We start from the raw sequence: 70,385 nt of genomic DNA, 5'->3' as shown, positions 1-70,385 counted from the left end.
GGTACTAAAGCTTTATTTAAAACTGAATATATGGCCCTTGTATCGACTAAAATTCTTCCCTTTTGGGGAGGTCATCTTTACCCTTCCTCCCTTACCTTGGGAGGAGCCTTTAACAAATCATATGTATTCATTTTGCAAACTGTGATTGCTTTGCATTTCAGCATGATAATCTTTGCTTGATTTCATACATTGCTATCTTATGCTGCATGCTAAACAACATGTTTGATTTACTTTCCCTTTGCCTTGTTTTCCTTTTAAAGGGACAAGACCAGAGGGCGGTCTGATCTCACAGTCTCCTTGCCATTCTGGGTGGTTTCTTAAAACAAAAAGACATTTCAGCATACAAAAACTCTATCCCGTTTATCTTCCTATTATAAAACAATACTAACAGCAATGAAGTCTTATAAATCTTTTTATTTTCTGAGCTGCTCTTACTGGCAACCTCCTCCCAGTGAGCCTCCTAAAAGGGGCTAATGTAGGAACCTCTTTGCTCTGGTCAGTTCTCATTATTTATTTCTCCTTGCCCTATCTCGCTTCCACTCAAACCTTTTTACAGACCTTCACAGTAGTTTCTCAGTTTTCCTCCTATACACACAGCTCCAGGTGGCAGGTATCAGATGTGATTCCCACACACAAGCTCTAAGACCTTAGGTTCTGAATCTGCTTGACCAGAAACCTCTAATTTACACTTGGGGCATGTGCCCTGACACTTATTAGAACAGCAAAACAGCAATACCAGTGTTTCTCATAAACACCGCACTGCAATAATACCTGCAGATCCAGCTTTTGCCCACAGGCCATTCCCGTGTTCCCTGGGGAGACGAGGCAGCCAGAGCTGTCCCTGTGCCCAGGGGACAGCCACTGTCACCTCACACAGCATGCTAGCCTCTTGATGCACCAAAGGCTCCCCGAAATTGCCCACAAAGGCAGGCTATTCTGTTTGTTACAGAGAACTTTAAATCCCTATAGATTGTTTCCAGTCCAAACTTACTGCAGTACCAGCTGAAGTCTCATAAATCTCATAAGTCTCATTAACTAATTCATCTCATTCATCTCTTCTATCTAAACTCTGTTTTACAAAATATCAGTCTTTTCTAGTTCTCTTCTTGCACAATCTAATTGAGCACTGTGTCTACTTACGCTTGTTTTACTGCCTTGCAAAAAGGCTGTGCTAGTCACAGCCGAAATTCTGATATGCCCACAGACACACGCACCCCCCCCCCCCCTTTATCTCAAATTCACTAGAGCCAAGGCTTGAATTGCTGTGAGGGGGAGAATTCTTGGAATTCCTTTAACTCGCTTTATCGTAGTTAAGCATAAATCACCGTACTATAGTTCTCCTGTGTAAAATGCTACTCTTGTTGCAACAAAATCTTAAAATCTCCACAAACACCACTATACAATCTGAGAATCAAATTACCACAATGCAGCAGAAGAAAATCACCACACAAAATCACTGGGAAAGGGCATATCTCTCAAAGTGCTCACTTTTCTCAACACAACACAGCATACCATAATTCAGCATTTACTCACATCAGTTTTTCCTGGACACAATCAAAATAACAGCACACAGTCTAGAGATCAAGTCCAAACATCCAAGGCAAAGGAACCCTCTGAGCTCATACTCACGGTTAAAATGTACCAAATCTACACAAATCACTACATTTAAACACAATAAATATCATCACTGATGTTCCCCCACTCACTTCTCCACGGGGCACTTCTCTCCCTGCCCCCGCAGCCTGCTGCAGCCGGTGCCTCAGGCCTCACTCGACTGCTTCAAACACGGGTAGTACTCACCCCCCCACACACTGTAGGGCACTGTAGATTTACTCTCTTTTACATACCATTCACTTATACATTTGCACGATTAGAAACACAGTGCACTGGCCACCAAATACATTGACCATACAGCGACACAGTGTCCGAACATCACACACACACAAACAAAACACACACGGACTCAGCAGTTCTGCTCTATCAGAACAATGAACCCCCCAATACACACATACACGGGTTCACCCGGCTCACCCCCTAAGCCAGTAGCGGTTCCACTCTATCAGAACAATGAACCCCCAACACACACATACATGGGTTCACCCGGCTCACCCCCAGAGCCACTAGCGGTTCCGCTCTATCAGAACAATGAACCCCGTCTCTAATACAGCTGCTCTATCAGCTGAACCCAGACGTCTCTGGGTGGTTTACTCCCTTGCTCTCCTTTCCCTCCCCCGGGGGCCCCTCAGTACATACTGTACCTTCCTCCGCAGGCCAGCAGGTCATTGTCTGTCTCCGCAGGTGACAAGCGAGACGAGCGGAGCCCCATCAGGAAAAAAAATCCTGGGGCGTGCCTTGGAGGTCCATCTATCTCCCCTGCCCCTGCAGGGACAGAGAACTCCTGGCTGGCTCGCCATAATGTTTTGCGGAGAGAAGAAGAAACCTCACAACTTTATAAAAGTTGTAAAGCCCGGTATGCCTTTATTACGACGCCTGCCGGACGCAAGCCTCCCCAAAAGGCATGCGTACCCCTGAAGACTTCCGGTCTCCTTTTATCCCCCTTCCAAATGCATATGCATACAGTTTCACAATAAGTTCATACATATTCATTCCGCGTGACATTTATCGCCAGTTCTCCTTTATCAAAGGAATTCCTAGGTCGGGGGCAAATTGACCTTGTGGTCATTTCTGTTTTTCTTTCTCTGTCGTCTTGCTGTCTCCGGCATCTGACTTTTCCTTCAGCTTTGGCCTCACAGACTTTTCACCTCTCTTAGACACTTCACCTAATTCAGAATGGATCTCTACTCTGTCTCAGGGTTCAGGAGGCAAGATGGAGGGAACTGGGTGTATCCAGCCTTTCTCCTTCTTCTTCTTGGCCTCCATCTTCTGCTGTGATGTTGGCACTTACAGATTGGTTTAGAGCAGAAGCTCACTGTCTAACATAGGTGATAGGTTTTGGAAAGTTATTGTAAACATTGTACACGTAGTTTTTAGTATAAAGACATAACACCATCCCGGGGGCAGGCAGAATGCCTTGGACAGTCTTGCTAAGCTGACCTCAGCAGGGCAGGAGAAAATTTTTTATAGATAATATAAAATAAACGACCTTAAGATGGAGAAATGAAGAGCCCTTCTTGAAGACTCCTTCTTCAAGCGCTGGGCTGGGAAAAGAAACCTTTGAACTTTTCTCAGGGTCACTCTAACCAGCTAGAGATCCCAACAGGTGTGGGTGCAGGGGCCTTGTCAGGAGGTGCCAGCCACTGCTCGGAGCTTGCCTGAAAGAGGAGATTGAAAGAGGCGCCCAAAATGGATGCCCAAAAGAGGAGGGGAGTTCCCGTTACAATACAATAAATCATCTTCTGTGCCGCATATTCTAATTTTCACTAACCAATGTAGTACAAGATACAAATCTTACAGCATTTACATACAGCCTGTAAGAAACTTTACACTGCCATACTGTGTTACATTTTAAACCCTAAAAATTACTCTTTGGACCCCTTCTTTCAAGCTAGTAGGGTCTGCTCTGACCCTTGGACCTGTCTGCAAGCAGAGGGTCTTGTTTCATCAAAAGAGGATTACCTTCAGCCAGTCATACCATGGTTTTCCAGTTGTTCAGTAACTAAGGCTTGGTATTTCAAAGCTTGCTTTCATTTCAATCTCACGTATAGTTTCCATATTCTCAAAATCTTTTGCCAGGCAATCATATTTATAAGGCTTTCCTGTTTCATCTTCCCCAGCATCTGCTTCTTTTCATTTTCACCCCCCTTGCCCTGAAGTTGGGGAATCAGAAAGGTTTGTCACAGCCACCCTCATTGCGTCTTTTGGCACCCAAACAGGGACCCTGACATTGAATCATGTCAGCTGGGGTTACCTGATGGATAGGTCAGCGCTCCCTGGGATTTTGGATTGTGCCGGGCGGGCAGATTCATCATTGCTTTGAGGGACCTCGGCCAGGATCCACAAGGGACAACGACAGTTTCACCTGCGTAGGATTGCAGATGGGTTTGGGGAAACGCAGGACAATTATTGCCCATTTTGCCACTCTGATTTTACAATACACACCCACATCCCATAACTCATTTGGGGTGTTCCAGTGGCAGTTCCACCTAAGGTGGAGAAAGAGAAAAATGGGCAGCCGGATGTCCAAAGTAGAAAGGTGTGTAGATCGATGCTTTAAGTTAATTCTCACTGATCATGACTAAATATCTTCAAAGAAAAAATTAAATTCAATCGTGAAGTGGATCATTAAAAATTTTCCAGATGCCCCTGAACCCGACTGTCCTCCCTCCATCTTGGCTCCTCCACTTCCTGCTACCACAACCTTCTCTTCCGCCCTAAATGAACCTCCAGACTCCACCCCCATGAATGTGGGTCACGCCCCCACTTTCAATCATTCCACCTTCACTTTGGGCCATGCTTCTAGAAGGCCACATCAGAAGTCCGCCATCCTAGATCAAGGCCCTTCCTTCCCAACACCTGACAAAATGGCAGTGCCCTTTGCATCACCCTCCGGCAACAATATAACCCCATGCTCAAGGTACTAAGCCCAACTGTCACACTATTTCTAATCCAAATGTTTCTCCTCTAAGTTATTCTTCCTCCCCCGAAGGACAGTTTACAGTTTGGATTCCTCAGAGCCACCTTGCCCCTCAACCCTGGAAGATCCCTGGGAAAGTAAGAAGACTGGCATATGGTCTTGAAATTCCCCCATATGTTATGAAAGAAGGAGGCAGAATCCCAGGTATCAGCCACTGGTTTATGGGGAAATCAAGGATCTGTGTAGGGCAGCTAAAGACCATAGGAAGAACTTACCGTCTTTTAATGGCCTAATGAGGACCATGTTTACAGCACATGTCTTAACCCCCTATGATTTAAAATGTTATATGACCATGTTGCTGTCACCTACAGAATACATCCTGTGGGAAGGGGGATGGAAGTGTTTACTAAATCAATTAATAGCAGACTATGCTAATAATGAGGCAAGGGCGGAATTGACAATCAACCATCTAGGTGGAGAAGGACAACACAGCCTACCAGATGATCAAGCAGTAGGTATCGCCAGAGAAGTATTGGATGATATCAAAGAGATGGCTTTGAAAGCTTTAATCCAGTTATCGTAGTACCCCCAATGTGGACTACCTTGGGTGGCTGCAGCTAAAGCTTTAGGACAATTAGACCATCTTGGGTGCCTGTTAAGTAAGCAAACCAATGCTACCTCCCTCACACTGAGTGGCCTGCTCTCAGACATAGAGACCATCAGACATGCCACCTTGCAGAATAGCGATAGAGTTTTTACTCTGGGCACATGGGCATGGCTGTGTAGACTCTGAGAGCTGTGTGGTAAGAACCTTTCCAGCCAAAGCGAGTCAATCCACAAAAGCATTCAAGTACTGAAGGAAGGGTTCAAGAAGCTTCACGTGGAAAACAAAGACAAGGTCAATAAACTCTTCCAATCCAAGGGACTAAAGGGTTTGATGATGTCGAGCTAAAACAGGACTATTCGTTCTCTTAGTGATTGCTGTATGGTTAATTGTCCCATGTTTGGATGCTTTTGGAAATCTTACAAAATTCTTTCAGTTCCATCTTTGTTGTAAAGCAGAACAGAGAAAGATACCCAACACAGGCTCATCATGGACTCCATGGAGGAGGGAACTGGAGGCCAGGATGGCACAAAAACCTCTCAGAGACTCAGTGTGGGAAGGAAAATCCTTAAAAGTACCTTAAAGTATTCTTAAATCCATAAAGTATCTTAAAAACCTTGAGTATCTCAAAACAATAATGAGCCCCACTGAGTGTCAGTACAAAGTTCTCAAGGGACTCATTAAAGCAGATAATTGGGGCCATGATTGCAGAAACCTCTCACAGAGTCTGGATCAAAAGGGAAACACCAAATACCTTAAAATAACTGAAGTACCTTGAAGCATTAATGAGCCCCACTGAGAGCTGTTACTGACAAAGCCTCTCCAGGGATTAATTACAGCAGATAATTGGAGGCCATGATTGCACAAACCTCTCAGAGACTCCAAGGCAAAAGCCAAACCCAAAGTCCTTTGAAAAACCTGCAGTCCTTGGGAGTATTCAGGAGCCCCCAGGGCCATTGCTGAGCAAGGCTCCCCAGGGACTCCTTCCAGCAGATCCTTGAAGCCACTGGAATGTGGGCTAGGGGGGAAGCTGAGGGCAGGACAAGAGGCTGACAGTGCCCAGCCTGGCTGGGGCTGTGCCAGGAGGCCCCAGGGCCTCAGGACAAGGTGTTTCCTTCCAGCCCTTGGTGGCACAGACCCTGCTGCTGTGCCCCAGGGCACCAAGACTTGACTTCTCTTCATCCTCACCTGTCATCAGTGCCTCCAGTTCAATGCTCTGCCTGGGGCCTGGGGACACTTTCTCAGTTGTGTCCCTCAGTGGGACCCATTAAAAGTCCAAGAAACTTTGGAGTTGGATTCTGACTTGGAGTTCTGGAGAGGTTTCTTCAGCTCCCTCTCAGGGACTGATGTTCAGGGCCTGAGCACAAAGCCCCAGAGGCTCATAAAGTCTTTGTCCTGTGTCTGTGCTGCTAAGCTGAGCCTGGCACAGAGGTAGCTCCTGGTAACCAAGAAGAGCTTCAAAAGCACATTTCTCTTGATGAGCAGCTCTGCCAGCCCAGCAGGGCTGGGGCACTGCCTGCAGCCACCCCAGGCACAGCACAGAGGCACAGAGATCTTCAATCAGTCAGGGCTGGGAAGGTGCTGAGAAGTGCCTGGGGCAGAATCACTGCCAGCCCTTGGCACAGGAACCTCTGGTTGCAGGACAATGCAGCTGCAGCTCCTGGAGCCATCTCCTAAAGCTGCAACATCCCAATGCCTGCAGACCCTGTGAGTACATTCTCTGATTGTCTCTTGTGCCGAGCAGCCAGGGGTGCCCAGGGCTGTCCTGCAGAGCAGGGTCCTGCAGCCTAGGGCGCTGTGCTGGGGCAGGGACTCTGCTGCCTGCCAGGGACAGCTCTCAGCCAGCCCTGGCAGCTGCTCCCAGCACTGGGAGACAAGATCTGTGTAAAAGGAGAGAGCTGGTAAGGCTTGGAAGTGTTCTCCTTGTGTGGGGAGGATGCTGCATTGATCAGGACTGCTCCCAGTATGGCATTTAACTGCAGAACATTTTAAAGTAGATTATACAGGGAGCACACTGAGTCAGGGACTGCATGCAAGGGGAAATCCTGCTTTATTAATCTACTGCTCTGGGTTGTCTGAGTGAGAAATTGCACATCAATATTTATCTCTCAGTTCAGGGTGAGAAATTTTTTTTCTGAAATCATTCGAAATCAGGCAGTTAGAGAAATTAGCACAGGACAACTCAGAGGCAGCATCAATGACGCTTTTCCAGCCCCCTCAGAGTTGCTCTGATGGCTCTGCAGAGCCACAGCTGCCCCTGGCCAGTGCCTGAGATGGGAGGGGTCTGCAGGGCAGAGCTGAGCCCCCAGGGCTGGGCTGGGCTCTGGCAGCACTGGCAGGGCCCAACCCTGGGCACAGGGAAGCAGCTGCAGGCAGGGACAGCTCCAGGCAGCAGAGCCCTGGGCAGGGAGTGGGGGGAAAGTAAAGTGCCCCCAGGTTGTGCTGGGATATTTAAAGTCCTCTCCAAACCCAGCTAATCCATTATTACATTTTTTACAGATCCCCATGTCAAGGCACAGCAAATGTCCAACAGCAGCTCCATCAGGCACTTCCTCCTGCTGGCATTGGCAGACATGCGGCAGCTGCAGCTCCTGCACTTCTGCCTCTTGCTGGGCATCTCCCTGGCTGCCCTCCTGGGCAACGGCCTCATCATCACCGCCGTAGCCTGCGGCCACCACTTGCACACGCCCATGTTCTTCTTGCTGCTCAACCTGGCTCTCGCTGACCTGGGCTGCATCTGCACCACTGTCCCCAAAGCCATGCACAATTCCCTCTGGGACACCAGGGACATCTCTTATACAGGATGTGCTGCACAGCTCTTTTTCTTTGTGTTCTTCATTGGAACAGAGTTTTCTCTCCTGACTGTCATGTGCTACGACCGCTATGTGTCCATCTGCAAACCCCTGCACTACAGGACCCTCCTAGGCAGCAGAGCTTGTGCCCACATGGCAGCAGCTGCCTGGGCCAGTGGCTTTCTCACTGCTCTCATGCACACAGCCAGTACATTTTCCCTGCCCCTGTGCCATGGTAATGCCCTAGGCCAGTTCTTCTGTGAAATCCCACAGATCCTCAAGCTCTCCTGCTTCAATTTGTACCTCAGAGAACTTGGATTTCTAGTGTTTTCCATCTCCTTAGGACTGGGATGTTCTGTGCTCATTGTATTTTCCTATGTGCAGATCTTCAAGGCTGTGCTGAGGATCCCCTCTGAGCAGGGATGGCACAAAGCCTTTTCCACCTGCCTCCCTCACCTGGCCGTGGTCTCCCTGTTCCTCAGCACTATCATATTTTCCTATCTGAAGCCCCCATCCATGTCCTCCCCATCCCTCAATCTGGTTCTTTCAGTTTCGTACTCGGTGGTGCCTCCAGCCCTGAACCCCCTCATCTACAGCCTGAGGAACCAGGAGCTCAAGGCTGCAGTTTGGAGATTGATGACTGCATGCTTTCAGGGACAGTAAATTGCTGGACAATTTTTGCAAATAACTTGTAATAAAAGTAATCTTTCATACTTCTTCTTGGTTTGGTTGTGGGGATTTTTTTCCCTTGTTTTAGTTTTACATATTTTAAAAAAATAAATGTCATTGCTTGTGCCATTTCTCATTTTGTTTCTCTCCACATTCCCTGTGGCCACAGACTGTGTCAATGAGGGGCTGCACTCTCAGTGGCTTTAAAGGAACTAAATGATCTCCCAGCAGAGTTTTCTGCAGAGATGCCCTTTTGTTGCCTTCTCTGGAGCTGCAGCAGCAATGTCTGTGTGCAGAGCTGGGGGCAGATCAGTGCTGGCCCAGCAGCTGGGCCCAGCAGCAGCAGCACTTGGTGTTGCCAGTGCTGCTGCCGTGGCCCTGCCCTGCTGCCCAGGTGGCCCTGGTGTTGCTGTAGGGCCTGAGTGCTCTCGGGGCCGGGCACAGCCCTGGGGGTGGCAGTGCCAGGGCCGCAGCAGGGACAGGCCATGGGCACTGCTGGGGCTGCGCTGATGCCTCAGGCCAGGGCCTGGGGACTCCAGGCTCCTTGCCCAGGCTCTCTCAAGAACACAGCCAGGCCAATGCTCAGCACAGAAAACCCTCGTGAGCAGCCCCAGGCTGGCTGTGGGCCGGCTGGGGGCAAACAGCATGACTGGGGCTCTGCAAGGGCCATGGGGCAGACGGGAAGAAGCAGCAGAGCAGGGGCTGATCCATCCCCAGTGCACTGCACAGCCCAGGGCAGCGTCCCAGAGCGTCCTCACGGAGCTGCCAACAACATCCCCCCTCTGCAGCCCTGGCCTCTCCCCAGCTCACACAGGTGCCCCATCCTTGCAGGCACAGACACGGCAGCACTGGCTCAGCAGCCCCTGTTTGCATTGCACACAGCAGGGGGAGCACCCCCATGCTGTTGGTGTGGGGACATGAACCTGAGGGAGCACAAATGCCATCGGCCCTGGGGCCAGCAAGGGCTGGGGGACACCAGGGAAACCACTCAGGTTTTTCCTGGCCTCTGCAGTCAGCCAGCAAGTTTGTTCCCATCAGCTGGGAGTTTCCTGTCCCACTGCAGATGCTGTTGCTCAGAGCCAGGGCTGCGTGGCAGCCACCTCCAAACTGCCCTGAGCAATTCCTTGGCTTCACCTTTGCTTTCTTTACTCTTCCTGCTACAAATGTCTTCCTATTGCCCACTTCTGTCCCTTCCCCTGCAAACAGCCCATCCCTGTTTGCCCTTTCCTCTCTGGCTCCACTCCCCATTGCAGTTCCTGACTTGGCACCATGGGAACGTCCCTTGGGCAGCAGGATCATCCTAAAAGTGCTGCAGGAATTGTCTGCAGGCTCCTGCAGTGCCTGGTGCTGCACCCTTGCCAGAGGCACCCCAGGCCAGGGGGGCACATCTGGGCTGCTGTGTCTGTCTCTGGGGCTCCCTGTTCTGGGCAGTGAGGAGGAGCTGCAGAGGCTCTGCAGGACTGACAGGATGGGCTTTGGGGCTGGCAGGAGAAGCTGAGGGACCTGGGCTGCTGGAGCTTCTGAAGAGGAGGCCCGGGGCTCATCCTACAACTGCTCCAAGGGTGGCTTCAGAGAGTCACAGAATCAGCAGGGTTGGAAAAGACCTTGGAGATCATCAAGTCCAGTCTGTGCCTTGACACTGCCTTGTCTTCCTTGAGCCTCCTCTTCTCCAGGATAAACAACCACAGCTCCCTCCGCCACTCCTCAAAGCCCTTGTGCTCCAGACTCCTCCCCAGCCTTGCTGCCCTTCTCTGGACACACTCCAGCCCCTCCATGTCCTTCCTAAATTAGGGGCCCAGAACTGCAAGCAGCACTCGAGGTGCTGCCCCAGCAGTGCTGAGCACATGGGAACAATCCCTGCCCTGCTCCTGCTGGCCACACCATTCCTGATCCAGGCCAGGAGCCATTGGCCTCCTTGGCCACCTGGCCACACTGCTGGCTCATGTCCAGCCTGCTGTCCATCAGTCCCTGCAGGTCCCTTTCTGCCTGGCTGATGTCCAGCCACTCTGTCCCCAGCCTGTAGAGCTGCTGGGGTTGTTGTGGCCAAAGTGCAGGGCTTGGCACTTGGACATGTTAAACCTGACCTTGTTGAATTTGGGCCCTGGATCCAGCCTCTCCAGGGCCCTCTGCAGAGCCCTCCTACCCTGCAGCAGATCCAAACTCACACCCAGCTTGGTGTCATCTGCAAATATGCAGATGCTGGACTCAGTCCCTTCATGCAGATCATCAGTGCAGATATTGAAATCCACGCTGGCTGGTTCTGATCTCTCGGCCATCCTGTGGGTGCCCTGTGATGGCACTCAGGGTGATCTGTTCCATAACCTTGCCGGGCACCCAGGTCAGGCTGACAGGCCTGGAGTTCCCCAGATCCTCCTTCCAGCCCTTCTTGGGGATGGGCTCACACTGGCACCTCCAGTGCTCTGGGACCTCCCTGCTGAGCCAGGACTGATGGTAAATGATGGAGAGCAGCTTGATGGAGCTCATCCACCAGTTCCCTCATCCCCCTGGGATTGATCCCATCCAATTCCATACACCTATGAGCATTTGAGAGGCTCAGCAGGTCACCAACTGCTTCCTGCTGGATTACAGGGGTCTGTTCTGCTCCTTGTGCCCATCCACCAGCTCAGGAGAACACTTGTCCTGAGGACAACCTGTCCTAATATTGAAAATTGAGAGAAACAAGATGTTAGTCTGTTCAGCCTTTTCTTTATCTTTAGATACTATATTCCCCACTGCATCCAATAAAGAGTAGAGGTTCTCTTTATCCAGACTTTTACATAATTAATTTATTTATAGAAAACTTTTCCATTATTTTTCACTGAAGTGGCCTGGTTAAGCTCTAATTGAACTTTCACATCTCTGCTTTTCTTTCTGCATGACTTAATAACATCCTGAAACACTTCCGAAGTTGCCTGACTTCCTGTCCAAAGTTAATGCACCCTCTGTTTTCCCCTGACTTCCCACAAAAGCTCATGGGCAGCCAGGACAGCCATTTTCCTCACTAGCTCATCTTTTGCCACACTGGGACAGGCAGCTCCTTCCCACTTAAGATGATTTTTTGGAAATGTGTCCATTTTTCCTGGACCCCTTGGTTTTTAAGGACTGTTTCCCTTAAAAGAAATGAGTAACTGATTTAGTACTCCCCAAATCAGTATCATGAACAGGCGAAAGTCTGCCCTTCGTAATTCCAGTGTAGAAATTTTGTTGCTGCCCCTCCTTCTTTCATAGAACATTGAAAACTTGATTATTCCATGGTCACTGTGCCCCAGGCAGCCTCCGAGCCCCACATCTGCCACCAGCCCTTCTCTGTTTGTGAACAGCAGCAGACAGAGCTTTCCTTGGCAGTGGGAGTGTTACCAAAAATTCAGAAAAACAGATAACTCCTTAATCCCAATATAGCATTAAGAAGCAGCATTCTTTATTCAGCTGGATGCACAGAGGATAGCTCCTCCCAAAGCCCTGCATGCTGAGAACAGGAAAGTTTCTGTTTATTTTCTGTATTTTGCACACAAATTCATTGATTGTCCTGGACTAAAAATACAGATGATAATAATTTCCCCAAAATCATTACCACTTTTCCTCTCCCCATTACCCATGTGTTGTTCTGTCCTGGGGTCTCTCTGGTGGTCCCTGGTGCTCATGTACCCCAATGTTCCCATGGGCCCGGCTGAGCTGGCAGGACACTGAGGCTGCTGAACTTCCAATTCCCCTTCTCACACAATGGGCATTGTGTGGTTTCCATAGGCCTGGGGTTTTGGAGAACAAGCTCCAGGTGTCAGCTCAGCTGGTGGAGACAATTTATCATCTGATAACATGAGGTCACAGAGTGGGCTATGACATCACAGAGTGCATTACGTGAGGTCATTGAGCAGCTATGACATCATAGGCCATATCTGTGACATCAGATATCCAGCTGTGACATCACATGGCAGACTGTGACATCACAGACTGGTGTGACATCAGAGACCAGCTGAGTGACATTAGAGACTGGGCTGTGACATCACAGAGCAGGCTGTGACATCCCAGAGGGGCTGTGTGACATCCCAGCAGGGCTCTGTCAGGTCACTGGGTTGGTCACTCTGCCCCAGCTCCCCCTCACAGTTTCTCCCAACAAGTCCAATGCTGTTCATGCCCAGCTGGGTCCCTGTCCCCCGGGATCCCCCCAGCCCACCTGGAGCCACAGCCTCCACCAAAGGATGTTCCACAGGATCCACCCCAGAGCCTGACAGGGGACAAGGGGCCAGGGCTGTGTGACCAGGACATCAAGGATGGGGATTATCCAGGTCACTGTGGCCTGGGTTGGGTTCCCCAGGGCAGGAAAGATGCCTGGCAGCTGGAGCAGGGTCTGGGAAGGGCCTCCAAGGTGTGGCCGGAGCCCTTGGGCTGTGAGCAGAGGCTGAGGGAGCTGGGCTTGTCCAGCCTGGAGCAGGGAAGGCTGAGGGGCTCCTCATCCCAGCCTGGCAGTGCCAGCCAGGAGGGGATGGAGAACACAGAGCCAGGCTCTTCACAGGGGGCTGGTGGGAGACAAAAGCCAATGGGTGGAAGGGGAAAGAGGGGAGATCAGCCAGGGCATGAGGAGATGAAATGAGTCAGGCTGGTTTCAGCACCAGGGGTCTGAGTAAATGTATAAACGTCCAACCCTCAGCAACTGAGAGAGCTGGACATACTGAAACATGAGTGTATTTGAAAATTTAGTCCCAGGTACAATCTGGCTTGTCAAAGGAATTTATGGACCAAGAATCAAAAAGCAATGGAAAAATAGGGTTCTGACAAATTTCTGAGTTCTTGCAACTTTAATTACTACTTAGAATAGCTCACATTGTGTTCTTGGACAGAATTCACTTGAAGTAATATATTCCTCTACTCTATTAGAAATGAGTGACAATGTGCCCCATCCCCAGAGCAGTGGTATGGGAAGGAGGGAACATAACTCTTAAGTTAACCCTTTAAACTTTAATACAGTAGCTGATCATTTTGTAATTTAACTCTAATAATTGAACAGCAAGGAGTTCACTCAGGTGGAATAATGAACAAGGATGAGTAGTTTTATAATATTTTTTTCCTCCTCTCAGAATCTTCCAGTACATTCCCTCCCTTCCTCCTCATCTCTAAATTGCACATATATAGAAGAATTTTATTTTATTTTGAAACTGATGGGAGCTGTGTTTCAAGGTATGACTTTTGACCATAATATCTCTGAATCAAACTCGAGATTCACAAGGATGCTTGATTTTAATTCTGAGGGATGCATCCACAGCAGGGATCTACCCTGGAGCTGTTGGTCCTAGAAGTACACAGTACCTTGGAGTGGCATTTCAGATGCCATTTTGTAATTTAATGGATCAGATTACTTTCTTTTCAAGAAAAACTAAGTTTCTTGTGGGCTCAGTCAACGAGATGGAGCCATTTTAAGAATAAGCCAGACGGGACAGTACTGCACATTTATGTGGAAAACACATTTTCCTAAATTATTAGTTTCCCTGTCCAGTCTTACAGGAAAATTAGACTGCTGGATATCAATTCCTGTAATTGAGCTGAAATCCTGCAAGGTAACATTTACTCTGAAGTATAAATTTAATAAAGTTACATATAAAGCATACAATGAATATTGTCAGGACATCTTTAAAATGCTATTCTACATACTTTCTAATGCTGGGAGAAGTTCCTGTGGTCTGTTTTCAGTCCTACAATTATGAAGTATACTATAAAGCATAGCACAACTGACTATTTCCATCTCATGCAAGAAAAGTTACACAAAGTAGCAGAAACAGTTGCATTTTAGCTGCATTTCAAAAAGAGGTGCATTGGTGCTTAAGGCCAAAGTAGGGGAAATGAGAAGATCTGTGAGTTGATCAAAAAGCTGTAAGGAAACTTTGCTCACAAAGCAGAGGTAAATTTGTAGAAGTTTGAGAAAATCCATTTGGGTAATCCCTGGTTTTGAAAGTGTTGGGTTAAAAAGTCAACCTGCAATACTGTGACTCAGAATGGGCAATCAAATCCAGGGATGTCTTCAAGTCACCACTACTTGTGAAAAATCTCCTTAAAATAAAAAGTAGCTGACATGTCCTGGGATGGTAAGGCAAACCTATTTCCTACTCACATGTGCTCTTCAGATCTTCCACATGGCGGAAATGCAATCTAATCCTATAAATCCAAAGTCTGATGGGCCCATTCTAAAGCTCCTCAAAGACACGGTCCTGTGGAATATCAGATGACATGTCTGTGCTGAGTCACCACAAAAGAAAGCTAAGCCAAGGCTCATGATTCCACGGGTGAACAGAGCTGATTTGCAGAGGAGTTGCATGCACTTTATTCCCCCTCCCACCCAGGATTTTGTTCCAAAAATTTCAAGATGCCTCCTGGGTCTGCCTCAAGATTTTGACAGAGAAGGGAGTGACGGCATCTCATTTGTACTGGGATGCAGCTATCCAAATTTCTGCAGGGAACCTTACAGGGAGCATGGAGCTTGCGCAAACATCTGTCCCACTGCAGCTTTGCACTGTTCCAAAGGGTGCTCCTTTGGGCTCGACACCTGCAGGCCATTGCAGAGCAGCGAGCTGCAGGCTGCTGCCAGAGCTCCGACACAACGAAAGTGTGGCAGCCCAAGAATCAGCACACGTCTCTTTGGGATGTTCTGAGACTTTCAGTTGCCAGAGAAATAGCAAGCAGGACCACAGGAGCTCTGCGTCAAGACCTAAGCCAGCCTGTCCCTGACACAAAGAGAGGGCAGCCTCCAAAGCGAGTCAGAACAAAGGACAGCATGCACGCACGTGCTCAAGAAGAGACTGCAGCCTAAAATACTCCTGGCAATTTATTATCTTTGCTTCTTTTTCCCCCTAAATGACACTGAAGAAGTGAGACTTTTCAGAACCAGCTTCGATGCCACCTAGAAGAAGCAGCCTTGCTTTCAGGCAAAGCTTTTGGGAGCAAAGGGCATGTTTGCTTGGATTCCTTGGATGTCGCTTGGCTTGGCGCATTTTCTGAGTTCCCCTGGGATGCCTTGAGCACTGCCTTATGGACTGGGAGGACATTTTCTGCTGCTTTATGAGTGAGGAGAACTTGCCAGGCTTTTCTGTGGCATCAGCTGTACAGAAGGTTGGCTTGCTGGGCACAAGAAAGCCACAGAGCAGCTGCTATTGTGAGGTCAAGCCAGAGGTGTCATGTCACAGTGCTGGCAGCACAGCGTTGTCCCGGTGCGCGCAAGGCCTGCTTGTTCAGAGCGGCTCTTCCACTCGCTTCCTGCAGGAGGATCCTTGTGCTCAAGGAGTTCTCAGCAGACGGCCTGCACCCCGAGAGGAGTCTGGGCCTTCCCTTGGGTGGCATTCAGTGTGCAAACCCGCACAGTGCTGCCAAAATGGTCGGGCAGGTCTGTGCCTCGGTTTGCACGGTCTTTTCTCTTGTCTATTCTGGCTACTACCTGACCCAGCTGACTCGTAAGTAAAGGTTTCTCATGGGGCTGGCATCACCTGGCTTTTGCTTCACTCTGCTCTTTATACCACACCAGTGGCCCAGTTTATTTGGGAACAAAATGGCCATGAACATGCCGCCACTTTGGTCAATGTCCTGCCAGCAGCATCAGCTAAAAAGGGGACATCTCTATACTGGGTGGCGGGTGCAGAGTATTTGCCGTGCAACCTGCAGCGGTTGCCTTCCCTCCCCGAGAGAGTGCACGGCAGCGGAGTCTGTCATTTCCTCCGCTTGCTGCTTCAAGCAAGACAAGCTACAAATTGCAGACTCTGAGGGGAGATCCTCAGAAGTACTTCTAGCAACTCAGTGGTTGTCTCCAGGAGTGAAGGAAAGCACCTTTCGCTCCAAATTCTGCCCCTTAGAGGCCTTGGCTGCGTGACTTGACCCTTTGATGGTGTGCCAAGACTGCGATTCCCTTGGCCATGCAGCACAAAGTCCAGTGCAGGGAGGGTTTGCTGCTGAGCCCAGCAGCTGTTCCTGAGCTGCTTCAGCAGGGAGCTGCCACAGGGAAGGGGCCCTTTGTGGAAGCTTTGCTGGGCTATCATCTTCAGCCTAGGGATGGGAATTAGGGCATGCCATTTAAAAGAATATCTATCTAAAATGCAGGAAAGAGAAGAGGAAAATGCTGGTTGTGCTGCTGGGCACAACAGAAGCTCAGAGTGTTGAAGAGCAAGGGGCATTTCCACCACCATGTTTCTATTTCTCTCTTGGCAAAAGAGGCCCAAATGTAGACAGAGCCTACTATAGCACCCTTGTTGTTCTCTTGTTTGCTGTGGGAAAGAGCTGTTGCTCCGGGAGGCATGCTGGGAAAGGGAAATGCTTTGTCTTGGGACTGCCTTGTGCTGTGCAAGTGGCCAGCACGGCCACTTTTCTAAGGGCCTCTGGTTCCTTTTGCCTTGCTCGCTGCAGGTCACCTGACACGTGGATGAAGGCAAGCCTGTCCTTTGGTGAGTGGCAAAGGAAGCTGTGACGTTGCTGGCATGTGAGAATTGTGTGGCAATTCTGCCAGCTTGGCCTGTTGCAGTCGAGTGTGGAGTGCCAGCGTGGGAGGCTGAAAGAAAGGCCAACTGCCCGGTGGCATCATCAACAGCAAAGGGAGCACTGGCTGTTTGCTGATTTTCCAGTGAAGAGCCTTTCAAGAGATGAAAGGTAAATGGGACAGCTCCAAGGCATCTTGTTGCTTCTAGGCAGCAGGGAAGCTCGAATGCACAGCAAGATGGAGTAGCACCTCATTCAGCCAACTTCCTCGGGTTTTCATGCCTCAGAGTGCCATTTGTATCAAAGTCTTGATTTGCCCTTCTTCTGGGTCCTTTCCCAGCTCAATAGAGAGCAGCTGCTAAGGGACTGGCTTTTGCCCATCTCTCTCACTTCTGTCTGTCTGCAGGGCTCAACAGCAGGGTCAGCAGCTCCTCTGCCTGGCTCTGTCATTGAGGAAGAGGCTGAAGAGGAGCAAAGGAACATCAAGCCTCCAGCTGCTGTCCCTCCACAGCCTGAATGTGCAGAGCCAGTAAGTGGCAGCTGAACTTGTAACTGCCTTTGGTGCAGGGCCAGGCTTCCAGTTTTGGAGCAGCCCTTGTTGCTGGTGGCTGAAGATGCTGGCGGCTGTGTGCCTGCTGTGACATAGTGCTGCTTCAGGCAAGCCAGGCAGCCCTGGCCAATGGGTTCTGAAGTTGTACATTTAAGCTGGGATGCTGAGAGGGCCCGAGAATGTCTCTTGGGATCAGACAGGAGGCAGCATTCAATGATTCTCAGTGTAGGAGTCAGCCCCTTGTGCCCATTGTCAGTGCAGGCTGCCTGTGGTCAGCAGACAGAGTGGCCCAAAGACGCAGTTGACAGCCTTGCAGGGAACCAGGGAGACACTGACCCCTGGAAGGGACTTGCCCTCTCCATGGACTAATTAGCTTCAGGCTGTGCTTCGCTTCCAGCTGCTCAGAACAGAGTTTGGAGAGGAGAATGCTTGGCAGCCCTGCATTGTAAAGGGCGGGTGGGTCTGGGTAGGGCTGGAAGGCATGTCCCAAGGGCCGCTCCCTAAAGGCTGTCATGGAGAGGGGAAATCGGTGAAACAGATCAGAGAAGGGACACGCTGTGGGCTTCTGAGCAGACCATTGCATGCCAGCTCCGGGCTGATTTCATTGCCCAGGGAAAGACAGGAGGAGGAAATCAACGAGGCTCTAGGGCCCTGCTCTGATCTCTTTGGATCTTGGCAGCCCCATGGCTACCTTGTTGCCAGTGTCTTGCAGAAAAGCTGCAAACATGGAACATGGAGGTGGCCGTGAGGGGCTGGATCCAAGCAGCCTTTGGGCTTTTCCCAAAGTTGCCTTTGAGAAGGAGACATGGAAAATGCCCCAGCTGGAGAGGCCTGGCGGTGGCTGACAGCACCTTGCCAAGGCCTTGCTCTGGCCGTGCACTGCGCGGGGCATGTGTGCAATCCGCCCTTCTGATGGGCAATCCTTCCTTGTCCCAGCTCAACACAGGCTCTGCAATTCAACCTGGTGCCACCGGAGCAGCGTGGCCTGCAGCAGCTAGCTCGCCCCCGCTGCTGGTACTGCCTGCAGCAGCGCAGCCCAGCAGCCCGAGATGAGGGAGGAGCAGGGCCTGAGGACACTGAGTAAGTCGGGTGCATTTCTTGTCTACCAGAGCAGTGTGTTGTGTGCGTGTCTGGGTGTAGGCTGCGCCAGAAGCTGCCCTTCGGTCTCAGAGGCACTTAGGCCTCTCTGCAGAACCTGTTGTTGTGCTTTGAGGCAGCGCAGCAGCACTCAGGGAGTTCCTGCTGCTGGTGAGGGTGGCTGGGCCTGGCTTGGCTCTGCCTGGGCTGCCTTCTGTGCCAAAGACAAAAGCAGAGATTGTTTCTGCTTGAGCAGAAGGCTGGCACCTAGCAAGTGACTAGGCCCCAGGGAGCTCTCTGGCCCCAGCTGTTTTCGGGCTCCCGTTCTTACTCCTCCTCTGGCTCAGACACTTTGTGCCCCTGGCAGTGGACCTGCCAGTGATGGTGGCTGTGATTGCAGAGGCTGCAAAGGCCCTTGGTTACCTCTTAGGGCCCCCTTCTTAAGGGCTTCTCATTTTGGCTTATGGCATGGGATGGTGTGCTTGAATGAAATCAAGGCCTTCTTGGAAAGGCCACATGATGAAAGGTGGAGAAGATGGCCCTCCCACTTGCTGGTCTCAGCAGCTGGAAGCCAAGGGACCACAAAGGGCCCAGAACTGCTGGCAGCGGGGCTGCCTTTGGGAGGCTCTGGGCAGCGGCATCTCTGTATGCCAGTGAGTGCCCTGCACTGCTTTTGTCTTTCAGGTAGCATTGTGAGTGTGGGCCAGCCCATAGGCAAATACACAGCATTTGAAGAACTGGGATGAGGGTAAGCATGGTGTCGGCTCCTTTTGTAAAAGTGTGGGCCAGGTCTTTGGCTGGTGCAATATCAAGCGTGAAGTCAGGCGAGCTTTAATCATGGTCAGGCTCTGGCTTGACCTCCTGTTGCCTGCCTGGACTGCTTGGTCCAAGCAATCCGAAGGCCTCATCAAAGACAAGTTGATGCTGGCATTGTCTTGCTTGCAGCAATGAGGAGCAGGAACTAGGAAACCCCCTGCCCCTGCAGCTTTCTGGCCTGAAAGAGCATCTTGCCATTCAAGAAATGTCAGATTCTCAAGGACAGTCTTCTGACTCTAATTTTTCTCACTTTTTTGACACACACACATGCATGCATACCCACACAAGGAGAAGAGTTACCCCTAGGTTTGGAAATGACCTGGCTGGGCGTGCGCCTTGGAGGCCCTTGGTCTTCATGCTTTTGGGTGCAGCTCCGAGCACTCCTGGTGGCCTGGGCATTGTGGAATGTGGGAGAGCATGGACAGGAGCCTTGTCTCGCTGAGCAGCGGTTTCTGGTTTCTCTCCACAGAGTGCCAGCACATCATCAGGTGGTGTTGATGCATGGACCCCACAGACAGGCCATCACTGGAAGACTTTTGGAGCATTCTTGGCTACAGGAGCCCTGCCTGGCCCAGGAGACAGCAGAGATGCATCCCTGTGCACAGTAGGATCCAGGAGCCAGCAAGTAGCACCGGCACGAGTCTTGTGGCGCTGGAAGAAAACCCCGGAGCGTTTCCCTGCGGCTGTGGCACGGAGGAGAGAGCGCAGCTGGAGAGATGCTTCCGCTGGTCCCTGTGAGCTGTGGAGGGAGTGGCTCCATGCTGCCCATCCCATTGGAGAAGTGGTGGCAGTGCGGTGAAGGTGCCATGGACTGGGACAGGGGAAACATCCCCCTGCAGCTCAATGGCATCGTGATGTCCCTGCAAGCCGGGGCACAGCTGGCATGTTCTTCTGGAGCACGACCCCTTCTGGAGGGGGAAACACCCCCTCAGGAAGCTGGCTGGCTACCCCAGGATGTCGGACCTGGCCTGGGCTGAGGGAAGGTGGGTGATGCTTTTGCCATTCATCTACTCTGGCAGGAATTTGAACTTTAGACAATCACATGCCGTTATGTGTTTTCTCACTAGTTTTATAGATTGGAGAAGTCACTGTGTTCCAGAACTGTGGATAGAGGGTGAGTTTTGGGAGGGAAACAGGAGGTGCCCTGTCAGGGTCCGTCCTAGTGGACAGATGACCTGATGGTTCGTAGGAATGATCTCAGAGTGCAAACCACCAACACGGTACAAGGGGGTTTGCAGTGATAATCAAATCAAATGCAATTTTATTGAAATAACCACAGCAAAAAATGCGATAGAGGGATTAAGGGAGAGGAAAAGATAGAGAAAGAGACAGAAGAGAGAGAGAGCAGGAGGGAGAGGGGATATAGCTACCAACGCAGAGACGAAGTCCTTTGATGCAGTCCAGCCGAGGGTCCGCCTGCTACGCTGCAGAGATCTCAAAGGCTCTAGCTAACTCAGAGGTTTTTATTACTGAAAATTGTGAGGGGGGGGGAAACAGATACAATAGGGAACAGATGTAACAGGTAATCTATGTTCTCAGGAGTAAATGAGCTTGATAGATGTAACAGGTAGTTATGTTCTCAGCAGTAAATGAGAGCCATTGTTTTCTTGGTCCAGTGGTCACAACCTGCAGGCAAACATCTCGTTTCAGTCAGCTTGCCTCCCCCGGGCTGGGGGTTTCAGTCCCAGTCCTTGGAAGGAGCAGAGGGGCCTTTTAGGAGTTTTATGTCTCAGTCCTTGATGGAGAATCTTCTTACATCTCAGTCTGTCTGTTACGGTGCTGTAAAACAGGTGAGGGTCTTCTGTGGGAGACCACCTGAAACTCAGGAGAAGTCCAGCCAGGCCGAGAGGTGGGACAGCTTCCAAAGCTGCTATTGCTGCAAACGGGGCATGGCACCCTCTTCTTAGCATACAGCAAACACTCCTGTGAAAACAATAGCTCAACACTGAGCTTTCAGGTCTCAGGCCCGTGGTGTGTGACTTTTCTCCTTCAGAGCCAGATATAGACCGGGGAGGGTCTTCTCTTCAGTGGTCTCCCAAGGACGATCGTGAGGCAGATGAGGGAAAATTAGGACAGACTCTCACATGCCCACAGGATCCGAGTGCTGCTGTCAGCATCCAAGTGCTGCCTTCAGGATCTAAGAGCTGCTGTCAGTTTCCAGGCACTGCCCACACAATCCAAAAGCTGCCCTCAGGATCTGGGTGCTACCTGATTGATCTGGGCACTGCCCTCAGGATCCTGGTGATGCCTATGGGATCCAGGCGCGGCCCACACAACCCAGGCTCTGCCCACAGCATCCAGGAGCGGCCCTCAGAATCCAAACTCGGCCCAGACGATCCGGGCAATGCAGTCAGGATCCAGGCTCTGCCCACAGGATCCAGGCTCTGGCCACACGATCCCGGCGCTGCCCTCAGGACGTTGTCCTGCCCCCACGGCCCTCAGGGCAGGAGGCGGGAATGGAGGGGCCTGCTGAGAGTGCGGGCGGCAGCAGGGCTTGGTTTCATTTGTCTTTGTTTCTTAATGTCCAGGGGCTGTAAACACCCATATTTTTCCTTGTAGACCAAGCCCAGGCCATCCAGCCTGGGGAAACTACCCTATAACAGAAACAACCACGTTCTGTCAGTGTCCTGCAGGAAGGCAAGAATGGCGGCAGGAATTTGCACACTGGGCTTTGCCTCAAGGCCCTGGACCTGCAGCTTTGCAAAGAAAAGCAGCAGATAGGGAGGGGAAATATTCAGAAGCATTCAAAGACTGACTCTGTTAGACTGTGCCGCTCTTAAGTCAAGCTTACTGCATCAGTTCATATCACGACAAAACTGATCCTAAGGGGATCCTGACCAGAATCACATCGAAACCCAGCTACAGCCCAGACATCACAGCAATTCAGAGCAGCATTTGAGCAGTTTCTACCTTTCAAGAGATGAACCAAATGTGGTATTCTTAGAGAAAGATACAACAAGGCAAAGGCAGACTTAAAAGGGTTTGCAGTGTAGGACTTCCAATCACATTAGGAAGGAAATCTTTTGAATTCAACTAAAGCCAAAGAGACACTGAAGCAGTCCAGGCCATCATGCGTCTTTGGTCTCTTTTGTTTCAAAATTCTGTTCCAATAGCTCATGAGCAGATTCTTTTCTTTTGCCTCATGAACCTTGTGAGCTGTCTTGTGTATTACTCTGCGTGATAAAGTGAGAGAGATGGACTCCTTGTACTCCTTGTCTGTGCCCAGAGCCCTTGGAGACACTTGGGACCCTCCCCTCCGACCCCCCCCCCCCCCCGCCCCAGACCGTGCTCCCCTTTGTGACGTGAGGCTTGCGTGTGTCCAGAGCCCATTGTGACGTTTGGACCGCGCCCTGACCGGGACAGTATAAAAGGCAAAGAGCCCGGGGGTGCCACTCCCAGGAGAGCAGCTCCATCAGGAGCCAGCATCTTCCCAGGGGACGGCAGTGTCGGAGCGACTCCAAGATGTCCACGGACAAGGAGACGAGCACCGACACGAAGCCCAAGCAGAAGTGGCTGGTGTTTCGCCGGAGGCAGGGGGTGAGGGATGGGGCAGCACCTCAGGAGGCCGAGGAGCAGCGTGACTCCTGTGCTGGCCCTGGCGCGCAGGCGGCGGCAGCAGAGAGCCGGGCAGCGGCCCTGCACAGCCGCAGGGCCCGCGGCCAGGCTCTGCTGCACTCGCTGCGCCGCGGCTCCCGTGCCATCCTCAGCAGGGTGGCGGCTGTGATCCGGCGACGCAGCCGGCAGCTGGGGACACAGCGGCACGGGGATCAGGGCATGGAGGCAGTGGCGGCAGCGACAGCCCCCGCAGCAGGGCCACAGAGCCGGGCGGCTTCCCCGCACGGCCCCAGCTGTCCCCCCACAGCCTCGCCCACCCCGCTGGAAGCTCTCCGTGGGCCGGGGGCAGGGGCAGCACTGGGGGCTGTCCTGTCAACACCAGATGGTGAGGAGGCGGCCTGGGAAGCGAGCAGCCCCAAAGAGCTGTCCCAGGGGCAACAGGACCCAGATCAGAGCTGCAGAAGCAGAGAAGTGAGGCCCTCTGTGAGGCATGGCGAGGCCGGGGTAGAGCGCAGCAACGTTCCCCCATGCACAGCCTCAGGGCAAGCCTCAGCTCTGCCCAGCAGAGCCTCTCACAGCTGCACAGAGCACTCCAGTCGTGAAACAATTCTGGGTCTCTTGCCCCCCAGCCCCTCCCCAAGCCAGGTGGAAGCTTGCAGGCAGTGGGCAATGGCAGAAGCAAAGATCCTCCTGGCAGGGCTGCCCAGCGAAGAGGGGGACAGCTCAGAGGATGTCCAGGGTGGCAGCAGCAGCAGCAGGGAGGAGAGTGCCTATGTGTCCTGTGAGGAGGAACCAAAACCTCTGGTGCCATGCAAAGGCACAGGACACTTAGAGCTTACTCCCCAAACCAGAGATCAAGCAGCTGCCACAGGGGATGCCGGGACGAGTGAGGAGCTGTCAGACGAGCCAGGCAGCAGGGCCATCACTATCTGCACCATCTGGGTGAACCCCTGCTACCCACAGCTCCTGGGGCAGCCCGACATGCCGCGGGAAGAAGAGGCATGTGGGGACCTGCCCAGCACATCTCGAGCCCTGGCAGCTGCCAGGCATGCTACAGGCCAAGGCCCAGCCCTGCCCAGCAGAGCCCCTCAGAGCAGGGCAGAGGCCTCGACTCCAGGCCTGGGTCCAGAGCGCTGCCCCCACAGCCCCTCCCCAAGCCTGCTGGAAGCTCCCTGCAGTCTAAGGTTACGGTTACGCTTAGGGTTAGGTTTAGGCTTAGGATTAGCATTAAGGTTAGGCTTAGTTTTAGCGTTAGGCATAGTGTTATTTCTCATATTCGCGTAAGGCTTAGTTGTTAGGGTTAGTGTTAGGGTTAGTCTCTTTAGGGACAGAAGCTGAGCCACGCCTGTCAGTGTCACCACCCGAGGAGGACTCTGGCTCCAAGGGACCCAGGACTGTCTGGAGTGTACCCAGTGCTGTCTGCAGCGTGGCCAGAAGACACCTGAGCTGGAGCACCGAGGGAGAGGTGAGTGCCTCACGCTCCTTCCCATGTGTGCCCATGTTCATACCAGGAACATGAGGATAATAAACAGGAGTGTTAATAAAGTTGTTTTTTTATGTGAAATACAATGTAGTAATTTGTAATGCTCCCTGCCAGTAGGGTGAAGGCCATCTCATGCCTTCTCTTCCTCTTTCATTAATAAATTACACATCGAGGTTCACTCCAGGAAGTGAAAGAAGCCAGGGGATTATGTTAAGAATTCTAAAAGCTTGGAGTAGAGGTGAGAAAAGTCCTAGGAAGAAGAAGAAATCTCTTAGGAAAGTTCTTAGGAGGCCGTTTTTTGTTTTGATAGATGGTATTATTCTACACTATGTCAGGAAGGTGTTCCTCTGGAATATGTTCCTTAGTCCTTTGAGTTGTAGCTTTTGCTAAGTTAGAAGTGGTTTGATGGTTGCTTTTGTTGAAATAAAAGGACAGAATGAGTATATCGAAGTACTTATTTTCATTGCCCTGTAGTCATTGATTTGGGGGGAAATCCTGGAGTCCAAAGCCTTTTGATCCCCATGATGGTGCAGTGTGTGTGATGTGGGCAGAGGAGAAAGGCACTGCCTGGGCTGGGAGGGATGAGAGGACACCAAGCCCTTGTGCCTTGCAACAGAAGGCATTTGTTGGATGCAGGACCCCATTCTTTTGTCCCCTGTTCTCCTCCTGTTGTGCTGCCTAGGTGCAGAGATCATTCTGGAGGATGTCTGAGGGAAGGAGTGCTTGTCTGGTTTTGCAAATGGGAGCTCCTCAGCCACCAGCAGAAACAGATCTGAGAGCTGGCACAGCCCCAGCACCTCTGTAATTCATAACATCTGCGCTGTGTTTCCTGGTTGTTCTGTAAGAGCAGGAGAAGCGATAACAGAGTGCAGAAAATAAAAATCTGTGCTTTCAAGTGAACATTTTAGCTATGAGAAGAAGGAGAAAGGAGGTCAGATCTAAGCATGAATTGATGTGAGCAAGGACAAACACACCTCTATGCAGAAACAGTTGCCAGCTGCTGTGCTCCTTACACCTGATATCCCCTCCTGCTCAAAAATCCAGGTCCCTGCAGGAATGGCCCTGGGAGTGCAGGAGCCCCAGAGGCCTCCTGTCCTCTTGCAGGTGAGGAGCCTGGGAAGCTTAAAGAGCCTCAAATACATACAAACAAAATCCCAAAGCCTCCCGTTCCACCAGCCAGATGAGCACTGCAAAACACACAGCCCACACAAATACAGAGCACGCTAGATGAGGGAACTACAGAGTCATTTCAAAAATATTTGCACCCCCTCACTCTCCTCTCTGCAGAGCCCCTTTCCAAAGTAGAGGAGCACTGACTGCGTTTCCAGCAATCAGCTGCTTTCAGAGCCCAGGCACAAGCGGCTTCTTTCAGGTACTTTAGAGATGAGGCAATTAAAAAAGAATTAAACTGTCATTTCTAACTTGCAGCAAAAGAGGGATGTGCAGTTGTGAAATAATCCAGAGCTACTGCTGACAAAATACTCTTTTCACCTATCTGCTGCCAGGAATAAAAGGGCAAGAAGAAGTTTTGGCTTTTGTTCCCCCTTTCTTTCATGTAGTTAGTTTCTAGTTATTGATGCATCCCCAAATGTCAGAAGCCAGAGGTTTTCCAAACCCCTGGAGAGAGAGATTTAGTGCTTGGTACCTGGTTTTTCCAGCCTCACTTGGTGACCAACAATGTTTTGCCAGCAAGACTTCCCTGCTCAAGTGATTCCCATGAAGGGCTCAGAGCTTCCTTTTCTGGTTTATTGCACTGGCTTGAAAGGTCTTTCCAAGCACCTGCTTCCAGTCTGGGGACAGAGCAGAGGAAGGGCTTTTTCCCCTTGTGCTTTGGTGGCTCAGACCTTTACCAGGGCTCTGCTGTCAGCACTGCCCCCTGCACTTTGGGAGGATATTCCACATTGCTCAGATGTTTCTTGTGCATTTCTTATTCTGGCCTTCGCCTGGTCAAAACCTGCTGAAGAGCCAAGCCCCAGTCTCTGACCATCTGGCCGCACAGTGCTATTGAAGGCATGTGGATATATCTATGACAGATAATATAGAAATGTGCTTCGAATAATTATGCTTTTATTGTTACCATATTGTAGCTGCCAAGGATGGGGGAACCCAGCTGTATTTTTCACTCTTGCAGTGATCACTGTGTGATCATTACAGGATGCTGTGTCACAGTCTGCAAACAGAGAAGGAAATTATGTAGGTAAACCTGGGAATATTATTTGTGTTTACATGAACCCCCCTGTGCTGTAGCTGTTTTAGAGCTGCTATTACATCTCAATTGACTAAATTGGAGATAAATACTCTCTTATCTAGTTATGAATGCCATGTACAGTCTAAAAGACTGTACCAGGTGAAAAACAACCCCAGTCTTCTGGACCTGGTGCCAGTAGCTGAGGCAGTGTGGTGTCAGTGCCCTGCTTTTCCCATATACTAGCTCTAAGGAAAAAATGTTGGTTGTTTTTTTTTGAGGGTGGTGAAATGCTGGCGCAGGTTGTCCAGAGAGGATGCCTCATCCCTGGAAACCAGAAACCATGGAAGTCACTGAGCCATTCCCTAAGAATCCCTTGCAGCCAACAGGATGTGTGGAGGAAGCTTGAAGAGAAACAAAATCAATCACTGCTCCTGCTCTCAGGTGGAAAGCACTGGAACAACAATTCCAATAGATCCCTTAATGAGAAAAGGAATTTATTGCTCTCATGATTTCTTCAAGCAGATAAACAAGAAAGCCATTACATGAACTTCAGTAGTACATTGAGCACACTCTGGAAAACAACATTCCCACAGAGCAGCGGCGGTTCAGCAGCACATCCTACAAGGAATTTACAAGTGGGCTGCACTCTGGTGCAGAGACCTGTATTAGCTGGTTCAAGGGCTTGCTCCCATTCCAGGCTTGCTCTTTGAAGATGGCTCTAACCTTGCACAGGCCCACAGCAATTTTACTGCTCAAAGCATCCGACAGCTGAAATCATCCAAAAAAAGGACATCATTCTCCTTTCCACTTCCAGATTGTTATCCTAGTAAAAAAAATAAAAAAAAAAAAAAGAAAAAAGAAAAAAAAGTCTTTGTCTGCTGTTCTGTTGGCGAGAGCTCAGCCCCTGCTCAGTTTCAATCTGGAAGGAGGAAAAGTGCAGTGGGAGCTCCTTGTTCCAACAGAAACTCCACAAGGTCAGAGGCAGATGAAGCCTCACTTGGAATAAAAGCTGCCTCCTCCAGAGATAGCAGTGCCCTTTGCTGGGGTTAACTGGCAAATGATGGATTGCTTGGTGCTCCCTGTTTACATGGGAGATTCCTGCTTCAGAGAAGACAAGCAGTGGAAGAGGAGGAGGATGGTGTGCAGGGGGGCACAGATTGTACAGCAGCAGCTTTTCCTTTCTTCAAAGTGCTGTATCCACACTTCTCAATCACAGACACATTTACCATCAACACCTTTGGTAGCAAAGGTTAACAAATTTGCCATCAACATCTTTGTTAACAAAGTAAGAGAACAGTACCAATTGCCAAGGATTGTCTGGTGATTCCAGGTCAGTGAGGGCCTGGAATCTTCAGGGCTGGAGCTTTCTACCTTCTTAGCTTTGAGAACAATTTTCTGTGATGGAAATAAATTCAGCAGAAGTGATATAGGGAAGCAACAGGAAAATTAGCAAAAAGCAAAGGGTGTTCCTATGTTCCATTGTTGACAAATACCATGCAGTGATCAAATCAGGATCCTCTGCCTAGCTCAGGGCTCCAGCCCTGTGTCCTCCAGCTCATGTCCAAGGGCTTGTAAAGCCCCGGCAATGGTGGCTCTGTGAACATAGTGCCAAAGGAATTGTGTCTTCCTCACAGATCTGCCTCACAGATCCAAATGAGCTAACAGATATTCTGGCCCCTCTGGCCGAAGAAAAATTACTTCTGCTGAAAGCAGACCCTTCAAACCCTCCCTAATGCTGCAGAGCAGGTCTATCTGCCCCATGTCAGCTACACGTCATGACTGGCTGTGTCTGTTTCAGGATATCACCCACTCTGACTGACACTGTGAGAGGGTCAGGGCGTGGGAGAGATTTCCAAACCTTTATGTGAATAATGTGAAGTGCAGAAGTGCTGATCTCTGGGTTAAATTAAGCTCCACGGGGTTTCCTGTACCTTGCACAGGAGTTGTGGAAGTTTTTTTGAGGCAAGTTCTACACACTTTTCCCAGAAATCATCATGCATTTTAATTACTTCTTTCACACATCCAAGCACTTTATATGCAAGTCAACCTTCCAGGCAAGTGTCTTTTAAATAACTTTTTAGTTAAGCCTGGTATTTTCATTTCACCAACCATTTACTCTTCTCATATAACAGACCTCTGCTCAAAATACTTCCACCATTATGCCAGAGGTACAAATTCCACTGACTGCTAGCACTAAAAAGCAGAATAACTGGATGTTCCCAATTACCATAACTGCCTAAGCAGAACTGTCACACAACATAAAGGTGTGCATAAGTGGTGCAGTTTAAATGGATATTAAACCACCCTACAGCAGGAGCATCCCCATACCCAAAGGAAAAGCAGGATGATGAACAGGGGAGACTGGAGCTGGTAACTTTAAAATGGGGATTAGAAAATGAGTGTGGAAACTTAATGCATGATAGTCTCTGGAACAGCTTTGTCACTTTGCCGTCTGCCCTCTCCCCAGGTCACTTCAGATGGTGCTGAACAGCACGGTCCCCACAGAGCATCACTGGTGGCCTCCCTCTGCAGATCACAGCCACAGCCAGCCAGGATTCTTTTCATGCAAAGATCTTTCCTCTCTGAGAAGCTGCACAGCCTTCAGATAAGACTGAGCTGTTGCTAAGGGGCCCCATCAAAGGCCTTTGCAAACCTAAAACTGAACTGGAGCTTCCTGCAGAGGGGAGTTTGGAGAATTCTCACTGAGGGCCCAGCCATCCCAGAATTACAAACACACACAGACCACAGAACACATCCCTTGGGGGCAGGAGGCACATCGGTTCCCTTATCTGGAGATTTCTTTGAGGAATGAAGTGAAAACGATCCATTAGTGACACCAATTAGTCTCCCATGTACAATCAAGCTAAAGTTTTGCTGTGAACAGTGGTAGATCTTGAGCTGAGCCAAGAACCTGACATCAAACACAACAGGACCCACTGTGTGACACCTGCTCATCTGCTGCCTAGGTGGGAGGTGCTGAGCTGCAAACGTCCCCTTTTAATTCTATGAAATATGGAAACAAACAGCACAATCAGTACTTTATATTAAATAACCTGGTAATAAATGCAAAGGTACAGTACCTTGGAGCTTTACCTTCATTCTGCTGCATAACCTTCCACTGAAAAGGCAGAAAGCCCTAGAAAAAAAATCAATGAAATATCGCAGCTGGTAAGGAAAAAGGAAGCAAAGAAGCAAAACCTTCTGACGTGGAAAAGAAATTCAGGCTGCAACTTCAGGACAAACTGGATACTTCTACCACAGTGGTTAACAGAAGATGTAAAGTCATTATTAAGTTTCAAAGTTAAAGTCCCATTGCTGACACTGAGGCATTACGCATCTCTTGGCAGTTACAGCCTTGGAGGATTTGTCAACACCTGCCCAAGTCTGCCAGGCTAATTCCTAAGGAAATTCTTCTTCACTAACCATTTGAATCTAAATCAAAGTGAAGAGTCTAACAGACACATTGGGCAGTACTTGGACACACCACAGGACTTGCTTTTGTGTTAGGAAGCTTCCCTATGTGTCAAAATATTTAAATGAAGAAGGTTCCTGTGCAATGAGTAGCAAAAGTGGCTTCAATTTGGTCTTTTGCTCTTTGAATTTTGTGTCTTCAAAGATTTCCCTCCACAATACTCAGCTGGTTACATTACTGTGTATGTTTCCATCAGAGACACGAATGTCACCCCAAGAGCATGCACCACCATAGCCAAAATAAAGCATTCCCCATTATCAACTCATCACTCAAAAGTGCATAAACTACAGAAACATTCTGAAATACAGCTGGGAACTGTTATGTTTATTAAGGAACTGGTTTGGAAGTGGAGTTTGGTTTTTTTTAAATAACCAGCATGATACTTCCCCTTCCAAATAAAAAGAAGAGTAACAGAAAGAGAAACTCAGCAAAATACAAGAAGGGACAAAGGGACAACCCTGGAGTGTTCTAACTTAGTGAGTTAACAGATCTCCAAAGCCAGTGTCAAAGAGTCATCACACTCATGAGGGCAGGGCCAATTTATCCAGTGAATTCTCATAACCTCTGCTTACCGATCCTGCACAAAGCTCAAGTGGATGCATCGCCAGTCCAGCAAACAGACACGGAGCAAGCACATGCGAGTGGTTTCAGTCTCCTCAAGTCTCGCATTTCATTACTCAGGGGTAATTAGATTATTTTCTCATAAAAAGCAGTTTAAAGCCCAGCAGTGCAATCAAGTTCCAGAGCTCCCTGTGATGCAGCAATGCTGGGCAGTGGGTCTGGACTGCGCAGAGCACACACCATGGTGTGCTCTTCCAGCCCAGCTGAGGAGACCTTGTGTTGGAGAATTTTGTTCAGACATGGCTTATAGAAAGGCCATGAGCACATACAGCTGGTTAAAAAGTAAAAGGCAGCTGTAAGCAGCAAGTTCTCAGGCTTTTTCCTCAAACAATAAACACCATGTCCTTGAGTAAAGTGATGAGAAAAACATGGTGGAAAACATGGAGGCCTTGAGAATGGTCAATAACAAGTCAACTGCAGGATGAGAAAAACAAGTATTAGCCTCAACAAGGAATCACAGGTATTGACAACAAAGGAGGGGTTGGTGTGTAATCTGTAACCACTGATGAGCTCGGGTTTTGCAATATGTATGAGCTTAATTAACACTACTATAAAAGTGTGTAAGCTGGATCAATAAACCGGAGTTCGATGCTCATCAATCAGGATGTGTGCTCGTCTCCCTTCACTTTCCTCAAATGGTGACACCCGATCGTGATACTGCGACGCACCACAGAGGAGTGAAGACACGGGTCGGGTTCTGAGAAGCAGCTGGGACGGCAGATAAACGCGGAGAAAAAAGGAGAAAAAAAAAAAGAAGCTGAGACGCGCTGTGCCTCAGGTGTCGTATAGACGAGCCCGGCCGATACGTGCTGCTGCGACCTTGAAGAGCTGCAACAGCGCTGACGATTTAGGTATCGAAAGGCAAGCAGCATATGATTTATTTACTGCCTTTTTACAAAAACGGCAGGTTAGGGGAATAGATTTACAAAAGGATTTACCAGGGCTTATGGCTATGCTAAGGGAGTTTTTATTAACCCCCATACTGCTCACGAGTTAACGGAGTGGCGTAAATTTGGTGATTTATTGTGGGAGGCTACTTTAGAGGATGATAAAACTGCCAAGAAGTTAGGTAAATTATGGAGGGTGGTTCACAATGAGATGTTAAAGCATCAGGCTGAGAAAAAAGCAGCCGAGCAGGCAACAGCTGCACATGGCCGTAATAAAGATTATGATCAGGAAATGGGTATTCCCCTCGCCCCTGTAGTGAGGACGGTTTTCTTGCCTGCTTCGCCGTCCTCCTCTGCTTCAGCAGGACTGGGTATAGAGCGCGCCTCTGAGGCTTCCGCACCCCCTGAAGAACAGGAGCAGTGGCCAAGACCACCCGATAAGCTCCCGCAAATCAATGAGCCGATCCCTGGGGCGGAAAATGACCTAGCGGAGGGTATTGCGAGGGAGAAACGGGAGGCGTGGGCTGCGCTTGCAAGAGAAGGCATGGAAAAGGGGGATGAGGAGGTTATCAGCACTGCTACCCAGCTGGCTTGTCCTGTTGTATTCAATCCGCAGGAGGGAGGGGGCATGCAGGCTACCATTACAGCCCTTGATTGGAAATTGCTGTCTCAGCTGAGGTCTACTGTTAATCAATTTGGAGGGAAAAGTGAGCCAGCCAAACAAATGTTAGACTATATTTTTGATACCAGTCTTCTCTTGGTAAATGATTGTCGGGGAATAGCTAAATTGATATTCATTCAACATCAGCAGTTGTTATTCAATGCTCATTGGCAAGAGCTTGTAAATGAATGCGTAGTGGTACAGCAACAGCAGGGAGATCCTCTCCATGGTATAACTGTGAACAAGCTTATGGGCTTGGGACCTTTTCTTCGTACCGAAGCACAAGCTTTGCTGGGGCAAGATAAGTGCTGGGAAGCTATGTGGTTGGTCAGGCTTGCTATAGAGAGGGTAAAAGAGCCAGGAGGGGTACCCGTGTATATGGGAATTAGGCAAGGGCCAGAAGAATCATTCGGGTCATTTATTGATAAGGCTGCTGCTGCAATCGAAAGGGCTGGAGTACCAGAATATCTTAGGGGGGCATTACTCAAGGAGTGCGCTCTCCAAAACTGCAATTCTACTACTAGGAGAGTGCTTAATACTCTGGATGCCAATTGGACTATAGAGGAGGCATTAGAGAGGATGGCTTTGGTGCCAACAGGAGCAGAAGCCTTTGTAGTAGATGCAATCAAACAATTAGGGCTAAGCTTACAAGAACAGGCAAAGACCTCTCAGAATCAGGTGTTAGCTGCTCTTGCACCTCTTCAAACGTCAACAGCACTGCCTCCAACGCCTAGTTGGTGCCAGAACCGCAGTGACCACGCACCAACAGAAGTCGTCGCTGCAGCATCAGCACCCTCTCCTGTCTCCAACCCGACACCACAGGGAGCTTCAGCTTGGAACCAGAAGCCGCCGTAGAAGCTATGCTGATGGCCCCGCACCCACAGAAAATTCCGACAGGGATTCAGGGATTCATGGACCGATTGTTACAGAGTCAAGCTGGGTGCTTTGTTTTTTGGAAGATCATCTGTGTTTGTAGGGATTATTTGTTTTGCTTGGCGTCATTGGTGTGGACTATATGTTATGGTGCATACTCTTTTCCCACCACTCTAAATTAACAAAGGACTGAGAATTGCTCAGCTGGTGCCACTTTAGCCAAATGACTAAGGGATTACAGACTATAAAAGGACAAGAGAGGGGGAAAAATGGTTTTGAATCCACCGGAGGACTTACCTTACTGACTTTGAACCTTTCTGAGAGACCCAAGAAAAGGGTGGAAGTGGAATTTCAAGGACAGAAAGGATCATTTTCAGGCTTGTTGGACACTGGGGTCGATTCCAGCATTATTAGCCCTAGCCTTTCGCCTCCTCTCCGGGTTCGCATGAATGAAAACAGCTAACAGCCTTCTTTTCTTAGTCCAATTACCACCTACCGTGCAATGCCTGATAAGGCAGGACATTATGGCTCAGTTGGGGGTGGTTTTAACCCTTTGGGGTAAAAGCCATTGCTTGGACCATGGCTGGGGAACCTTGTGACATTTGCTATAGGGATACTAGGTGTGCTTTTAATGCTTTTGCTTATTTTGCCTTGTATTTTTAATTGTATTCAAGATATGATCAGTAGAATGATAGAAAAAACCTTGCAGACTAACCTCCTTGTGCAAAAAGAAAAACGGGGAATATGTTGGAGAATTTTGCTCAGACATGGCTTATAGAAAGGCCATGAGCACATACAGCTGGTTAAAAAGTAAAAGGCAGCTGTAAGCAGCAAGTTCTCAGGCTTTTTCCTTAACAACAATAAACACCATGTCCTTGAGTAAAGTGATGAGAAAAACATGGTGGAACACATGGAGTCCTCAAAAGGGTGCTCAATAACAAGTCAACAACAGGATGAGAAAAACAAGTATTAGCCTCAACAAGAAACCACAGGTATTGAAAACAAAGGAGGGGTTGGTGTGTAATCTGTAACCACTGATGAGCTTGGGTTTTGCAATACGTATGAGCTTAATTAACACTACTATAAAAGTGTGTAAGCTGGATCAATAAATCAGAGATCGATGCTCATCAATCAGGATGTGTGCTCGTCTCCCTTCACTTTCCTCAGCTCTGTACTGGCAGGGACTGGGACAGAGCGGCTTTGTACTGGGATATACTGGGAGGGACTGGGGGGAGTCACTGGGATGGACTGGGATTAACTGGGACAAACTGGGACCGACTGGGATGTACTGGGAGCACTGGGATCAACTGGGAGCACTGGCATGAACTGGGATGCAGTGGGAGCACTGGGATGAACTGGGATGGACTGCAATGGAACTGGGATTGAACTGGGAGCACTGAGATGGACAGGGATTGAACTGGGATGGACAGGGTTTGAACTGGGATGCACTGGGAGCCCCGGGGCGCCCCCTGCTGGTGTCCCCTGACGTGGATGGGGCGGGGCCACCCTGGGGACACCTCAGGGACACCTTGGGGCACTTTGGGGACACTTTGGGGTGACCCTGGGGCCACCTTGGGGACACCTCAGGAACTCCTGGGGTCATTTCAGGGACACCTCGGGGACACCCTGAGAGCACCCTGGGGACATCTGGGAGTGACCCTGGGGACACCTTGGGGACATCATGGCGGCCATCGTGGGGTCACTTTGGTACCCCCCTGGGAACACTTTGGGGACATCCTGGGGACACCCTGAGAGCAGCTTGGGGACACCTTGGGGACATCCTGGGGACACTTTGGGGACACCTTGGAGACACCTTGGAGACACCTTGGGGACACCTTGGGGACATCTTGGGGACATCTCGGGGTGACCCTGGGGACATCCCTGAGACACCTCAGGGACACTTTGGGGACATCCTGGGGACATTGTGGGGTCACTTTGGGGAGACTTGAGGGACACCTTGGGGACATTTTGAGGACACCCTGAGAGCACTTTGGGGACATTTTAGGAACCCCCAGCTCAGGAACACCTTGGGGACACTTTGGGGACACCCTGGGGTCATTTCAGGAACACTTTAGGGACATCCTGGGGACACCCAGAGAGCACTTTGGGGACACTTTGGAGCCACTTCAGGGACACCCTGGGGACATCCCTGAGACACCTTGGGGATACCTCAGGAACCCCCGGGGTCATTTCAGGGACACTTTGGGGACATTGTGGGGACGTTCTGGGAACCCCAGACCCTGGGGTCACTTTGGGAGCTGTCGTGGGGCACCAAGGGGACACATCAGGAGGCCCCTGGGGACATTTTGGGGACACCCTAAGGCCACCTTGGTGACACTTTTGGGGACACTTCAAAGCCACCACTCTGGGGACACTTTGGGGACACCTTGAGGAGACCTTGGGGACGTTCTGAGACCCCCAGGGGGACACTGTCAGAACCCCCCTGGGGACACTTTGGGGACACCTCAGGATGCCCCGTGGGGACCCCTGGGGGACACCTTGGGGACACTTCAGGGTCACCATCATGGGGACACCCTGAGAGCACTTTGGGGACACCCTGAGGACACCTTGGGGACACTTTGGGGACATTTGAGGGAGATATGGGAGTGAGCCTGGGGACACTTTGGGGACATCTCAGGGACCATCGCAGGGGCACTTTAGGACCCGCAGGGGACACCTTGGGGACACTTTGGGACACCTTGGGGACAGTTTAGGGGGACATCTTGGGGACACCTTGAGGACACTTTAGGGGGACATCTCGAAGCCACCCTGGGGACACCTTGGGGACATCTCAGGGTCACTTCAGGGACACTTTGGGAACACCTGAAGAACTCTTGGGGACACTTTGGGGACATCTCAGTGGCCATCGCAGGGACACCTTGGGGACACCTGAAGGACACTGTGGGGACACCCTGAGAGCACTTTGGGGACATCTTGGGGACATTTTGGGAACCTCATTGGAGCATCATGGAGACACCTTGGGGATACCTCAGGACCCCCCCAGGGACCCTTTGTGGCCATTTGGGGGCATTTTGGGGCCATCTGGGGACACTTGGGGACATTCTGGGGCCATTTGGGGCCATTTTGGGGCAATTTTTGGGCCATTTGGGACATTCTGGGGCCATTTGGGGACATTTTAGGTCCCCCCAATGAGCACAGACTCAGGCCATGCCCCTTTCCCCACACCATTTTATTCCCAACCAATCAGAACCTCCAGAGTGCTTCAGATGGGCGGAGCCTCCTCCGCTCACTCCTCCCCCTTCCCAACGGTGGGTGGGGCCTCCTCGGGGGTGGGTGGGGCCTCCTCGGGGGTGGGCGTGGCCTGCAAGGCGTGGGCGGCGTCTCTCCAGCGCTGCAGCCAATGGGAGAAGGGGGCGCAGCCAGGGGGCGTGGCCAGGACCCACTGAGCCGGCTGGGCCCACCTGGGGAGAGGGGTGGGGTTAGGAAAAGGGGGTGGGGCTTGGGGTGGGAGGAGCTACACTCCCATTCCAGGCCTCTCTCCCTCCAGGCCCCGCCCCCTCCCTCACCATTGGCTGACGAGCTCCTGGAGGCGGGGCCAGTCCCTGATTCGCTGCTCGCAGCCTTCTCTGACCAATCGCAGCCGGGGCAGCAGCTCGGCCACATCCACGGTGAGGGGGGGTGGGGCCAGCGGCTCTGTCTCCGCCCCCAGGACAGGCCCCGCCCCCCGGCGCAGGCGCAGCGCCCCCTGGCGGAGCTGCTGACGCAAGATGGCCGCCTGGGACAGCAGCGAGCCCTGACGGACACAAGGGGATGGGGGCGGGCTTGGCCACGCCCCCCAAACCCTGCAGGACACGCCCACAATTGGCGGCACCCTCCCCCACCTTTTCAGCCCCATTTAAGCCCCACCCCAAATCCCTCCCACTCTCTCCAAGCCCCTCCCCCACTCTTTAAGCTCCTCCTCTTTCCCTCCAGCCCCTCCCCCACATTTCAAGCTCCTCCCCCAATCCTGCTCCCAAGCCCCTCCCCCTAAATTTAAGTCCCTCCCCATCTTTTGGCTCCTCCCCCATTCCCCTCCCCCATCCCTTAGCTCTCTAAACCCCTCCCTCCTCGAGGCCCCTCCCCCACTCAAGCCCCTCCCCCACCCTTTCAGCCCCTCCCCTCCCCATCTTTAAGCCCCTCCCTCTCTTTAGATGCCATCTGTTTTAGGCCCTCCCCCTTTGAGCCCCTCCCCACTCTTAAATCTCCTCCCTCCCCCTCAAGCCCCTCCCCCTCTTTAAGTCCCACCCCTCAAGCCTTTGCCCCACCCTTTAAGCCCCTCCCACTTTAAGACCCTCCCCCACTTTATCCAATCCCCTGGTTTAAGCCCCTCCCCCATTTAAGCCCTCTGGGTTAGGCCCCTCTTCCTGGTATAGGCCTCTCCCCCTGGTATAGGCCCCTCCCTCATTTAAGCTCCTCCTATCCCTCTTTAAGCCCTGCCCCACCCCCTTAGCCCCTCCCCCACCTGTGCCACGCCCATCTCCCGTGCCAGCCCCCGCAGAGGGGGTGTGGCCTGTGCCGGGGGGCGGGGCTCCTCTCCCAGTGCTCCCAGTGCTCCCAGTGCCAGCTGCCGGCGCCGCAGCCACGCCCCCTCCAGAGGGGGAAGGGCCAAGCCCGGCCCCGCCTGCACCACGCCCACAACCTGCGGCCAATCAGAGACGTCGGGAACTGGGATCAAACTGGGAGGGACTGGTAGGGACTGGGGGGAACTGGGTTATACTGGGAGGGGACTGGAGGGAATTGCGAGGTACTGGTTTATACTGGGATGGACTGGGAGGGAACTGGGTTATACTGGGAGGGCACTGGGATCAAACTGGGAGTTACTGGGATCTCAGCTGGAGTCAAACTGGGAGCACTGGGAGGAAGTGGGAGTTACTGGGAGCACTGGGATCAGAGCTGGAGTCAAACTGGGAGTGACTGGGAGGGGACTGGGTTGTACTGGGAGGGACTGGGGGATACTGGGTTATACTGGGAGGGGACTGGGATGGAACTGGGGGGAACTGGGAAGGACTGGGAGGGAACTGGGAGGGAAGTGCCGGATACTGGGATGGACTGGGTTATACTGGGATATACTGGGATGGAACTGGGAGGGTGCTGGGAGGGACTGGGTTATACTGGGAGGGACTGGGATCAAACTGGGAGTTACTGGGAGCACAGTTGGAGTCAAACTGGGAGCACTGGGAGGGACTGGGGGATACTGGGATCTCAACTGGATTCACACTGGGAGCATTGGGATGAACCGGGATGGACTGGGAGGGAACTGGGAGTTACTGGGAGCACTGGGAGGGACTGGGAGGGAAATGAGGGATACTGGGATATACTGGGAGGGAACTGGGATCGTACTGGGAGTTACTGGGAGCACTGGGATCGGAGCTGGACTCAAACTGGGAGCACTGGGAGGGACTGGGATGGAACTGGGGGACACTGGTTTATACTGGGAGGGACTGGGATGGACTGGGAGGGAACTGTGATGTACTGGGATGGACTGGGGAGGAACTGGGGGATACTGGGATGGACTGGGGTTACTGTGAACACTGGGAGGGCACTGGGATCAAACTGGGAGTTACTGGGATCTCAGCTGGAGTCAAACTGGGAGCACTGGGATGAACTGGGATGGACTGGGAGGAACTGGGAGGGACTGGGAGCACTGGGATCAGAGCTGGAGTCAAACTGAGATGAACTGGGACAGACTGGGAGGGGACTGGGTTATACTGGGAGGGACTGGGAGCATTGAGATCACAGCTAGTGTCAAACTGGGATGAACTGGGAGGGACAGGGAAGGAACTGGGATAAACTGGGATGGACTGAAGGATACTGGGATATACTGGGAGGGGACTGGGGGCCTTAGTGGTCCATACTGGTCCATACTGGTCCATACTGGTCCATACTGGTTTGCTCCCCACCTGCTCCTGCAGCGGTTTCAGCGCCGCTCGGCGCCCCCTGGTGGCGGCGCTCAGGAACCGCAGGCGCTGCTGCAAATGGAGCTGGGGAGGGAAACGGCAAAAATCAACAGAATTCACCCCAAATTCACCCAAAATAACCCAAAAATCAACCAAATTAACCCAAAATTCCCCCGAAACCATCCAAATGTACCCAAAAATCAACAGAATTCACACAAAAATAAACCCAAAATTCACCCAAAATGAACCTAAAATACACCAAAATGAAACCAAAGTTAACCCAAAATGAATCCAAAATCACCTAAATTACCCAAAAATCATCAGAATTCACCCAAAATTCATCCAAAATCCCCCAAAACCATCCAAATTAACACAAAAATCAACAAAATTCACCCAAAATTAACAGAAAATGCACAAAAATTCACCCCAAAATCCCCCCGAAATCACCCAAATTAACAAAAAAATCCCCCTGAAATCACCCAAATTAACCCAAAAATAACCAAAATTCATCCAAAATCCCCCTGAAATCACCCAAATTAACCCAAAAAGCACCAAAATTTGCCTAAAATTCACCCAAAATTCACCAAAATTAACCCTGAAATCCCCCCAAATTAACCCAAAAATCACCAAAATTTACCCAAAAATACCCCCGAAATCATCCAGATTAACACAAAAAATCACCAAACATCACCCCAAAATCAGCCAAATTAACCCCAAAATCAGTTAAATTAACCCAAAAATCTACCCAAAATTACTGAAATTAACCCAAAAATCACCGAGATTAACCCAAAAATTCCCCAAAATCACAGAAATTAACCCAGAATCACCCAAATATCCCCCTGAAATCACCTAAATTTACCTCAAAATCACCATAATTCACCCAAAAATCCCCCCAAAACCACCCAAATTACCCTAAAATCAACAACATTAACCCAAAAATCTCTCCAGATCACCCAAATTAACCCCAGAATAACCAATATTAACTCAAAACCCCCCCTGAGATCACCCAAATTAACCCAAAATACACTAAAATTAACCCAAAAATCCCACAGATCACCCCACAATCACCCAAATTAACCCCAAATCACCAAAATTTACCTAAAAATACCCCAAATTAACCCATAATTAGCTTGCAATTTACCCCAAGTCACGCAAATTAGCCCAAAAATCCCCCTGAAATCACCCAAATTGACCCCAAATCAGCCAAAATTAACCCTGAAATCCCCCCCAATTAACCCAAAATTAACCCAAAAAGCACAAAAATTAACCCCAAATACACCAAAGTTCACCCCAAAATCCCCCCAAATCCCCCCACAATCACACAAATTAACCTCAAATCACCAAAATTTACCTAAAAATCCCCCAAATTAACCAAAAATTAACCCCAAATCACAAAAATTAACCCAAAATAACCCCAAATCACCAAAATTAACCCAAAAAACCGCAGTCAACCAAAATACCCCAAAAATCTCTCCCAAATCACCCAAAATACCCGAAAATCACCAAAATTACCCAAAGTTCCCCATTTCCCCCAAAATTCCCCTTTTTCCCCTAAATTACAAAAAAAAGCCCAAAACCCCAAATCACTCCCAATTCCCCAATCCCAAACCTGAATTCCCAAAATCCCAAATCCCCCAAAATCCCCCAAACCCCCTAAACTCCCCAAAATCCCCCAACCCCCCAAAAACCCCCAAATCCACCAAATCCCCCCAAATGCCCAACCCCCAAAAACCCCAAATCCCAAAACACCCCCAAACTCCCCCCCAAGCCCCAAACATTCCAAAAACCCCAAAACCCCAAAGTCCCTCAAAACCCCCCAAAATCTCCCATTTTACCCCCTCAAAAACCCCAAATCCCAAAACCCCAAAAAACTTCAAAACTTCAAAAACCTCAAAATTCCCCAAATCCCCCAAAGTGCCCCAACTCCCAAATCCCCCAATCCCAAAAAAACCCCAAATCCCCCAATTTCAGCCCCAAATTCACCATTTTACCCCCAAAAATCCCAAAGTCCCCTAAACTCCAAAATGTCCCCAAATCCCCCCAAAACCCCAAATCCTCCAAGTCCCCTGAAATCCCCAAACCCCAAATCCCCCCAAATACCTTCAAATCCCCCAAAATTCTCCCCCCAAATCTCCCAAAAACTCAAATCCCAAATACCCCAAAAACCCAAACCCCTAAAACCCCAAATCCCCCAAAATCCCCAAAATTCCCCCAGATCCCTCTGAAAATCACAAACCCCAAAATCTCCAAAACCCCCAAATCTTAAATCCCTAAAAATCCCCAAAGCCCCAAAATCCCCCATACCCCCAAAATTCCCCCAAATCTTAAACCCTTAAAAACGGCAAAAAATGAATCCCAAAACCCCCATAATCCCCAAAACCGCCAAAACTCCCCAAAAACCCCCAAAACCCCAAAATGTCCCAAATCCCCCCAAAATCTCGAATTCCAAATCCCCAAAATCCCAAACCCCCAAATCCCCAAAATCCCAAACCCCCAAATCCCCTCAAATACTTCCCCAAAACCCCCAAATTCCCCATTTTATGCCACAAAAACCCCAAATCCCAAACATCCCAAAATCTCAAATCCCAAAATCCCCAAAAAACCCCCCAAAATCCCAAACCCCAAAATCCACAAACCCCAAATCCTAAATCCCCAAAACCTCAAACTCTCCCAAATCCCAAATCCCCCGAACTCTAAACCCCCAAAACCCCCAAATCCGAAACCCCAAAAAAAACCCAAACCCCAAAATCCCCAAAAATGCCCCCAAAACCCCAAAATCCCCAAATTTCCCATTTTATCCCCCCAAAACCCCAAATCCCCAAAACCCCCCCAAAAAAACCCAAAATCCCGAATCCAAAATCTCGAATCCTCAAAATCCCAAATCCCAAAACCCCAAAATCCCCCAAACCCCAAAAAACTCCAAGGCCCAAAACCGCCAAAAAAACTCCAAAACCTCAAACCACAAATCCCCCAAAATCCCCCAAATTCCCAAACCCCGAATCCCTCAAAATCCCAAATCCCCCCAATCCCCCCACTCTAAATCTCCAACCCCCAAAATCCCAAACACCCAAAATTGCCCCAAATCCCCAAAATTTCCCATACTATCCCCCAAAAACCCCAAAACCCCAAAAAAACCAAAAAAACCCCAAAACACCCCAAAAATCTCAAATCCCACTCCAAAATTCCCCATTTTACCCCCAAAAATCCCATAAACCCCAAAAAGTCCAAAAACCCCCAAAACTCCAAATCTCCAAATCCCAAATCGAAACCCCAAAAATCCCCAAAACCCCCAAAATTCTCAAATCCCAAACCCCCAAAATTTCCCCATTTTACCCCCCAAAACCCCATAAAAGCCCCAAAAAACCCCAAAACCCCAAAATTCCCGCACTCACCACTCGGCCCCTCCCCCTCCACAGCTGCTGCCGGAGCTGCTCCAGGGCCGAGTTTGGGCTCAAATCCGGGGATTTTCGGGCCAGATTTGGGCATTGAGGATCCAAATTTTGGGATTTTGGGGCCAGATCCAAATTTTGGGGTTTTAGAGCCGATTTTGGAGCTGATTTTGAGGCCAAATCTGAGGATTTTGGGTCCAAATTTTGGGATTTTGGGGCTGAATTTTGTGGATTTTGAGGTTTTGGGGCCGAATTTTGGGGTTTTTGGGGCTCCTGGGGTGGATTTTGGGGTGGATTTTGGGGATTTTGGAGTTCCTGCTGCAGCTGGGTCAGCGCCCGGCCCAGGGAGGCCCGGTGGGCCAAGAGCCCCTCCCGGAGCAGGAACAGCCTGGGGAGGAAATTGGGGTGAGAAATGGGGAAATTGGGAAAATGGGGAGAAATAGGGACTGGGGGGAGAGAATGGGGATTTTGGGGAAAATAGGGGGAAAAATGGGGGGAAAATGGGAATTTTGAGAGAAAAATAGGGGGAGAAATGGGGGGAAAATGGGAATAAAAACCGGGATTTTGGGGTCAAATTTGGTGATTTTGGAGCCAATTTTGGAGCCAATTTTGGGGATTTCAGAACAGGTTTTGGGGCTGAATTTGGGAATTTTGGGGCAGAATTTGGAGATTTAGAGCCAAATTTTGGAGTTTTGGGGCTGAACTTTGTGATTTTGGGACCCAATTTGGGGCCAATTTTGGAAATTTTGGGGCTGATTTGGGGCTGAATTTTGGGATTTTGGAGCTGAGTTTGGGGCCAAATGTTGGGGATTTTTGAGGCCAAATGTTGGGGATTTTGGGGCCAATTTTGGGGATTTTGGGGCTGAATTTGAGGATTTTGGGGCTGAGTTTGGGCATTTTAGAGCAAATTTTTGGGACTTTATGGACAATTATGGGGCTAAATTTGGGGATTTTGGGGCGAATTTGGAGCAGAATTTTGGTGGTTTCAGGCAAAATTTTGGGGTTTTTTTCTGGGGGTTGGAGCCAAACTTGGAGATTTGGATTTGGGGGCTAAATTTGGAGCCATATTTTAGGATTTTGGGGCCGATTGTTGGGATTTTAGAGCAATTTTGGGGCTGGTTTTGGGGCTGGATTTTGGGGTGGAATATTGGGAGTTTCGTACCGATTCTGGGGCTGATTTTAGGGCAATCTGGAGGATTCTGGGGCCAAATTTTGGGGCCAAACTTGAGACCAAATCTGGGAATGTTGGGCTGATCTTAGGGCTGAATTGTGGGGATTTTGGGGTCAAATTTGGGGGTTTTAGGGCTGATATTGGGATTTTAGACCCAAATTTTGGGGCTGATTTTAGGGCTAAACCCAGAGGATTTGTGGCCAAATTTTGGCGATTTTGGGACCGGATTTTGGGGCCAAATTTGGGCATTTGAGAGGCAATTTTGGGGTCAAATTCGGGCCAAACTTGGGGGATTTTGGGCTGAATTCAGGGACTTTACAGCCGATTTTGGGGCCAAATTTTTGGGATTTCGGGGTTGAATTTTGGGGCGATTTTGGGCGATTCTGGGCCCAGGGAGCCCCAGAAGGCCGAGAGCCCCCCCCCAGAGCAGGAGCAGCCTTGGGGGGGAGTGCAGAGGAATTTGGGGTGAGAAACGGGGGAAATTGAGAAAATGGAGAAAAAATGGGGAAAAATAGGGGGGGGGAAAGGGGCATTTTGGGAGGGAAATAGAAAAATAGGAATAAAAATGGGAATTTGGAGGGAAAAATGGGAATAGAAATGGGGATTTTGGGGGATAAAATTCAGGAAACAGGAGAAGAAAAATGGAGACTTTGAGGTGAAAAAGGGGGATTTGGGGAAAAGGCAATAAAAATTGGGAATTTTGGTACATTAGGAAAAATTTGGGATAATTTTGGGTATTTAGGACCAATTCAGGGAGTTTGGGGTGGATTTGGGAATTTTTTTGGTACATTTTGGGCTGGATTTCAGACATTTGGGGATAATTGAAGTATTTTAGGATGATTTAGGATATCTTAGGATATTTTAGGAATATTTCAGGGGATTTCGGTCTCACCTGGTGACTCATCATTGCCCATCCCCCGCTCCAGGTGTGTCCCAGGGATTTTGGGAGCATTTGGGATTTTTGGGGTATTTTGGGCCGGATTTCAGGGATTTTGGGATATTAGAGGGTAATTTAAAATATTTTAGGGTAATTGAGAATATTTTAGGAATAATTCAGGACATTTTGGTGTTACCTGATGACTTCATTGTTGCCCGTCCCCTGCTCCAGGTGCGTCCCCAGCTGCCCCCTCAGTTGGGACAGGTGGGACAGGAGGGGGGGCAGCGCCCCCCACACCTCCCCCACGGCCCCCCAGCACTCCTGGGGACCCCAAAAGCACATCAGGGACCCCAGAATGGCCTGGGGACCCCAAAAATCCCAAAAATCCACCCCAAAAATCAGCTCAGAAACCCCCAAAAGCCCCAAGTCCACCCCAAAAACGACCCTGGGATCCTGAAAATGGACTCGGAAACCCCAGAACCCCAAAACCACCCCAAAAACCCCAAACTACCCCAAAACCAGATAAGGAACCCCAAAAATGGAGCCGGGGAGCCCAAAAATCCCAAAATCTGTCCCAAAACCCCTCAATACCTCAAAATCCACCCCAAAAATCCCAAATCCACCCCAAAAACACCTCAGGGACACAAAAAATGGATTCAGGGACCCCAAAAACCCCAAATTCACCCCAAAACCCCAAATCCTGACCCCAAAATTGCCAAAATCCCCCCAAAAATCCCAAATCCCAACCCTATATGTTCCCAAAATCCCTCAAGTCCCCAAAAAATTCCCCAAAATGCAAATTTCTGACCCAAGAAATCCCCAAATCCCCCCAAAAAACCCCCAAATTCAAAATCTTGACCACAAAAAACCCCAAATCGCCCATCTGAAATCATGACCCCCAAAAAGGCCCAAAACCTGAAATTTTGACCTCAAGAAGCCTCAAAATCCCCAATTTTGACCCCAATCTCGTTCCCCTCCCACTCACCTGCAGGAGGCTCTTCAGGGTGGGCGGGGCCTCGGCTGAGGGGGTGGGGCCAGCCAGGAGAGCTCTGTGATTGACAGGTGGGAGGCCACGCCCCCAACGGCATCAGAAATCCCCTCAGGGACCCCAAAATGTCCTAAAAACCCCCCAAATTCCCTACCACCCCATTAAGACCCACCCACCCACTTAGGCCACACCCATTCCTTTTGGCCACACCCACTCCTTTAAGCCCCACCCATTCGTTTGGCCACACCCACTCCATTAATCCCCACCCACCCCTTTAAGCCCCACCCATTGCTTTTGGCCACATCTACCCATTTAGGCCACACTGATCCCTTTAAGCCCCACCCACTCCTTTAAGCCCCACCCATTTTAGTCCTGCCCAATCCCTTTCAGCCCAACACACCCCTTTAGACCACACCCACCCCCTTAAGCCCTGCCTATCCCTTTAAGGCCCACCCGCTGTTTAAGCCCCACCCACCCCGTTTAAGGCCTTCCTGCCCCTTTAACCCCCACCCATCCCTTTAAGCCCCACCCACTTCTTTAAGCTCCACTCACCCACTTAGGCCCCACCCACCCTTTTAAGCTCCACCCATCCCTTTAAGCCCCACCCACCCATTTAGGCCACACCCACCCACTTAGGCCACACCCACCCACTTAGGCCACGCCCCTCTGTTTAAGCTCCACCCAACATTAGCTCACCCAATCCCTTCAAGACCCACCCACATTTTAAAGCCCCACTAACCCACTTAAGCTCCACCCACCACTTTCAGCTCCGCTCATCCCCTTAAGCTTCACACACCCCCTTTAAGCCCCTCCCTTCCTTTAGGCCCCACCCACCTATTAAAGCCCCACACACCATTTGATGACCCACCCAATCCTTTTATCCCCACCCACCACTAATCGCCACCCACCCTTTAAGCCCCACCCCTCTTTAAGCTCCACCCACCCCTTTAAGCCCCGCCCACCCTTTTAAGCCACACCCATACCCTTTATACCATACCGTCCCCTTAAACCCTGCCCACCCTTTTTAAGCCCCACCAACCCCTCTAAGTCCCATCTACATCCTAAAGGTCAACCCACCCCTTTAATCCCCACCTCCCTATTAAGCCCCACCCACTCATCAAGCCCTGCCCACCCTTTTCAGCCCCACCCACCCATTTAGGTCACACATCTCTAATCCCCACCCAACATTTAGCCCACCTAATCCCTTTAAGCCCCACCCACCCACTTAAGCTCCACCCACATCTTTAAGCTCTACATATGTCCTTAAGTTCTACCCTCACCTTTTATGGCCCACCCTTCCTTTATGCCCCACCCACCTTTTAAAGCCCCACCCACTCCTTTAAGCCCCACCTACCTCTAATTCCCACCCACCCTTTAAGCCCCACCCCTCTCTTTAAGCTCCACCCACCTTTTAAGTCTCACCCACCCATTGAAGCCACACCCCACTGTTTAGGCCCCACCCAACATTTAACCCACCCAATCCCTTCAAGCCCAAACCCACATCTTAAAACCTCGCCCACATCTTTAGGCCACACCCATGCAACTAAGCCCAACCCACCTTTTAAAGCTCCACCCACTTCTTTTAAAACCACCCACTGCATTAAGCCCCACCCATTTAAGCCCTACCCATTTTGGCCACACCCACCTCTTCAGCCCCACCCACTCATTTAAGCCCCACCAATTCCTTTAAGCACAGCCTGCTCCTTTAAGCTCCACCCATGTCTGCAAGCCCCACCCACCCATGTTAATGCCCCACCCATCCCTTTAAGCCACACCTACCCATTTAAGCCACACTCCTGGTTAAGCACAACCCAACATTTAATGCACCTAATCCCTTTAAGCCCCACCCACCTTTTAAAGCCCCCACCCACCTCTTTAGGACCCACCCATTCCTTTAAGCCCCACCCACCATTTAAGCTCCACCCACTTATGCCACACCCACTCCTTTTAAGCCCACTCCATCCATTTAAGCTCCACTCACTATTTAAGCCCCACCCAAATATTTAAGCCCCACCCACTCATTGAAGCCCCACCCACCAGTAAATCCAGCTAATCCCTTGGAGCCACACCCACCCTTTTAAGCCCCACCCACCCCTTTAAGCCCCACCCATCTTTTGAGCCCCCCCCATACATATTAAATGCCTGGCCACCCTCTTAGGCCACATCCACACTTTAAGCCCCACCCATCTCTTTAAGTCACACCCGCCCCTTTAAGACCCTCCCATTCTTTTGGCCACTCCCTCCCCTTTAAGCCCAACCCACTCCTTCAGGCCCCACCCACCTTGTGCTCTGATTGGCCAGGACCTCCAGCGCCCAAAGCACCGCCTCTGGGCTGTGGCCAATCAGTACAGCCTGTAGGGGGCGCCATGTGTCAGAGCACAGGGCGTGGCCTGAGCAGAGCCATGCCCCCTCCCCCAGCCTGCCACGCCCACCTCAGCCTGTTCCGACCAATCTGGAGCCTCCTCAGCCTTCCCGGGGTGATTGGCAGCTCTGGGGTTCATTAATTAATTGATTAATTGAGGGGTTAACTGGGGGTTAAGGAGGAAGGGGTGTGGCTTACCTGTGTGGGTGTGGCCTCTGGAGCTCCGCCTCCCTGGCCTTGCACAGGGCCTTGATTGACACCTGCGAAAGTGGGAGGGTTTGGGGGAACTTGGGGATTTTTGGTGGGTCCTGGGCTGATTTTGGGGGAATTTTGGGGGTCCTGCGCTGATTTCGGGGTCCCTGAATGGTCTCCAGGCCCCGCCCACCATGTCAGGCCCCGCCCACTCACCAGCACTTCCGGCTCTGCCCCTGCGGCCAAGATGGCCGACAGCTCCTCCCGGGATTGGCCCGGCCTGAGGGGACCCAAAAGTCTTTTAAAATACCCAAAATCTCCTCAAAATGCCCCAAAATCCCCCAAATTTACCCATAATCCACTCAGGAACTCCAAAAATCCCATCAAGAACCCCAAAGTCTCCTCAAAATCAACCAAAACCCCTCAAAGTTTCTTCAAAATCCCCCCAGATCCCCTTAGGAACACAAAGTTCCCCAAAAACCCTCAGGGACCCTAAAATCTCCCCAGATTCTTAAAAAATCCCCTCAGAAACCCCAAAATCCACTCAGGAACCCCAAAAATCCCCCCAGAAAGCAAAAATTGCCTCACAATCCCCCAAAATCACCTCAGAGACCCAAAAATCTGATCAAAATTTCCTCATAATCCTCCAAAATTTGAAAATTCCCACCAGGGACCCCAAAATCCCCTCAGGAACCACAAAATTCTTCAAAAATCCCCTCACGGACCCCAAAACCTCATCAAAACCCTTCAAAATTTCCCAAAATCCCAGTAGGAACACAAAATCCCCTCAAAACCCTTCAAATTGTCTCAAAATTGCCTCAGGAACCCAAAATCCTCAAAAAACGCTTCAGGGACCCCAAATTCTCCTCAAAATGCCCCAAAATCTCCTCACAATCCCCAAGAGACACAAAAAAATCTCTTCAAAACCCTTCAAAATCCTCCCAAGTCCCAGAGAATCCTCCAAAATCCCCTCAAAAGTCACCCAAAATCCCCTGAAGGGCCCCAAAATTCAGTCAAGGACCAAAAAATCTAAAAATCCCCCAAATTCCCCCATTGCCCATATAAGGAAATTCCCCCACTGCCCATATAAGGAAACACTGCAAGGCCCCGCCCCTTCCACCCTGCCCCTTCAGGCCCCGCCCCTTTTACCTTTTATGGATTGCCCTCAGCGCCCCCTCGTGGCCGTCCCGCAGCCCAGCTGGGCCCGGCTCCGCCCCTCGCTGAAGCTCTGCCCCCAGCAGCCGAAGCTCCGCCCCTCGCTGAAGCTCCGCCCACCGCCGGCTCTGCGCCTCCTCCAGCGAGGCGTCTGGGGGGGAAAGGGGGACCCCAAAGGTTTGGGGTGAGAACCCCCAAATTTGAGGGTTGGGGGGTCTGGGACCCCTAAATTGAGGGAGGGGACCCCGAAATTGGGGTGAGGATCCCAAATTTGGGGTTTAGGGGGATCCTGGGACCCAAAATATTGGGGAAGGGACCCCAAAATTGGGGTTTGGGGGGTTCAGGGATCCCAAATTTGGGATTTGGGGGGGAGTCACGGGACCCCAAAGTTGGGGGAGGAACTCAAAATTTGGGGGTGAAAATCTCAAAATTGGGGTTTAGAGGGGCTCAGGGATCCTAAAAATGGGGATGGGGACCGCAAAATTGAGGTTTGGGGGGTTCAGGGACCCCAAATTTGGGGTTTAGGGGAGGTCTGGGACCCTAAAAATGGGGAAGGGATCCCAAAATTTAGGGGTAGGGACCCCAAAATTGGATTGGAGTCCGGGGGGGGGTCTGAGACCCTAAAATTGGGGAAAGGGACCCCAAAATTGGGATTTAGGGGGATCAGGGACCCCAAAATTGAGGAAGGGGACCCCAAAATTGGGGTCTAGGAGGACATGGAACCCCAAAATTCGGGTTTGAGTTCATCAGGGATCCCAGAATTGGGGTTTGGCCTCGATCAGAGACCCTAAAAATGGGGAAGGGACCCCAAAATTTGTGTTTTGGGGGTTCAGGGACCCCAAATTTGGGGTTTTGGTGGTCCTGGGAGCTCAAAAAGGGGGAACGGGACCCCAGATTTAGGGCTTGGAGAAAAATTGGGGTTTGGGGGTTTCTGAGACTCCAAAATTGGGCATGGGTCTCGAAAACTGGGGTTTGGGGGGGGTCAGGAACCCCAAAATCGGGATTATGGGAGTTCTGGGACACTACAAATCAGGGGGACCCCAAAATTTGGGGGTAGAGACCCCAAAATACAGTAAGGAGCCAAAAATTGGGGTTGGGGGGGGAGGGGGTCCAGGGACTCCAAAACTGGGAAAGGGGACCCCAAAATTTAGGGTGAAGATGCCAAACTGGGGCTTTAGTGGCTCAGGGACCCCAAAATTGGGGTCCAGGAGGACATGGGACCACAAAGTTGGGGTTTTGGGGGTGCTGGGACCCTAAAATTGGGGAAAGGGACCCCAAATTTGGGGCTGGGGTGTTCAAGGACCCCAAATTTGGGGTTCAGAGGTTCTGGGACAATAAAAATTGGGGGAATCCCAAAATTTAGGGGTGGGGACCCCAAATTTGGTGTCTGGGGTGTTCAGGGAACCCAAAATTGGGGTTTGGGAGCATCAGGGACCCCAAACTTGGGGTTAGGGGAGGGTCAGGGACCGCAAAATTGGGGTTTTGAGTGGGCAAGGAATCCCAAATTTCTGGTGAGGACCCCAAAACTGGGACTTAGGGGCATCATGAGACCCCAGAAATGGTGCGGACCCCAAAATTAGGGGGTGGGGAGCCCCCAAAATGGAGGTTTGGAGGGTAGGAACCTTTGTGCGGGGGCCGCGTTTCCGGCCGGACTCACCGAGGCGCTGCGCCGTCTCCTGTGCATCCGCAATGGCGTCCCCCAGGTCCCGCACCTCCTTCCGGAGCCGCTCCACAGCCGCGCGCAGCGCCCCCTGCTGGCCCGGCCGAGCCGGAGCGGCCTGCGCCAAAACGGGCCCAAAAGCGCCACAATTCAGCCAAAATTCAGCCAAAATTCACCCAAATGTACCTGGGAGTGTGCCCAGGGTTCTCACGATACCCAAAACTCTCAAAATATTGAGAAAATCCCACAAAAAACCCAAAATTCCACAAAAATGAGGATTAAAATTGGCCCAAATCTGACCAAATTCACCTCAAAATTCACCCCAATATCCCTGAGATTGTGCCCAGCGTCCTCACGATACCCAAAACTGCCCCAAAAAAAGAGAAAACCCCCAAAAATGAGGCTCAAAATTGACCCAAATCCACCCAAATTCACCCCAATATCCCTGAGATTGTGCCCTGGGTTCTCACAACACTCAAAGCTCACAAAAAAACCGAGAAAAATCCCACAAAAAATACCCCAAAATCCCGCAAAAATGAGGCACAAAATTGACCCCAAAATTCCCCGAAAAAAAATCACCAAAAACTCTCCAAAATTCCCCCCAAAACTCCCCCCAAAAATCCCCACAAATTTTATAAAAACAAGGCTCAAAAAAATCCCAAAATTCCCCCAAAAATTCCCCCCAAACCCCCCAAGATTTTATAAAAATGAAGCTCAAAATGGACCCAAATCCACCCGAATTCAGCCCAAAATGCACCCAAAATTCACCCCAATATCCCTGAGATTGAGCCCAGGGTTCTCATGATACCCAAAACTCCCAAAGTTTGGGGAAATCCCACCAAAAAAACCAAAATGAGGCTCAAAATCGACCCCCAAATCCGTCCAAATTCACTCAAAATTCCCCTCAAAAATAATCCCAAAAATTCCCCCAAAAATCCCCAAAATTCCCCAAATTCCCCCCCAAAAACTCCCTGAAAAAATCTCCCAAAAATTGCCCCCCAAAAATTGCCCCCCAAAAATCCCCAAAATTTAATAAAAATGAGGCTCAAAATGGACCCAAATCTGCCCAAAATTCACCCCAAAATCCCCGAGATTGTGCCCCGAGTCCTCATGATACCCAAAACTTCCAAACTAACGGGAAAACCCCACAAAAGAACCCCCAAATTCCACACAAATGAGGATTAAAATGGCTCCAAATCCTCCAAAAAATCCCCAAAATTGCCCCCCCAAAAATCCTTCAAATTCCCCCCAAAATTTCCACGAAAATCCCCCCCAAAAAATCCACAAAATTCCCCCAAAAACTCCCAAAAACCCCAAAATGCCACAAAAATGAGGCTCAAAATTGACCCTAAATCCTCCCAAATTCACCCCAAAATCCCCTCAAGTAGCCCTGAGATTGTCAAAGAATCCCAAAATCTTTTTCAAAATTCCCAAAAACCTGAAAACTCCCAAATACCCAAAAATCCCCAAAAATTCAAAAAAAATTCCCCAAAAAATTCCCGAAAACATCCACAAAATTCCCCTAAAAATCCCAAAAAAACCCCCAAAATTCTTCCCAAAAATCACCCAAAATTCTCCCCAAAAATTCCCAATACCCCTCAAAATCCCACAAAAATGAGGCTCAAAATGGACCCCAAATCCGCCTGAATTCCCCCCAAAATTCACCCAGATATCCCTGAGATTGTCAAAAAATCCCAAAAACTCCCCAAAGTCATTTCCAAAATTCCCCAAAACCCCTGAAAAATCCCAAAAGTCCCACAAAAAAATCCTCAAAATTCCCCAAAAAATCCCCCGAAAAATCACTTTTAAATGCCCCAAACCCCCCAAATCCCTCCCAAAATTCCCACCAAACCCAAAAACATTCTCCAAAAATTTTGCATTTCGCCCACAAAAAAAATCTCATTTCAAGCTCCAGAACTCCCCTGGACCCCCCAAAATTCCCTCAAATCCCCTCCAAAAATCAAAAAAGATCCCCCAAAATCCAAAAAAATCCCTTAAAATTCCTGAAAATTCCCCAAAAATCCCAAAATTTCCCCAAAATGTCCCCAAATCTGAGGGAACCTCCCCAAATTTTGGGTTCCCCACCCCAAATCTGACCCCAATTCCCCCTCAGGTTTTGGGTCACCCTCACCTCCAGCTCCTGCAGGTGCCCGTACCTGAGCCCCGAGTTAAGGAACAATTTGGGGATCCCCCAAAAATCTCCCCTTCAATTTAAGGTTGAACCCCCAAATTTGGGAACCCCCACCCCAGATTTTGGGGTTTCCAGAATTTTCTATCCGAGGAACCCCCAAATTTTTGAGGATCCCCCAAAATTTCGGATACAAGCGCAGATTTCCTCGGATCTTCTTCACGTTCCTGTGGGGACACCCCAAAAATTCTGTGAGGGGAGAACCGGGAAAAAGAGCGGGAAAAGCGGCGCGGGGCATGATGGAAGCTGTAGTTCAGGGGGGTGGAGCCTGCAATGATGCTCTATGGGCGGCGCGGGGCGTGATGGGACCTGTTTGCCGGCTATAATGAAAATCAATGGGGCGTGGGGCATGATGGGAGTTGTAGGTTTGGCTATAATTGAACTCACTGGGGCGCGGGGGATGATGGGAGCTGTAGGCTTGGCTATAATGGAACTCAGTGGGGCGCGGGGGATGATGGGAGCTGTAGGCTTGGCTATAATGGAACTCAGTGGGGCGCGGGGGATGATGGGAGCTGTAGGCCCGGAAAGCATCTCCCCCTCCTTCCCCTTAAATTTTGGGGCCCCCTTTCAATTTTTGGGGCTTTTCACTCTCCCCAATGTTGGGGTCCCCCCTCACCGCTGGTTCCGGACGTGGCGGATGACGTAATCCCAAATGGGGGCTGCGGGGCCGGAGCAGAGCCTGCAGGGGAGGGAATTGGGGCACCCCAACATTTGGGGGTGACCATAAAATTCACCCAGGAACCCGAAAATCACCCCCAGGAACCCCCAAATCCACTCAGGATGCCCTAAAAGGGACCCCAAAAGGACCCCTCAGGACCCCCCAAAGGGACCCCAAAATCCCCACAGGACCCCCCGAAACCTCCCAAGGGACCCTTCAAGGGGACCCCAAATTCTCCAGGACCTCCTAAAGGACCCCAAAAGCATCCCCAGGACCCTCCAAAGGGACCCCAAAACCCCCCAGAACTCTCCAAAAGATCCCAAAATCTCCTCAGGACCTCCCCAAACCTCCCCATTACCCTCCAAGGGGACACCAAAATACCCCCAGGACCCCCCAAAACTTCTCAGGACCCTCCAAAGAGACCGCAAAACCACCTCAGGACCCCCAAACCCACCCAGGGCCCTCTAAAGGGACCCCAAAATCCCCTCAGGACTCTCAGGAGGACCCCAAAATCCCCCAAGGACCCCTCAAAAGGACCCCAAAACTCACACAGGACCACCCAAAAGGACCCCAAAATCCCCCCAGCACCCCTAAACCCCCTCAGGACCCTCCAAGAGGACGCAAAATTCACTCAGGACCCCTAAAACCCCCTCAGGACCCTCCAAGGGGACCCCAAAACGCCCCAGAATGTTTCATAGGGACCCCAAAATCCCTTCAGGACCCCCAAAATTCCTCCAGGACCCTCCAAGGGGACTCCCAAACCCTTCCACGACCTTCTAAAGGAACTCCAAAACCTCCCCAGTACTCTCCAAAGGGACCCCGAAACCTCCCAGTACTCTCCAGAGGGAGCCCAAAACCTCCCAGTACTCTCCAGAGGGAGCCCAAAATCCCCCCAGGACCCCCCAAAACCTCTCAGGACCCTCCAAGGGGACCCCAAACCTCCTCAGCCCCCCCCCACATTCCCGCTCTCCCCTCACGGAGCCCTCGGGGGGTTCCCACCCCCGGCAGCCCGAAACCCCCCGGCCCCTCCCCGCCTCAGGGGGGTCCCCATGGGGGTCCCCGGCTGGTCCCGACCTGCGGAGCGCGGCCGGGGAGGGGATGGCGGAGGGCGGCAGCTCCATCTCCTCCCGGAGCCACCGCTCCAGCGCCTCCGCCATCATGGCCGGGGGGCGCTGAGGAGAGCGAAAAACCGCGGGAAAAGCGCCGCGGGGCAGCAGGGGAGTTGTAGTGCGGGAGGGGCGGGGCATGCAATGAAGGGCTATGCGAGGCGCGAGGCATGACGGGAGTTGTAGGCGAGTAACTGGGGCGCTGTGGTGCGCGAGGCATGATGGGAGTTGTAGGCGTGGCTTTAATGATTCTCTATGGGGCGCGGGGCCTGATGGGAGTTGTATGCACACCTGTAATGGGGCTCTATGGGTTATAATGATTCTCTATGGGACTCTATGGGTTATAATGATTCTCTATGGGGCGCGGGGGCTGAGGGGAGTTGTATGCGTGTTTGTAATGGAACTCAATAGGCGTCGCGGGGCATGATGGGAGCTGTAAGCCAGGAAGTTTGTCGATGGGGAAACTTGGGGGTCTGGGGGCACTTGGGGGTCCTAAGGGCCACTTATGGGTCAGAGGAGCCATTTAAGGGACACTTAAAAGGCACCCGAGGGGAACTTTGGGTCTGAGGGCACTCAGGGCCACCTGGTGAGCTGGATCCTGGCTTTACCTGGCCTCTGTGGGGTGCGGGGGATGATGGGAGTTGTAGGCTCTGGGCAGCATGGGAATTGTAGGCGTAGACTGAGGGTCTGTGGGGCGGGGGGAGGTTTAGGTGGGGCACCTGGGAGTCCGTGAGGGCACTCGGAGGTCCTGAGTGGGGGCTGAGAGATCACTTAGGAATCCTGGGAGGCACTTGGGGGTCCGGGGGAGCAACTGAGGAGCAACTTTGGGTTTGGGGGGAAATTTGGGGGCGTGTACCGGGCACTCTGTGTGGCTGCGTGGCATGACGGGAGGTGTAGGCCGGGCTTCCTTTAGACTCTATGGGGCCGCGGAGCATGAAGGGAATTGTAAGCCAGCCATCAATACTTACGTGTAGTGCCGCAGGGCATGACGGGAGTCGTTGGCCCCGTTTCAATGGCGCTCTAAGAGGCCGCGAGGCATGCTGGGACCTGGAGTCCAGCGTTTAATAGCTCAGTTTTCTGCCGCAAGGCATGACGGGAATTGTAGTCGAAAAAAGCCAAAATGGCGTAGCCTTTAGATACCGCCTTCAAGGCCGCTGATTGGTTGCAAGCTATGATTGACAGGCAGGTCGACCAGTGGGAGGTGGCGCCGACGGAAGGCGGGGAGCGGCAGCTCCTGAGGGCGGCGGTGAGAGGGGGGCGCGGATTTTGGGGGGATTTGAGGCGATTTTGGGGCATTTTGGGGGATTTTTGGGATCCCTCACGAGCCTCTCACCCCTGCCAGGCCCCAGGGACGCGTCCGGAGCCGTGATGGCCGCCAAGGTGAAGGTGGAGAAACCAGGTGAGCTCGGCCGGGAGCCCCAAAAACCCCAAAAACCGCCCAAAAAACCCCAAAATTCCACAAAAATCCCACTCGGGACCCCCCAAAACCCCTCAAATTCCCTCAGAAAGCGCCGAAATGCCAAAAGATTTCCCGAATATATCCCAAAACAACACAAATCCTCCCCAAAATTTCCAAAATATTCCCAGAATTCCCCAAATTCCTCCCAGATTCGTCCAGAACCCCCAAATGCCCCACAATTCTCAAAATTTTCTCCCAAATTTCTTAAAAATTCCTCACAGGACCCTGAAAATTCACCAAATTCCCAGAGCTGGACCCAAAAATGCCCAAAAATTCCCCAAAATTCCGAATTTTTTCCAGTGCTGAACACCAAAATTCCTTAAAATTGCCCCAAAATCCCAATTAAAACCCAAAATACCCTCAAAATTCTCATTTGAATCCCCCAAAACCCCAACGAAACCCCAAAAATTCCATTTAAACCCCAAAAATCCTTTTAAGACCCCAAAATTGCCCCAAAAATTCCCCATATCCCCTCAAAATTCCCATTTCAATCCCTCAACCTTCATTTTAAACCCTAAAATTTCTTCTTTAAACCCCCAAATCCCCTCCAGGATCCCCCAAATTTAAAAGAATCCCTCAAAAATCCCAAATTTCCATGAACTTGTCCCCCAAATTCCCCTCATATTCCAAAAAATCCCCAAAATTCTCCCAAAAATTCTCTAAAAATTGCCCAAATGCCCTCCAGAATCCCCCAAGTTTAAAAATAATTCTCAAAAATCCTCAAAATTTCTGAATTTCCCAGAACTGGACCCCCAAATTCTTCCCAAATTCCCAAAAGTTCTCCCCAAAATTCTCAGTTATTCCCCAGATTTCCCCAAAACTGCCCCAAATCCATTCCAGGACCCCCAAATTGCCAAAAATTCCCCCAAAATTCCAAAAGTCTCCAGTATTCCCAGAGCTGGACACCCCAAAGCCCCAAGACTCCACAAAATCCCCCAAAACTCCCCCCAAACGCCTTCCAATATTCCTAAAACTTCCCCAAAAAATCCCAAATTTCCACCAATTTCCCTAAGATTCCCCCAAAAATGCCCAATTTCCCATTTCAGTCCCTCAAAATTCCCATTTTAACCCCAAAATTCCCCCAAATCCCCTCCAGGACCCCCAAGTATCCCCCCAAATTCCCTAAAATCTCTTCCACCATTCCCAAAACATCAAACAAAATCCCCAAAATTTTCCCATTTCAACCCCAAAAAATCTCCCAGAAACCCCAAAATTCCCAAAAAGTCCCAAAAATTCCCCCAAGTTCCCATTTCAACCCCCATAAATCCCCAAAATTCCCAGAGCTGGAGCCCAAATTCCCAAAAATTCCCCCAAAACTCCCCCAAATTCCTTTCCTCATTCCCAAAAATCCTGCAAAATTCCCAAAAATCACCCGAACTCCCCCCAAATTTCTTCAAAAAATCCCCCAAATCCCTTCCAACATTCCCAAAACATCCCCAAAATTCCCATTTCAATCCCAAAATCCCCCTAAAAATTCCCAGAATCCTCCCAAATTCCCCCAAAATTTTTCAAATCTCCCCAAATTCCCCCAATGTACCCAAAAAATCCCCCAAATTCCCCCAAAAATTTCCATTTCAACCCCCAAAAATTCCCATTTCAACTCCCAACCCCTCCATTCCCCCAAAATTCCCAAAAATTCCCCTCAAAACCCCCAAACCCCCTCAGCATTTCCCCAAATCCCCCCCAAGTCCCACAAAATTCCCAAAAATTCCCATTGCAACCCCAAAAATGCCCCAAAAGTTCCTAAAATTTCCCAGAATTTTCCCAAAACTCTTCAAACTTTCCACAAATCTCCCTGAAATGCCTTCCAATATTTAAAAGAATCCCCAAAATTCCCCAAGAAATCCCAAAATTTCCTCAAAAATCCCCTTGTTCCCTGAGCTGGGGCCGTTTGGAGGCCCCAAAATCCCCCAAACTGCACCAAAATTCCTTCCAAAATGTCAAGAAAACCCCACAAAACTTCCCCAAAGTCCTTTAAGAATTGCAATTTAAACCCCAAAAGTTCCCATTTCAACACCATAAAACCCCCTTAAAATCCCAAAACCTCCCCTAAAACTTCCCCAAATCCAAAAAATCCCCGAATTTCCGCAAATTTCCTAAAAAAACTTTAAATTTCCCAGAGCTCTGCCCTGGAGCTGCTCAGCACCACCTGGAGCCCCCAAATCTCCTCAAAATTCCTCAAAATTCCCAGAAAATCCCAAAATCCCTAAAAAATGTCTTCCAAAATCCAAAAGAAATCCCAAAACATCCCAAATTTTCCCCCCAAATATCCCTATTCATGCCACAAAATTTTCAAAAACTCCCCCAAATTTCCCCCAAAAATCCCATTTCAAACCCCAAAACTCCCCCTAAAAATCACCCAAACCCCGAAAGTGCCCCAAAACTGTCCAAAATCTCAAACAAAATTCCCAAAAATCCCCAAAAATGCCAGAAATTCCCCAAATTTTCCCTAGTTTCCCCAATTTCCTAGAGCTGTCCACCGGTGCTGCCCGGCGCCGCCTGGAGCCCCCAAATGTCCTAAAAATTCCCCCAATTTTCCCAAAATCCCCCAAATGCCCCCAAAATCCCCCCAAAATTTCTTCCAAAAATCCCCCAATTCCTTCCAACATTCCCCAAAATTCCCATTTCAAACCCCAAAATCCCCAAAAATTCTGTGGAGAGTCAGGGCTGTGTGTGTGCGGCAGGAATGGGGCTGTACGGTCAGTCAGGGCTGTGTACAGCAGGAATGGGGCTGTACGGTCAGTCAGGGCTGTGTGTGCGGCAGGAATGGAGCTGTACGGTCAGTCAGGGCTGTGTACAGCAGGAATGGGGCTGTACGGTCAGTCAGGGCTGTGTACAGCAGGAATGGGGCTGTACGGTCAGTCAGGGCTGTGTGTGCGGCAGGAATGGGGCTGTACGGTCAGTCAGGGCTGTGTGTGCGGCAGGAATGGGGCTGTACGGTCAGTCAGGGCTGTGTGTGCAGCAGGAATGGGGCTGTACGGTCAGTCAGGGCTGTGTGTGCGGCAGGAATGGGGCTGTACGGTCAGTCAGGGCTGTGTGTGCAGCAGGAATGGGGCTGTACGGTCAGTCAGGGCTGTGCGGCAGGAATGGGGCTGTACGGTCAGTCAGGGATCTGTGTGTACAGCAGGAATGGGGCTGTACGGTCAGTCAGGGCTGTGTGTGTGCAGCAGGAATGGGGCTGTACAGTCAGTCAGGGATCTGTGTGCGGCAGGAATGGGGCTGTACGGTCAGTCAGGGCTGTGTGTGCGGCAGGAATGGGGCTGTACGGTCAGTCAGGGCTGTGTGTGCGGCAGGAATGGGGCTGTACGGTCAGTCAGGGCTGTGTACAGCAGGAATGGGGCTGTACGGTCAGTCAGGGATCTGTGTGTACAGCAGGAATGGGGCTGTACGGTCAGTCAGGGATCTGTGTGTGGCAGGAATGGGGCTGTACGGTCAGTCAGGGCTGTGTACAGCAGGAATGGGGCTGTACGGTCAGTCAGGGCTGTGTGTGCGGCAGGAATGGGGCTGTATGGTCAGTCAGGTCTGTGTACAGCAGGAATGGGGCTGTACTGTCAGTCAGGGATCTGTGTGTGTACAGCAGGAATGGGGCTGTACGGTCAGTCAGGGATCTGTGTGTGGCAGGAATGGGGCTGTACGGTCAGTCAGGGATCTGTGTGTGCAGCAGGAATGGGGCTGTACGGTCAGTCAGGACACCCCCCCTCTGCAGTCAGACCTTTGCTCCGTGCCTGGCTGCACCCAGCCGGACGTGAGCAGAAGGAAATGACACTGACTGCCCAAGCCATAAAAACCCCGGTGACCCCTCAATAAACGCCATTTGCTGTCCACCACGTTGGTGTCAGGAGCATATGGACCGAGTGACCCTGGGCTTTGGGCCACCGTGCCGGAGTGAGAACCAGGTCGCCAAGCCTTGAGAAGGCAGCAGTCATGCATGATACACCATGAGAAAAAAAGGCATATATTATTAGAACAGCATCTGAGTTTTTCAGAGGAGGAGAGATTCATTGACGTCCCAGCAGTCAAACCTGTTCAAATACTTTCCTCAGGGCTTCCTTGAGATGAGAGGTGACCAGCAGAGGCCAAGGCCAGCCAGAGCTCTTTGTCCTGGCAGCTTTTGCCTGGGAGAACCCTTGCAGATAGGGAATTTTTCAGGGGGAGTATCAGTTTTGGCTGTGGGCACCTGGAAAGAGGGATGGTTCTTTTCCATAGGAAGGAAAGCACCAAGCCCCAGTTCTCCAGGGGCTGATGAGAAGCAGCCCTCAGTATTCCAAGATCAGCTGGACCTGTCAGGTGGCCCCTGAGAGGCCAAGCCAGCCAGATCTGTTCCATGTTCCCTGGGTTCCATGAAGCCCTGCAGTGTCACAATGTTCTCCTTGCTTCTGCAGTGTCAAAATGGCCCCGTGCTTCCATGAGGCCCTGCAGGGTCACAGTGGCCCTTTGGTTCCCTGGGGCCTCACAGTGTCACAATGGTCTCCATGATTCCCTGGGGCCTTGCTATGCCACAATGGTCTCCATGGATCCACGGTGCCCTGCAGGATCACAACGGCCCTTTGGCTCCATGGAACCCCACAGTGTCACAATGGTCTCCATAGGAAGGAAACCACGGAGCCCCAGTGTTTCAGGGACTGATGACCTGCAGTCACCAGAGGCCAAGGCCAGGCCTGTCTCTCTGTATTGGCAGGTTTGTCTGGGAGCAACTCTTGGATATTGGAAATTTTGAATGTTTAATCTCATTTTCAGCCAGTTTCGGCCTGGAGAAGGCTAATTCTTCTCCACAGAAAGGAAAGCACTGAGCCCCAGTGTTTGGAAGGCAGGTGAGAGCTGGCCCTCAGGAGGCCAAGGCCAGCCAGACCTGTCTGTAATGGCAGCTTTTCTGCAGGAGAAATCTTTGGATATAGGACTTTTGGAGCTGGAGTCCCAATTTCAGCCATGAGCACCTGGAGAAGAAAGATGGTTACATTCCATAGGAAGGAAGGGGTGCAGCCCCAGGGTTTCAGGGCAGAATAGAGGCAACCACCAGAGTCCAAGGTCAGCCGGAGCTGTCTGTCCTGGGAGCTTTTGTCTGGGAGGAAAACCCCTTGAACATAGGAATTTTGGAGGAAAAATACCAAATTCAGATATGGCCAGCTGGGCAGGAGAGACAGTTCTTTTCCATAGGAAGGAAAGCAGTGAGCCCCAGTGTTTGAAGGCAGGTGAGAGCCAGCTCTCAGGAAGACAAGGGCAGCCAGACCTGTCTGTAATGGCAGCTTTTGTCTGGAAGCAATCCCTGGATATTGGGAATTTTGGAGGGGGAATCCCATTTTGGCCATGGATGCTTGAATGAGAAAGGCAGTTCTTTTCCATTTGAAGGAAAGCCCAGAGCCCCAGGGTTTCAGGGGTACATGAGAAGAGACCCTCGACATGCCAAGAGCAATTGGACCAGTCAGGCCAAGCCAACCAGACCTGTTCCCTGTTCCCTTGATTCCATGGGGCTCTGCAGTGTCACAGTGGTGGTGTCATATTGGATCCTTGGTTCCATGAGGCCCAGATGTGTCACACTGGCCTCTTGTTTCCATGGGACTCCAGTGTGTCACAATGGTCCCTTGCTTCCATGAGGCCTGGAAGTGTCACAGGGGTCTCCTTGGTGCTGCAGTGTCACAATGGACCCTTGGTTCCAAGGGGACTCACAGTGTCAGAAGGGTCTCCTTGGTTCCATGAGGCCCTGCAGAGTCCCTTGATTCAACGAGGCCTCCAAGTGTCACAATGGCCTCCAGGATTCCATGAGGCTCTGCAATGTCCCAATGGACCTTTGGTTCCATGGGGTCCTGCACTGTTCCATGGATCCTTAGTTCCGTGGGGCCCTGGAGTGTCACAATGGCCTCCTTGGTTCCATGGTGCCACACAGTGTGACAACTGCCCCTTGGCCTGCCAGGACTCCATAGTGTTACAGTGGTTCCTTGCTTCCATGAGGCCTTGCAGTGTCACAATGGTCTCCATGATCCCATAAGGCCTTGCAGTGTCACAACAGACCATTGGTTTCATGGAGCTCCACAGTGTCACTGTGGTCCCCATGGCTCCACAAGGCCCTGAAGTGCCACAATGGCCCTTTGGTTCCACAAGGCCTCCAAGTGTAAAAATGGCCTCCATGGTTTCATGAGGCCCTGCTGGGTCATAATGGACGTTTGGTTCCATGATGCCCCAGAGTGTCACAATGGTATCCTTGGTTCCACAGTGTGAGAATTGACTCTTCATCCCATGGACACCCACAGTGTTCACTGCAGTCCCCTTGATTCCACCAGGCCCTGCCATGCTCTAATGGTCCCTTGGTTCCAGTGGGTCCCAAAGTGTCAGAAGAGTCTCCATTGTTCCATGAGGCCCCACAAAGTCACTGTGGTCCCCTTGGCTCCACAGGGCCCCACAGTGGAACAATGGACTCTTGGTTCCATGAGGTTCCTCAGTCACAATGGTCTCCTTGGATCCACAGTGTCACAGTGGCCCCTTGGCTCCACGTGGCCATGCTGTGCCACAATGGCTCCTGGTTCCATGAGGACACAGTTTAACAACAGACCCTTTGTTCCACAAGGCCTTGCTGGGTCAGAATGGTCACCAAGAGGTTTCTCAAAGTCACAATGGTCTCCTTGGACCTGTAGTATCACAATGATCATTGGTTCAATGTGGCCCCAATGTGATAAAATGGATTTTGGTTCCATGGAGTTCCACTGTGTCACAATGGACCCTTGTACCATGAGTTTGCTCAGTATCACCGCTGACTCCTTGGTTCTGTGAGGCCTCGCTGTCACCAAGTCTCCGAAATATCAGAATAAGGCTCCTTAACACTACTTTGCTATTTATGAGGGGATCATTTATTCAGGCCTGAGGTCTAGTGAGGGATAACTCCTAAACTTATGTGGACATGTAATTCTACCAGCGCCACAAAACGTGTATTACAATTTATGCATTACCATAAAACTCACCCCAAATTCCCAGATTCAGTCCTTCTTTTTTCTATCACTGCATTCTTGAGCCAGATGTCTTTTCTTCCAACCATCCTTGCTGGGAAAGCAGCCCCTGCATGCCTTGTTCCTGTGCTAAAAGTTCACAGGCATGGTAAAAATTGAATTAACCCTTTTGGCATCAGCCCAAGGCTTTGTGTGGGCAGGCAGAGGCAGGCAGGAGGCAGAGCTGTCAGCAAAGGAAGGGCCCAGCCAGGTGGGGCAGCCGGGGGATGCCGACAGCCTGCAGGGACAGAGGCGCAGGGCAGGGACACCGTGGGACAGCGCGGGCTGCACAGGGCACAGGGATGGGCAGCAGCTGCAAGACAGCCCTGCCAGAGCCAACTTGGGCAGCACTTTGGCCATGGCTGCTGGCCCCGGGCCTGAGGCCACGAGGGGACAAGTGACCCTTGCAGGGCTGGGGCCTCATTGCCTCCTTGTCCCTGCTCAGCAGCCTGGCAGGGGCCGCCCCATGCTCCTGCCCTTGGCATTGCCCATCCCCACATGCCAGTGCCCATCCCGGGAAGAGCCCTGAGCAAGGAGGGAGGGACAGGATCTGCCTGGCCAGGGGCTGGGGCTCAGGTCTGGGCCCTGTGCATTCCTGAACCACATCCAGGTGTGCTCAGCACCAGAGACACCTTTGCCTTGTTTGTCCCCACCTGTCATCACTGCCTCCAGTGTTCTGCTCTGACTGGAACCTGAGGAGACTTTTTCAGTTGTGTCCCTGACAGGGATCTCTTCAAAGTGCAAGAAACTTCAGTGTTTCAATGGAACTGAGTTCTTGAGAGTTTTGTGACATCACAGAACTGGCTGTGACATCACACAGCAAGATGTGAGGCCATATAGCAGACTCTGCCATCATAGAGGGTGGCTCTGTGGCATCAGTGAATGGGTTGTGACATCACTGGGTGGCTGTGAAACATCATAGAGCAGGGTGTGACATCACAGAACACGATTGTGATGTCACAGGGTGACTTTGTGACATTACTGTCTTCTGTGACATCACAGCACTACTGTATGACATCACAGGGTGACTTCATAGAATTGGCTCTGTGACATAACAGGTGGCTGGATGACATCACAAGAGCTGTGTGACATCATAGAGTTGGTTGTGTGACATCACAAGGTCTGTTTGACATCACCAGAGGCTGTGTGACATTACAGGGGGTGTGATATCACAGGGGCTCTGTGGCATCACAGGATGCTGTGTGACATCACAGAGGCTGTGTGACATCACAGGATGCTGTGTGACATCACGAGGGCTGTGTGAGGTCACGGGGGAGGTCACTCTGCCCCGGCTCCCCTCACAGCTCCCCCCAGAGCAGTCCAACCCTGCTCGTGCACAGCGGGGTCCCCTGTCCCCCCTGGGTCCCCCCACCCCTGGCCCCGCAGCGTCCCCCAGAGGATGTTCCACGAGCTCGACCCCCGAGCCTGACACGGGGACGGGGGGCCGGGGCCCTGGGGGTGGCACAGGGGGACAGGGACCCCCTGGCAGCGTCCCCGTGTCCCCCAGGGCCAGAGCCTGGGCCAGGGCTCCTTCACCCTGGTACAAATGAAGCCTTGAGAGCACTGAAAAAATCCCTGGCAAGGGATCAGTAAAAACCAGATTTAATATTAAGGGACAGCAGCACAAAGTTCCTTGGCAAGCATCACTCTGCTCCTGACTGAACACTGGAGGCACACCAAGAAAACAAAGCAACAACAAAACCAAACCAAATCCAGGCAAATCCAGGCAATCAAACCAGAAATGAACCGAGAACTCTCCGTGTGTGTGTGTGTGTGTGTGTGTGTGTGTGTGTGTGTGTTACAACAGGTCAGTGAGAGCAAGGATAAAATGTAAATGGCCTAAAAGCTCAACAGAGCTCAAGCTTAACAGGACTTAACTTATACCTTAACCTTAACTGATACCTTAAATGTCACAATTTAGCCAAAAACAGCACTTAACAGTATTTAACCTATCTTAAAACCTATGACTTAGCAATTTAACAGAGGAATAACATTTAACAATTTTTAACTTAGCTAATAACTTAAATTAAATGAAGCAACTTAGCAAAAGAACAACTCTTAGGAGCATTTAACTTAGCTTAGACTTCATGACTTAACCTTACTTACTGATATCTGGATATCTGACTGACACAGCAATCCAAGGCACTCCAACCCCTCAGAGAGCAGCACTTCTGCCACATTTCCCCAGCACAGGCACTCCTGTGTGCACACAGACACAAGAGTCAGTGCAAGGCACCTCTGAGAAATTCCACTGAGGGCAGGAAATGCTCACTGTGGATCCTTTGGCATCTCCCCAGTGGGTGAAGGGCTGAGCCTGGAGGAGTGGCAGGATTGGCCCGGGCTCTGTCATTGTTCAGGATCCCCGAGTGCAGCAAACGGGAGAGTTCCCTGCTCAGAGAGGCCCCACTCAGAGGGAGTCGCTGGCCCAGGAGAGCTCCAAGGGCTCCTTTTGGAGCACTGTTTGCAGGGCCCCAAGAGAGGGGCTTCAGTCCCAGCAATGGTTCATTCTGGCCACACTTGAAATCAACAGCTTTCTTTGGCAGTGTGAGAACAGGGATGTTGTGCCACTGAGGGAACAAAAACAGTTCCCAGGGCTGCTTCTACAGAAACCAGGAGCTGGTTGGGCAGCAGCAGTGCCTGGAGCAGTCAGTGTTTGTGATGAGCTGCAGAGGAGCTGAGCCCAGGGGCTGTTGGCCAAGGCCCAGGCCCAAGGAGCATTTCTCAGCTGGCAGGGCGGCCTGAGAAGGGGAGGGGGGAATGCAGCAGCACAGGGCCCATGGAACCAAGGGAGCATTGTGACACTGTGGGGCCTGGTGACACTGTGGGACCATTGTGACACTGTGGGACCATTGTGACACTGTGGGGCCTGGTGAAACCAAGAGGCCTTTGTGACACTGCAGGGCGGCATGGAACCAAAGGTCCGTTGTGACACTGCAGGGCCTGATGTCATCTGCACACCACTTTGACACTGAGAAACCAAAGGAGACCATTGTGGCACTGCAAAGCCCCAGGGTCCAGAAGTCCATTGTGACATTGCAGGGCTCATGGAACAGAGGAGTCATGTGACATTGTGGGGCCTGGGGAACCACAGAGACCATTGTGACACTGCAAGGTCTAATGCAATCAGTGGGAACTTTGTGACAGTTCAGGGCCTTGTGGAGCCTGGAGGCCATTGTGACATTGTGGGACTCCATTGAACCAAGGGTCCATTGTGACACTGCTGGACTCCATGGAATCAAAGCACCATTAGGACACTGCATGGCCCCATGGAACCAAGGGGACCATGGTGATACTGCAGGGCCCCATAAAACCAAGGGAACATGGAACAGGTCTGGCTGGTTGGGCTTCCTGTGAGCTGCCTGACTTGTCCAGTTGACCTTGGCATGTTGAGGGTCTCTTCTCATCAGCTATTGAAACACAGGGGCTCCATTCTTTCCTTGCTATGGAAAAACCCTCTCCTTCTCCTCCAGGCACCCATGCCCAGAATTAGGACTTCACCTCCAAATTTCCTTATATCCAGGGATTGTTCATATAGGAATATTTCCAGGACAAGACTGTCTTGCAGTAGTTTCAAAAGGATCACCTCCCATCTGTCCCCAAAACATTGGGGAAGGCTCCATACATTCCTTCCTATGGGAAAGAACTGTCCTGCTTCTCCAGGAACCCATGGGTGATATTGGAGCTCCACCTCAAAAATTCTTTAAATCCAAACTCTGCTCCCAGACAAAATCTGCCATTTCTGGCAAGTCTGGCTGGCCTTGGCCTAGTGAGGCTCTCACCTGCCTTCCAAACACTGGGGGTCTCTGCTTTCCTTCCTATGGAAAAGAACTGTCCTTGTCCTCCAGGTGCCCATGGCCAGAAGTGGGATTTCACCTCCAACATTGCCTGTTGTGACAGACTGGAGGAGATTCTTGGCTTGAAACATTTCATGTGTGAGGGAGGATGAAGAGGCAGGTCCAGCCTTGCCCTGCCCTGGAACCCCAGCAGTGCCCTGGCCTGGAACCCCAGTCCCCCCAGAGCCTTTATCCCAGCCCAGCAGTGTCTGTCTGTCAACTCATCAGGTTTGTATCCTTTGAGGGATCAGGAACTAGTGAGACTCAGAGGCACAGAAAGGTTTCTGTTCATGGGCAGCATAAAAAAAGTGAAATGATAAAATTTAATAAACACCAAAACACTTCGCTGAGCTCCTTGTGACATCCCAGCAACATCAGACATGTCCACCATCCTCAACAGACTGCCATACCGGAAGGATTTTAGACAAAGACATAGGAAGACATAGGAAGATAAAACTACAACTAAGATGCTGACTAAGGAGTTACTAAAACTTCTGAAAGACTGGGCAACCTCCTGAATTTCAAAGCATGAAGCCAGTCAAGGGAGATGCATTGGAATGACCAGAGAACAGCTGCAGGAGAAAATCTGGGAGCCATGGGAAGGACATAGATCCAGCTGCTCCAAATGAAGAGATGTCCTTAGACAGGGCCATTTAAAAAGGAGAGCTGGAAACACCTGAAGGAAAAGGGTCATGAAATATCAGAGTAATGAAATACTAGACTGAATGCTGGTGGAAAAGGGAGAGGGGAAGGTCAGTATTTCTTCTCCTGCCATAAGCAGAAGGATCTAGTAGATCCAGGAAATTTCTGTTCCTGGTGGGAAAACATTGACATTTCTTAAAAGTACTCAAATGACCCAGATAATAAAGATTTGCTTGTATATTATGAAACTAACAGTTATTAACACCTGTGCCCCTTTCCAGGCAGACATCAGTTGTGTGCCCATGAACAGGCAGGGCCACTTCTGCCCTGAGGTGCCCAGATGGGATTGGATCTCTCCGAGAGCACCTGAGGGAGAGCAGAGCACCTTGCAAGCTGCAGGTCCCTGACAGCCCCACAGGGCTCCTGTCCCATCAACATCTGCTCTGCTCCAGTGTGAAACAGGGCCCAGCATGGTGCCAGGATCATCAGAGAGCTGAGGTGTGTGCTGGAATTCAATGCCCTCCCCATCCCTCAGCAACGCTGCATTTTCCTCCTGCAGCCGTGGTCTCCAGCACAGCCATGGAGGCTCTTTGGGCTCTGGATTGTTCCTGCAGCCCCCAAGGGCAGCTGAGCTCTGCCTTTGGCACAGTCAGGCCTGGCCAGCGCAGGCCATGCTCAGCAATTGCTTGTGTGTGCCTGGCCTTGCTGTCAGCCCCGGCAGCGGCTGCGTGGCCCCTTTGTGGCCCTGTGCTGGCCCAGCCATGGTGGCCCAGCCCCTGTGCAGGCCCAGCTCAGGCCAGGAGCATTGCAGCTGAGAACGGCCCCTGTGCCGTGGTGCCCACAGCAGCCTTGGGGCTCTGTGCCCCATGGCCTCCCTGCTGGGCAGTCTCTGCCAGCTCCTGCAGAGCCCGTGGCACCTGTGGGGCTGCACAGACAGCCCTGCCCCGGGCTCTGCCGACCCCTGGGCCAGCAGAGAGGCAGCCAGGGCTGGCCATGGCCGGGAACAGGCCCTGAGCCCTGCAGGAGGATGGAGCTGGGCCACAGCCAAACTCAGCCCAGGCCAAAGCTGGGCTCAGCAGCCAGGGCTGCCAACACATGGGGACAGAGGCTGGCGCTGACAAATGTCCTGGGCCCTCTCCCTGCTCTGTCCATGCCGCCAAGGGCACAGAGCAGCCTCCTCTCTGGGCCACTTGCCTGTTTGCAATGCCTTACACAGGTGCTGGCCCTGCCCCACAAGGCCTGGCCTGAGTCCTGCCCCTGAACGTTCAGCCAGGCTGAGATCAGTGTCCACTGATGGTTTCTGGGCCAGGCTCTCTGAGCCCAGCCCAGCTCCCTGCAAGCTCTGCCAGCTGCCCTGAGCTCTGGGCAGCACCAAGGGCCTCTCCCCAGCCCAGTCCAGCCCGCTCTGGCCCCACAGCTCTACTCAAGCCAGGCTGCTCTGGGCACTGGCCCCACGGCCTCAGCCCCTGGCAAGGGCACAGCAGCAGCTGCAGCTGCCACAGGACTCAGCCCCAGCCATGAGGGAAGGTGCCGGGCCAAGGCCAAAGGAGGCTCCCTGGCTGCCCTGCTCCCCTCGGGCTGAGGTGCTGAGAACTCTGCAGCCCCTGCTGCCATCCCATCTACCCAGGGCAGCACAAGAGCCCCAGCCTTGGGGACCACAAGAGCTGCTCCTGCTCCAGGCCCAGGGCCCATGCCAAAGCTGGACAGTCCCAAAGCTGTGCCCATTTCTGTTCATTGCTGCTCTGGGGATGAATCCTCAGCCTCTTGGAGGTTGCTGATGAATTTTACTATTCCAGAGGCCTATTCTTTCTGGAGCTCTTCAGTTCAGGAATTCACTGAAAAAGGCTCATATATATGTGTTCAAAATACCTGAGCAAAAAAAAACCCTGGGAATAATTTAAATGTTCAATTCTTTGCTGGTTAATTGAAGAGATTTCAGTGGTTTATTTAATGTGAATATATTGTATTGAAAACAATGCAGAGAGAACTGTTTTGTCCTGTTTTCTTTTCCTGTTATAGAAGGTCATCAGCAATGTCCAATTGATATTGACCCCCAGTTCCTTCTAATGCAGTCTGAACAGATATGAAAATCAAGACCCTTCACAGCTGACAATCAATCACACTTTGTCCCCACTCCCTCCCCACCATTTCCCTCATTCAACCCCTGGCTCTCCTATGGATCAGGAATGGTGTCGCCAGCAGGACCAGGGCTGTGATTCTTCCCCTGTGCTGGGCACTGGTTGGGCAGCACCTCGAGTGCTGTGTCCACTTCTGGGCCCCCCAATTTCGGAAGGACATGGAGAGGCTGCAGCGTGTTCAGAGAAGGGCAACAAGGCTGGGCGGCCTCTAGAGCACAAGTCCTGTGAGGAGTGGCTGAGGGAGCTGGGGTTGTTTATCCTGGAGAAGAGGAGGCTCAGGGGAGACCTCATCACTCTCTACAACTCCCTGACAGGAGGGTGCAGCCATGTGGGGGTCCAGCTCTTTTCCCAGGGAACTGGGACAGGACAGCAGGACACAGCCTTCACCTGCACCAGGGGATATTTAGGCTGGACATTAGGAAATATTCTTCACACTAAGGGTGATTGGGCATTGGAAAGGGCTGCTCAG

General features: G+C 51.0%; 2 protein-coding genes across 2 annotated transcripts; one reads left to right on the top strand and one right to left on the bottom strand.

Moving 5' to 3' along the window:
* The first annotated feature begins 7,660 nt into the window (after positions 1-7,660).
* Positions 7,661-20,225, top strand: LOC128947360 (olfactory receptor 14J1-like). The gene is made up of 7 exons (XM_054291613.1): positions 7,661-8,589; positions 15,845-16,032; positions 16,170-16,279; positions 17,451-17,573; positions 18,531-18,608; positions 19,356-19,363; positions 20,045-20,225. Exons 1-7 carry the CDS (start codon positions 7,661-7,663, stop codon positions 20,223-20,225), a joined length of 1,617 nt encoding a protein of 538 aa, XP_054147588.1.
* A 16,221-nt stretch (positions 20,226-36,446) lies between these two features.
* LOC128947359 (HAUS augmin-like complex subunit 5) lies at positions 36,447-54,925 on the bottom strand. The gene is made up of 17 exons (XM_054291612.1): positions 54,839-54,925; positions 53,723-53,785; positions 53,241-53,273; positions 53,050-53,074; positions 50,916-51,036; positions 49,253-49,409; positions 48,320-48,383; positions 48,110-48,171; positions 47,982-48,039; positions 47,831-47,901; positions 45,547-45,610; positions 44,758-44,882; positions 42,517-42,901; positions 39,128-39,208; positions 37,690-37,866; positions 36,755-36,981; positions 36,447-36,649 (listed from the first exon to the last, which is right to left on the bottom strand). The coding sequence occupies exons 1-17, from the start codon at positions 54,922-54,924 to the stop codon at positions 36,475-36,477; spliced, it is 1,974 nt and encodes a 657-aa protein (XP_054147587.1). The 5' UTR covers position 54,925; the 3' UTR covers positions 36,447-36,474.
* Positions 54,926-70,385: the final 15,460 nt, after the last annotated feature.

Source organism: Melozone crissalis, unplaced genomic scaffold, assembly GCF_028551555.1.
Source record: "Melozone crissalis strain CALT ecotype California unplaced genomic scaffold, PUWL_Pcris_2 ptg000097l_1, whole genome shotgun sequence".
In the NCBI taxonomy this organism is placed as follows: domain Eukaryota; kingdom Metazoa; phylum Chordata; class Aves; order Passeriformes; family Passerellidae; genus Melozone; species Melozone crissalis.
This window is presented reverse-complemented; position numbering and strand designations above follow the sequence as displayed.

Coding starts and splice junctions, on each gene's coding strand:
- LOC128947360 (XM_054291613.1), top strand. CDS start 7,661: ATGTCCAACAGCAGCTCCATCAGGCACTTCCTCCTGCTGGCATTGGCA. Junction 16,033..16,169: donor CTACCTGACCCAGCTGACTC/GTAAGTAAAGGT, acceptor ATGTCCTGCCAG/CAGCATCAGCTAAAAAGGGG. Junction 16,280..17,450: donor AGAGAGTGCACGGCAGCGGA/GTCTGTCATTTC, acceptor GTCTGTCTGCAG/GGCTCAACAGCAGGGTCAGC.
- LOC128947359 (XM_054291612.1), bottom strand. CDS start 54,924: ATGATGGCGGAGGCGCTGGAGCGGTGGCTCCGGGAGGAGATGGAGCTG. Junction 51,037..53,049: donor GGCACCTGCAGGAGCTGGAG/GTGAGGGTGACC, acceptor GTTTTGGCGCAG/GCCGCTCCGGCTCGGCCGGG. Junction 36,650..36,754: donor CAGGAGCTCGTCAGCCAATG/GTGAGGGAGGGG, acceptor CCCTCTCCCCAG/GTGGGCCCAGCCGGCTCAGT.